This window comes from Leptinotarsa decemlineata, unplaced genomic scaffold (assembly GCF_025532065.1).
Source record: "Leptinotarsa decemlineata unplaced genomic scaffold, Ldec_3_MD MMD2_tig00001064_RagTag_RagTag, whole genome shotgun sequence".
Classification (NCBI taxonomy): Eukaryota; Metazoa; Arthropoda; class Insecta; order Coleoptera; family Chrysomelidae; genus Leptinotarsa; species Leptinotarsa decemlineata.
In genome coordinates, this window is record NW_027412558.1 from 13,813,867 (window position 1) to 13,885,955 (window position 72,089).

The 72,089-nt window shown below is 34.6% G+C and overlaps 1 protein-coding gene and 1 long non-coding RNA gene across 2 annotated transcripts; one reads left to right on the forward strand and one right to left on the reverse strand.

The window, feature by feature from the left end:
* The first annotated feature begins 1,868 nt into the window (after positions 1 to 1,868).
* On the forward strand, positions 1,869 to 2,933 carry LOC141482437 (uncharacterized). The gene is made up of 2 exons (XR_012465536.1): positions 1,869 to 2,660; positions 2,850 to 2,933. It is a non-coding gene; the product is annotated as an uncharacterized lncRNA (long non-coding RNA).
* Positions 2,934 to 26,181: 23,248 nt separating this feature from the next.
* On the reverse strand, positions 26,182 to 46,877 carry LOC141482461 (ubiquitin carboxyl-terminal hydrolase 10-like). Its single transcript, XM_074175791.1, is given in 4 exon segments — positions 26,182 to 26,792; positions 26,794 to 27,802; positions 35,274 to 35,371; positions 46,699 to 46,877. Coding segments are annotated over 4 exon segments (1,848 nt in total). The 3' UTR covers positions 26,182 to 26,230.
* Between the last annotated feature and the right edge of the window lie 25,212 nt (positions 46,878 to 72,089).

Sequence of the window (72,089 nt, forward strand, 5' to 3'; positions counted from 1 at the left end):
CACGGACAGTCAAATCATTGCCAGAACTTGTAGAAAATTTAACCAAATGTATCCTGAATTAACACCAATGAACGAGAGGAAGTTTGTAAGATTACAAAATAATTTCTTTAACTATGGCTCAATGTTAAAAGCGCCTTCAACATTACCAAAATCTGTTACTTCAAATGAGGACAATACTGTTGACGTTTTGGCATATTTTTATGCATATCCAAAAGCTTCCATTCGCAGTGCAGAAAAAGATTCAGGTGTATCACATGCTTTTGTACAACGAATTTTGAAAAATCACGGAATGCATCCGTATGAATTTATCAAAGTTCAAGCTCTGAAAGTAGAAGACTTCGAACGTAGAATGCATTTTTGTGAATCCCTTTTGATTCATACACAGAAAGATCGGGAATTTTTGTCAAAAATAATTTGGAGCGAAAATTCGCGAGGGATGGTATTTTCAACAGAAGTGATAAACATTTTTGGGCTGATCATATTCCTCATGTTACAAAAGAAATGGGTTTTCATGAAAAATTTGACCTGAATGTTTTCTGTGTTCTGAAGAACAATAAAATTAGCTTTTTTATTTATGAAAACACACTGAATGCAGAGAGATACCTCCAAATATTGAAGATGACGGTAATCGATTTTCTTGAAAATTTGCCTTTAGAGAAATATAGGAATTCGTGGTTTCAACTTGGCGGAGCGCCAGGTCATTCCACCCAGGAATTTTCCAGGAAACTTGACGATCTCTTCGATTTTTTTTATGGGGTGTTTTGAAAGAAAGGGTATACAGTACTCCAGTGCCCACCAAAGAAAAATTTCGACGGCGAATAATGCGGAGTATTGAAGATCTGAATCCCCAAGAAATTAAAAAAGCAACCACAAGTCGCGTACAAACAAACATTTTAAAGTGTTTAGAATGAAATGGACAACATTTTCAGCATTTATTGTGAAAATGTGATATATTGTTTGCAGTTTTGTTATTTTGAATCATCCTATTCTGTTATTGTCTGTACTTTCACATGTTTTAGCCCACAAAATCTTACTTTTTACCTAGAAATGACTGATTTTTGGTACAGTTGTTCCCTGTAAACTTTGAGCCATAGTTAAGGAAATTATTTTGTTACCTTACAAACTTCCTCTCGTTCATTGGTTTCATTCAGGATACATTTGGTTGAATTTTTCACACGTTCTGACAATGATTTGATCACTTTGTTCATGTGTATAATAAATAATTTCATAAGAACTTTTAGCACACCCTGTATGAAATGGAGTCGATTTCTTGGTGTTATTTGAATATTTCGAGTTTTTTCAAACTATCCTCAAAATATCAACTTTTCATGAATGTAGAGTACTGATGTACTTAATTTCAATTAAGGCAATGTTTTGGACCATATTTAGCACAGTTTATTTTTTATCTCGAAAACAGATAGAGATAGGTATAGGACACTATTACCAAAAAATTATTAAAATACCAGAGCGATTCCAAAAATGTATTAATATACGGGATGTTCCACAATGGAACATCCCGCCGCAATGCTGAAAATATTTTACATCGATAAAACAGGTAGGAAAATGTGAGAGGTGAATATTTCAGAAAAATCACGCTTTGCGTCTTCCAGAAACGTCTAACCTACCATCGACCGTGATTCACGCTGTATAGAAGAATGTTTTATAATTTTCGGGTATGCAGTCAATAGGGGGATGGTAAAATAAGTGAACTCTTTTTTCTGTTCTAGCTTTCGAGTCTTTATTGGCTCTTCATCAGGAACTCTACAATGAATTGATTGGTTTTAATATTTATTTAACAAATTGTGAAATGTGTGACACTTACGAAAGTGAGGTTAGTAATCCCTTTTACTTGCCGCTATTTGTAATAATAATAATAATAATAAGGTTTATTTGGATAAAATTCAACATTATATCTTATAAACTATGTAAAACAAATAAACAAGGAGAGAAACCGCAAAGCCATTGGCTGTCCGCGGTGAGGGTGGTTTATTAATAGTTATTTTATTCCTTAAGTATTTTAAATTAAAATTTTGAAATACAATGTAGGTTGCAAATTTTTAACATAGATAAAATTGATGCAGTAAAATTGTGTAAAACAAGATAAAAATATAACAATAGTAAATATAAATCATTACAATACTGAAAGCATGTTATAGATCATTAAATTGATAGAGTACTATAGAATTAGTAATAATGTTTAGTTACCAAGTGCATGGATATGGTGAAGTTTACAGAATAAGCCTACAGTAAACAAACATGAATCCCACAGAAACTCGAGGTTGTACATGGGAATCCGGTGAGTACACATGTATCATAGCCATAAAATGCAATTTCCATGTCAGTTGGCAATTAAATAATTATTTCTTTTACATATGTATACCTTAATTGATGAATTTATTTGATAACACGAATTTAAATCTATTGTATATTTCTCATTTACAATTCAGGAAATCATGTACATTATTTCTCTGCAAACTGAATATATATTGTTTTATCCTTTTTATGATGACACTGATAGAATTCGTCATGATTATTTCTTTTTTCAAGTTTTCAGGAACATGGTTGAATACCCTTTGGCATAAGTAATAGTGATTTCTCTGGCCAAGATTCCTTTTAGTTGCAGTTGTTTTCGTATACAAATTTGATTTTTGTCTAGTTTGGTAGGTGTGGTCTAATTTTTGTAGTATGTTATTTTTGTTTTTGTAGGTATGTAACATAATGTTGAAAAAGTGGAGTTGCCTCAAGTCATAAATCTTTGTTTCAGTAAATAGTCTTTCAGATGGGTAATTCCTCACTTTTTTATGGATAATTTTTAGGAAGTATTTTTGCAATATTATTAACTGTTTCAGGTGTACTTCTAAGGCACTTCCCCAAACCAGGATCCCATACTGCAGTCTCGACTCGATAAGGGCATAGTACAATATTCTCATATGGTTAGTATCTAATATATTTGAAAAATATTTGAATCTGTAGAGCATGCTCCTGAGAGTGTTTACAACATTCCGTACGTGCCTATCCCATCTAAGATGTTGATCAATCGTTATACCCAGGTATTTAATATCATAATTTGCATGTATATTTATGGACTCGTTTTTATATTTAATGGATAAACAGTTAAATTCTGGGTGTCGATTTTTATAGCAGGTGTAAGACATGTATTTCGTTTTTTCGTAGTTGATAGTCAATTTTCGTGAACTGAACCAGTTCAGGATTTTTTCCATATCACCTTCAGATTTGGATTTGAGGTTCATCCAGCTCGTGTCTGTGTAAAATATCACGGTATCATCAGCGAAACTGATAACTTCACCAGTTGTATCCAGCGCCATTAACTCGTTGAGGTATATTATGAACAGAACTGGTCCAAGTACTGTGCCTTGGGGTACTCCACACAAAATCTTTCTCATTGCTATAGGTTTCATTTATTTTTACCATTTGTTTCCTCCCTGATAGATAGCTTGAGAAGAGCCTATGGGGGGTTCCCCGTATACCTATTCTCTCCAAAGCTTCTAGTAGTAAGGTATGATCCACTGTGTCGAATGCTTTGGAGAGATCTAGGAAGATGCACAGGGCTGGGTAGCCATCATCGACAGCTTCATAGACTCTCTTTAGAAGATTACTGATGGCGTCATTTGTTGATTTTCCTTCCCTAAACCCAAATTGCTTTTCAGATAATAGTTTAAATTTATTTAAATATATTTCTAGTCTCAGTTTTATAATTTTCTCGAAAATTTTTGATAGAGTAGTAATCAGCGAGATAGGCCTGTAGTTGTAGTTGTAGCTATTTGTAAACAACATATAAACATAACAAAAACAAACATATATATATATATATATATATATTATTTATATTTATATATATATATATATATATATATATATATATATATATTTATATATATATATATATATATATATATATATATATATTTATATTTATATATATATATATATAAATAAATCTTAAATTGAAATCAATATGGGAATGATCAAAAAAGTACTTATCTATTCATTTATATATATATATATATATATATATATATATATATGGGAATGATCAAAAAAGTACTTATCTATTCATTTATATATATATATATATATATATATATATATATATATATATATATATATATATATAAATGAATAGATAAGTACTTTTTTGATCATTCCCATATTGATTTCAATTTAAGATTTATTTTCCAGCAGCTTGACTGCATTAACCTTTCTAGATTTCATATCAATTCTTGAAATATGTGGATTCGTTTTCCGATTGCATTTCAGGTTAGCTTCCCAATTTTCTGCTACCGCAATTGTCGGTTGATTGGTCAAACCACCAACACTGACATAAAAACTTGGCAAGATGACTTGGGTGTCACACCAATAATATATATATATATATATATATATATATATATATATATATATTATTATTATATATTATATATATATATTATTGAAAGCGCTCTGCGTGCGCTTTCGACAGTTGGTAGTACTGTCATCTTCTAGGCATTCCTCAAACTGAACTTGTCATCCTGTCATCTGCCTCTTTATACGGTCAGAGCGTCTCAACTCAGGTATTTCAGGTACTTTAGGTAAATTTGCCTGTATTTGTACTGCATTGTTCTCTATCTGCAGATAGAGTAGTTCCAGTTCATGATATCATTATGTTGATTCATTTCTAAGTTCTCATAGGGATCTAGATGCATATTGTTTTAAACCTGTCTAACTAAACTTAATGAACTGAAGGGCGACCGCTGATTGATTTGGTCTTCCTTACGTGTTCCTTATATCTTATTTTGAAAGATATCTCTGTCTGTACATAATATTTTGCAACGTAGTCCTTACATTCAATTTAAAAAATTCCAGACTTATCCAAATTCTCGACGTTGTCCTTTGGAAGTCTCTGTAGTGTATGGCTTGTTTTGAATACCACCTTCATATCTAGTTCTTTGAAAATATTTCCAAAGTTCTTCGTTTATTGGTGGTATGGAAGTGAAAAATATTTATCTTGGTTTTCATATTTTCTAAAAGTCAATATTTCGTTCATTTTTAACCTAAACTTTTCCTTCCTTTATTGTCGTTCTTTATTTTGTAAACCTCTCATGTGTGAGAGGAAACGGCAAAAGACGATGCAATAAAAAATTAAACCCAGCACGTTTGTTATGTCTACAGTGATGTGAACTATCAGGAACATACCTGTAAGTGCTTGTTTCCTTCCTAAACACATCGTACTCTAGCTTTCCACATTAACATCAAGAAATGGAAGTTGTGCTTTATTTTGTAACTCAAATGTGAATTTTATTGATGAAAATTATCATTTAGAAGGAAACAAAGCCCTTAATATTCGATTTTTTGTTATCGAATATCGCAAAAACATCATCCACATACCTCAGTATATTATGTGCAATGTCAAAAATTGTAGAAATGACCAGATTATGGATGATATTATTAGAAATACCAATAATGAAGATCTTACAGCTCTAATATCCCTAGATTTCTTGAAGGATTTCGATACGAATAATCATAATTTACTTTGTTTGTAATGTTACTTCAGGTGTACCGCAAGGTTAGATATTGGGGCCATTGCTTTTTATTATATACACAAGTGTATTTTGCAGTATTTCATCGATAACCTCGATGAAATACTGCAAAATAGAGGCTTATGCAGATGGTAGCCAAATATATTTGAGTTTGTATGCAAAGAATTGTCTATCAGTTCAAAATCATATAATAAATAGCGAAAAAAAATACAGACCTTCTATTGTTACAAAATCAAATGTCTAATAAAAAAAAATTAGTAATATGAGGCTTAGAATAAACAAAAAATCCACCGAAGCTGATATTATCAGCTTGTGTGTAGTGACATATTGTTCTGGTGTGATGTTGACGAATCAAATGTAATACAGTCAAATTAATGGCAAAGAAAACAAGGGTAAAAATGAGATTATAGGTTAACCAAAAGAATGTGTTTTCAACTAGCTTGAGAGTTTCGGATATAGCTTAATTATAAAAAGAGCAGTAGACGAAAGTGTGAACAAAAATGGCTTAAGAAAACTGTAAACAATATAATTTTTTTTCAAGGAAATAATACTAAAAAATAATACCAAAAATTTCATAAAAATAAAATTATTATTCAGGACATCATAACGATAAGATTGAGAGTATTCAGCAGAATATATGAATTGTAACTATAATTTGTTGTGAAGTAAGGATAAATTAGTACAAAAGAATCGTTTTAAACGTTATATTTACGTCATAAATTAATCATGAAATATGGGGCAAGCGCGATCATCAAAATCAGGAAAATATAACTTGTGTTGATATGATAATGGCATGCCTCAGATTTTCACAGAAAAATCTGACAGAACGAGTGTGTGAAAGAAATCATTTTCAATAGCCTTAATATCAATCATAGTATGTATATTTTATATCGACTAATCGATGTGTTAAAATTCTTGATTTTGAAATCAGCCATAATTTCAGCTTCTTCTTGAACAGAGATAATGAGTTTAGTTGTTTCAGTTCATTTGGTAGATCGTTGTATATCTTTGTCTAAAGAAACATGCTAGATTTCTGGGATATATAGTTTTAGTCACATGTGGAACTGAAATGTTAAATTTTTTGACCTTGTGGAGTAGGAATAATCTAGAAATATTTTGCTCCGATTTTTTTTCTGGTCAACAGCAAGTGTTCAATGAAATATTTGTTTTACAACTAATATATTTCCAAGCTTGTAAAGGTCATTTTTGAATTATTTCAACATTCTTTATAATATTATTATATGCCCCTCCCCAAGCTATTATGTCATATCTCAGTTGGGATTCCACTAATGCCCAGTAAGAGATGTTTTTTTTCAAGAATGTTTCTTAAATATTTAAATTTAGATAATAGGCTTCTAATTTTTGGCACTAATTTCCTAATGTGTAAGTTCCATTTTAAATTATTGTCTATCATCACACCGAGATATTCTATTTCTGTAGCTTGTGAGATTTTCACGATGCTGTTTTCATCTCTGATTTCAGGGGTTGAAGACTCAGTAAGTTTTTGTTATTCACTGGAAAGGCTAAATATTTTGTTTTAGAAAAATTTATAGTCAATAATTTGAAATTGAGCCAGTCAATGATTGTTTTAAAGTCATTTTGTGCTTTAGTGATGAGCGAGTTCCAATTTTCGGCTTCATAAAAAACTGCCGTGTCGTCTGCATAGCTTATAATTGTCTCATCAGTGTGGAGATTGAACAGGTTATTGAGATATACTGTGAAAAGAATTGGACCAAGTATGGTGCCTTGAGGTACCCCAAACACGTTCCACGAATACCTAAATCTTCTAAAGCGTTCAGGAGTTTATTATGAATGACAGTATCGAACGCCTTGGCCAGATCAACGGATATGCAGAGGCACGGTTTACTACTATCAAAGGATTTATAAACTTGTTTAGTTAATTCCTTTATCGCATCCTGTGTTGACCTGGCCTCTCTAAATCCAAACTATCTAGATGAGAGGAGATTATATTTCTCAAAAAAATCTGTCAACCTTCTCTTCAAAATATATTCTAGAATTTTAGTTATACCAGTGATTAGAGAAATCGGTCTATAATTTATGCATTTCAATTTTTCTCCTTTTTTAAAAATAGGTTTAATAACTGTCGTCTTTAAAGATTTACGCCAGTTCTCAGGAAGTTTATTCCACATTAAAGCAGTTTTGCAGATGGAATAATTCTCAAACAGTGGAGTTTGAGATAAATTGAGTTGAACCTCAAAAGGATATGAACCGCTCTTGGTGGAATCAAATGTGCCAAGTCACTTGAACACCTACCGTGAAGGTATCTATAAAAGAGGGAAAAATTTCCAATTTTTCTTCGATGTTCCAGACAATCAAAGCTGCAAGTGATGTTCGTGTCTCCAATTAGGCGGATGGCTTTTTTCTGGTGTTATTCAACAGCTTTAGGAAATGCTCAAGGGCGAAGCTCCATGCGTGAAAACAATACTCCAAAGAAGGTATGATTTTAGCTATATGAAGCATCAAAAGTTGCTGAGATGTGTATAGTTTTTCGTTTCGGAATAGTGTTTCGAATCTTTGAGAAGCAGTTTCCGCAATTCCAGCGACAGGATTGTGGTAAGTAAAACTTAGGTCCTTGGAATTCGGGTATTTCAAATTGTAAAATAAGATATATGGAGGATTGAATATGTAGAATTGAGTTAGTAAAGACACGCTTGAAGAATCCATTGTATGTCCAAACTTGTGTTGCGGTTTTGTAATACTGTTTAGTAAAAATCTCACAATCGAAGTGTTTCATGTGAATAAATTATGAAAATGGTATTTCAACAGAGACAAGTCGTGAAAAAGCATGTTCTTGTCTTAACTCGGCAAGAAGCAACACTAATTATGAGTAATCAAGTTCCAAACAAGATCCTGGAATCATGATAATTACAAACTAGTCTCTGGAAACACGTGCGATAAAATCCAAACGAGCTACTGCATCTGTTCTAGGCATTTTGTGTCAGAGGTTCGAGCCGCTCAAAGCCGACTATTAGCCGTTTCACCCTCATGTCAATTTGCATGCACCGCCAGTACAATCGAGAAAATGCTCCAATTCTTGGTTACCATAACCTGTTAACGAAGTGTTTGCTTAGAGTATCAAATTTCGTTAAGAGTAACTTGTAACACGATGATGGTGCTTCGCTACAGGCATATCGTGGTCTGGAATCGCTCTTTGAACTTCGCTTTTCCTGTGAATTAACGAACCAACATTCAGTTTTTACGTGACGCAAGTACGTTCACTGAATACAGAATGATTATGTTGATGAGATTCTGTTCAATACTCTTTCATCTCATAGCTATAGCTTATGATATATTGAATATATGAAGTGGTAATATTCATGACCTCTGCATGACCAAAAATTTAATGTTTTAAAAAATTTGAGTTTTACTGCGGGTTTTTCTATAATTTTTTTTTGGAGTAATATATAAATTCGAGAATGATTTTGGTATGTTTTATTGTTATTTTCCCAATATGAACTTTTCAGATTATTCCCTAACATTCCACCATATTTCAGAATGTCTGAGAATGCTCTCAAACACTCTGAATTTTTTGAAACTTCCTAAACCTTTCACGACCTTCACTTTCGGTAGAAAATATGGAGAGTCAAGAGCTGTTGCACCTGATATTTCTAAAGCCTTTGACCGTGTATGGTGTGAAGGTTTGCTGGCCAAACTTCGATGCTATGGCGTGTCGGATCATTTTTGTGTACGTCTCTTTAGTTTTCTGAAATAACGTTCCCTGCAAGTGGTCGATGGATATCTCACGAATACTTTCAGCATCAACACTGGTGTTCTGTAGGGATCCATATTGCCTCCAACTCTCTTTTTATTGTATATCAACGACTCATTGGAAAAAACCAAGAATCCAATATATTGCTCTGATGACGATAGCACAATTGTGTCGTTATTACATTTGGATTCCAGGACATTGGCTGCGGATGCACATCTTCATCGGCAGCTTGAGGATCTAGAGGTGATTTCAGATTGGGGTGAAAGTAACCAAGTTTAATTCAATGCCAGAAAAACCCAGGCATCGGTTTTTTCCAAGAAGATAAATGTCTCCGAAAGGGATATAATAATATCAGGACAGACAATTCCGCTTTCTGTTTCGATAAGTTTGTCGGGGGTTGAAATGGACACCAAAATGTTTTGGCAAAATCATGCCGCTGGAATTGCAAAGGCTTGGAACAATGTTCCGAACCACAAATTTGTACAAACCTCAGCAACTTTTGATGCTTTATAAAGCTCAGATCAGACCCTCTTCAGAGTATTCGTCTGATTGGATACACGAACATCACTTGCAACGTTTATAGTCTAGAACATCGAAGAAAGGTTGGTGATGTGTGTCTCGTTTATACAGGGCTATTCAAATTCGTTTTTGTACATGTGGATCTCATAAACGATAAGAGATAGAGTGTCGGTTGAATTATGGCAAAGTTGCGTATTTTAGAGATTTATTCAATGATGTGAAAAAATCGAATATAGCTCTTTTGGTTCTGGATATATACAGGAAAAACAAAAAAATCCCAAATTATTTTCTTTATTCGCAGACATATTGAAAATCTGTCCACATTTTGCTATTAGTACTTGATGTGGGCTATCAGAATATGTCCATGAATCTTTTATACAGGGTGTCATTCTGACTTGGGCCACCCCCGTCTTTGAATTTTCAATTACGGACCTGCATTTTCAGTTGTAGTTTTTCTATTGTCGACATTCACTTCATACTGAAAAATCAAATTCAATTCTATATTTCGGATTGTTTCGATAATATTTGATTATTTGATTCGACCTTTTAAATTACGGCACTAGAAATTGGTTGACTGAGTTGAATAAAAACACAATAGCAACTTCCTCGTCTCCCTATGTACTGTAGAGTTTTTCAAGAGTTTTTTTTTTCATTTTCAGGTACCTATTCAAATTTTTCCATAGCTCTGAACGTTTTCTAAAATGAACTTCGAATAAGAAAACCTTTTAGGATTATCTGAAACATATCTACATCAAAAATATATTATATGTGTTTTAATTAGCAGAAAAAGAAATGATATCAATAATAACATCCGAAACGAACACTATAATTGTAACGAAAAATGAAATGAAGTAATTTATATGTACAAAAAAATTAATGTCGCAATAAATATTCGAATTGGAATTCTTCCATTCCGAGACAGTTTTGAACTCGGTATTTATTGCCCTTAATATACTTATTTGCTGCATTGTTGCGAAATCATTCAAAATCCTCAATCTCGAGTCTTCCATATTTTCTATCCCTCTGTCAGCGTGAATCCCATTTTTCAATGTCCCCCATAGAAAATAGTCCAAAATACTGAGATCTGGTGATCTTGCAGGCCATCTAATTGGCCCGTTATCTGTTTTGAAATGGAAGGACTCTAATTCAAACATTTATTGCGCCATTGATTTTTTCATTACAATTTTCATTACAATTATAATGTTCGTTGCTACCATTTCTTTTTATGCTCATCAAAACACATATAATATATTTTTAACGTATTCTGAAAACACTTTATTGTGTGTCTTAATCTTAAGACACGCCCGAGAAAGCCATTGCATGGCGAAACACGTGTTGCATTTTTGTAAAACTGTCTAGTGAAAATCACACAATAAAAGGTTTTTAGAATACGTTAGTTATGGATTTTCATCAAGTATCGACCGATTCCATCATATATAATATATTTTTGTAGTAGATATGTTTCAGATGATCATAAAAGGTTTTCTTATTCGAAGTTCATTGTAGAAAACGCTCAGAGCAATGGAAATATGAAAAAATATGAATAGGTACCTGAAATAAAATAAAAAATCTCTCGAGAAACTCTACAGTACATAAGGAGTCGTGAAAGTTACTATTGTGTTTTTATTCAACTCAGTCAACCAATTTCCAGGGCCGTAATTTAAAAGGTAATAATTCACTCAATTAGGTATAATCAAATATTACCGAAACAATCCGAAATATAAAATTGTATTTAATTTTTCGGTATGAAGTGAATGTCGACGATACAAAAACTACAATAAAAAATGCAGGTCCGTTTTCAAAAATTCAAAGATGGGGGTGGCCCAAGTCAGATGACACTCTGTATAAAAGATTCATGGACATATTCTGATAGCCCACATCAAGTGCCAAGAGCAAAATATGGACAGATTTTCAATATGTCTGCGATTAAAGAAAATAATTTGGTATTTTTTGGTTTTTCCTGTATATCTTCAGAACCAAAAGAGCTTTATTCGATTTTTTCACATCATTGAATAGTTCTCTAAAACCTGCCACTTTGCCATACCTTAACCGACACTGTATCTCTTATCGTTTACGAGTTTCCCATGTACAGAAACGAATTTGAATAGCCCTGTAGATACTTCCATAGGAAATGTTCAAGTGACTTGGCAACTTTGATTCCACCAAGAGTGGTACATATCAGAAATACGCGATGGACTGTGGCTACTTATCGTTCAGAGGTTCAACTAAGTACACCTCGAACTTCACTCTTTGAGAATTATTTTATTTGGAGAACAGCGTTTATGTGGAATGAACTTTCCGAGAACGTTTTCAAAATGAACTCAATCTCCAGCGATTCAAATCCAAAGTGAATCGATACTTTCGCACAGGCACAGGTTTTAGAGCGCCTCAAGGATTTTCCTGTAGTGCTTGTGTTTGTCCTCAAGAAAACGGGAACCTTATACATGAATATAGGATAGAGAGCTAGCACTCCCTTGCTTGTTCCAGGATGTTCGAGGATTTTCCTGAATATTGAATTCCCAATGAAATCATATTTCAGTCATTCGATTTTGCATGGGTGATTGTGAATGCAAACACGTCATTTTTTGAAATTTTGTTTCCAAAACTGAAGTTATATAATCTACAAGTTCAGATGCACATTGTGATGTACAAATTGTACCGCATTATGCATGTGTGCTTTTCATGTATAATATTTGTTGAATGGGAGAAAAGTGACCTGAGTCCATTCATCCACCTTCAGCTTCTGCTGAAGAGGACGAGTAAATTGAAAATCAACTGGTTTTCAGTGTTGTTATTTCCTAGGTTTCAATAAGGCTCTTTATATTAAAATGTATTAATTGTTATCACTCAAACCTTATGATTTACAAAAATCATATGGTTCAGAAAGTTTTCGTGTAAGAAAAAGCAACATAAAAATGACCGATGTGCCTTTCGCCAATCACCTACTAATTTATAATGAATCAAAAGTTCATAATTTGATAATTATTTGTATACAAGCAACTTCATCAGGAACAGCAGAGGTCAGTAGCCTGAATATTAAACAAGAAAGGGCCCAAGATGGAATTCTGTGGAGCCCTAGAAAATAGATAAGATTGATTGATTGATAATAAGTTTATTATTTAAGAATAAAATTATTGTTACAAACACAATGTCATAAATAAGTATTATTATAAATATGAAGTTTATGATGTGTAGTATAAATGTATGAAATATAAATGATTAAAATGAAATATAAACCATATATACATACATATGCAAAGGTTACATGACAAGAACTAAGACAACGAATAACAAATATTGTTTTTCACAGACAGTAAAATCGCAATTTCCATACATTTTAAATTACAGGGCATCGTCAAAATATTCTTGTAGGTCATAATAGGGTTTATCAGTTAATAGTTTCGATTCCAATGGAAAGTTTATTGTATATGCTCTTTCCATTATATATCAACGAGTTTTGAACCAAATATGTTTTTGAAATTGGTAGTTTCAGTTCATTTGACCACCTTATGTAGTATGTGGCTGTAGCTGTGGATTCATAGTTCTCCCTATTTTCATGTATAATTGACACGGTTTCCAAAATAAATCTTAAAATAACCATAAGGATTCGAGGTTCTCGAAAAAGGGGTTTACATGAATCCCGCCATTTCGACAAAAACCGACTGAATAAGTTGTTTACTGCACCCCAAAAGGGTATGCCATACCTTGGATGAGAGGCTATTAAGGCATTACTTTCGCCTCAGCAAACCCCAGATGTATATCCTGATGCCAATGTTTTGTTGATGTGTGCAATATGCTGAGAAAATTTAAAATTTTCATCCAAATGAATTGCCAAATTTCAAAGAGAAGTTATTTTTTATTGTGTTATTGTCTAGGGGGATATCAAGTATATCACACTTCAACGCCAATTTATTTGTTTTACTGGTATTCAATAATAAAAAATTCGAGTCAAACCAATTCTTCACTTTTTCCATGTCTTGGCACATGTTGTTATGCAATCTGTTTTTGTCCTTGTCATGCCACACTAATGTTGTGTCATCAGCAAATAGGGTACAGCTTTCTGTAATCGATATGTGAGTTAAATCATTAATATATAACAGAAACTGTATTGGACCTGATATAGAGCCTTGAGGCACTTCACAATTTATCCCACCAACGTCCGAGGTAGATGACGTTCTTAGAAATTGTTTTCTATCAGAAAGATATGAACTGATCCAAATATGACTGTTGTTCCTAAAATCATATCTTGTGAGTTTCCGAGACAATATGCTGTGATTGACATAGTCAAAAGCTTTGGAAACGTCTCAAAGCACTACTGCAGTGGCTTCCCCGATGTTCATTTTACACCAAGTGCCATACTGTTGATATAGCTCTACTTGTACACTTTAAATACTGAAAGCCATCATGATGTGCACTCAATATCCCATTATTGGTCGAAAATTCCATTATTCTTTTTTTTACCAATTTTTCAATTATTTTTTGCTATATAGAAAGACTTTCGAAAATTTCAATAGAAGTTTCATCAACGCCAAATGCTTTCTTATTTTTTATGTTTCTAGTTACTTCTTTCAATTCATGTGGTGTAATGAAAAGGTACTGCCTACATAGATATCATAGGGATATTCTGAGGGATCGTGAGGAGATACAATGTCTTGACTGAGTTTTTTGCGACGAACAGAAATAGCTGTTCAGAAGGTCCGGATTCAAAAATGTATCCTTAGTGTTTGTATACATATTTTTTCCTCTAGTTCGTTGATTAGTGACCAGCTTTCCTTAGTAATGTTATCAGCTTCCGTGATTCTATCACTATAGTTCACGTTTTTTGCAGCCCTGATTGCCTTTCTATAGAAATTCCTAAAATTATTGAAGTGACAGTCAAATAATAAACTGGTAGTAAACTTCCTCATTAGATGGAGAAATTTTATATTTTTTGAAGAAGTTCATTCCCTTAGTTATCCAATGTTTCCTTTCTTTTTTGTTATTTTTTTCTTTCCTAAACAAGTATTCTATTGAATACCTCAAATGGTATCTTTACTATAAACACACACTAAGAGATAAAAATCAGTTACTAGCAATGCTTATTCTCTGACTATTATGCACATGATAATTTTCAATTAGGTTAATGATAGTAATTCTATATTTCTTGAGCAGACTTCATTATAATATAAACCCATTTACATGCTTCTGTCAGGGAATCCAATTGTCAGACTATGATTGAGCTGGAACATGCTATTCATTTCACAATGGCGATTAATTATGGCTCTGGACCGATTTGGCATCCCTATCACGAGAATTATTCAGATAAAACAGGTATTGTTGACGTCGTTTTGCATTACTTGATCTTCAGTCAGTAATTTCCATTTGATTGACTGATTTCTACCTTGACTGAGCTGAATACTATTTGGATTTTGTATCAGAAGATTTCAATACCGGATTGGATTTGCGGAGGAATATTGTCATGAAAGATGACAACCATGAAGTAATAAATGATTTGATCCTGGTTTTTTGAAAGCAATAGATACCACAAGGGAATCATGAATTTGCTGGTGGAAAGTTATGCTCAGATAAATCAATATATGATTTGGTGGTGATTTCCATTCACATCTTATGGAATTATCATATATAACAATATCGTCAAGCTTGAATGGACACCAGCGCTTATAATTTTTGGGATCGTAGGAAAAAAGCTTGTTGAAAGTAAATGAGTTGATTGTCATTTGCATTTCTACAATATAATAATGATGATGATGATATTTATTTACATTTGGAAAAAACAAAAATCATACATTGTTACAACTGAGACGTGTAAGTAAATAATCTACTCGATGAGTGACTTTACACTTGTTTCTAGAAAATATATCAGTAGAATTTCAAGATCAGTTACCACATAGTTTAAAGAAATATTTAAAATAGTATATACTGAAAATGAGAATAAATATCATTTCAAGTTACATATGGGTATCAAAGGTTCATATTATACATATACTTTCATGAATAAAAACATTTAAAACAATATACTACAGTCAGAAATAAATTTCATTTCATATTATAGGAAAATAGTTATCATAGTTACATTGTACGAATAAATACTCGTTTATGAAATTGCGATACTTACAAAATTGTTGGTAAATGAGGTGAAATCGTTTCATATATCCTGCATGTATTTTTTCAATAGTTTTTTGAATGTTCTGTTGTTATCTATACATTTCAACTCATCAGAAATTGTATTGTACAATTTTGGAGCTAGGTAGCTGAACACTATCTGTGTTGTGGCTTTTACCATCAAGGGTGACACATACTGACTTTTTCCCAGGTATTGTAGTTGTGAGTTGGGAGTTGATTGTTACGTTTCGTTTTTTGATATTTTAAGCACGTGAGGAAGAAATATAGTTGTCTGAGGTCAAATATTTTGGATTCAGAGTATATTGAATCGGATGAATATCCGTAATTTTTTGAATTGTCTTTGTATTATTTCCAAAGGGTTCAAATGTGTTATTGAAGCCCCACTTAATACATGATATAAGAGAACGGCCGCAGAAAGTCATCCACACGGATCGAGCGAAAACAGAAGAAAATCATCTAAGAGAACAATTCGTTCAGGCCAGTCTCAACACCCTACACAGTAGGTCAATGGACTGACACCTATCAGAAAACAACTACTCCCCTGGCTGATACCACGAAGGGCGTTGGATTATATCCGACAGGTGTCGGACAGAAGCATTTGCAGACAATTTCGAGAGACAGTGTAGAGAAAATGATGTCTACTTTACGGACGAAATAGAAAAAATCGAAAACCAAGTCGAACAAAACGTACAAGGATAAGACTGCAGCGAAGGGACAACGCCGAATTCCTGGCACCAACATCCCCCGAGAAAGTGAAAGGCATCGTAAGAGGCCTTGCCACTCGAAAAGTACCAAATTTCAAACCAAGCACTGAAGATCCTACCAAGAAATGGTAGGATTTCGTTTGAGCTGTACTCAGATCACAACATTTCCCGTTCCCATTGAAAGAGAAAACGGTTATTCAATTCTCGAAGCCGAAAAAGAATCACCTATTTCCGGACAACTATAAGCCTATAAGCTCAACCTCTTCCATGAACAAAGTGGCAGAACGAGTCATCTTGAACTTGGAATCTTACCAGACGAACAGTTCGGACACGGACGACATAGCTTTACTGGCGAGACCACTTGTCACGCACGGATAAAAGATTCCGTGGACCAACGAAGCTAAATACCAGACTAAGGCTGGCGAGAGCCGCCCGACAAAACCTATATCCGATCATAGATCGCAGAAGTAACATGGGACTCCACGTGAAACTGCTGGTAATCAAGACCGTTATACTTCCAATCATTCTGTATGTCTGCACTGCCTAGAGACAGACAGACGCAGTATTCAGACGTTTATGAACGCTTGCGTGCGAGCCGCCGTAAACGCTCCAAGATATATGCCTAATAGATTCATCTACCGGGACCTGGACCTCAAACATCCACTAAGTAGACGCATACATGAGAGAGCACGTCTAAAACGTATTCGAAAGAATACGAAAACACACCAGTCCAGCGCAGATCCAATGACTACGTCTTGAAGTCGCTGTCAGGTGGCTCCGGTAAGTATAAAAACTCATGAACAGATTCAAGCACTTTCTTACAAATACACACGCACACACACACAAACTTAGTTCGCCACCGAAAGACACTTGTCTCCGGTGAGGTTGAGGGGATCCCATGCATACATTTCATACAGTAAAATCACGAAAAATAAAATCAACAGATCCCGACAGTGGAAGCACCTAAAGGCTGACTTTCGACTGCATGAGGTCAGATGTCAATCTTGCTAATGTGCCCATCAGCGGGTTGAGGTCCAATCAGAGATGAGTGGGGGTGGATGCACACAGTAACCGTGTGTTGAAGATTTTATCTCAGGGCACTCAACCCTGGGGAGGGGGTATGAGAGGAGTCCACGTTTTCTCGCTCAAGTAACTATTGAATAGTTCTAGATGAATATCTCGTGACTCTCCAATGTCTTTCAATGACTGTAACACTTCGTGGCTAACGGTGTCAAACACTTTTGATAAGTCTATGAAAATACATGAACATATCTTCCCTGAATCCAAACTAAATATTTAAAATGACAATTTTGTTTAAATAGTTTTTTAAAATTGCTTCGAATATTTTTGAGAGGTAAGTGATCAAAGATAATTATCGATAATTGGTTTTGAATGAATGATTCTGAACTTTCTCCACCTTTTATCAAGTACAGTTACGATAACAATGAATATTTGAAATGACTGAAAGTTATATTGTATTTTTTGTCACGAGATATTCATACAAGCAATTTGAAGTCAGGCATACTAGAAGTTGGAATCAATTGCACCGAAAGAACAAATATATTTAAATTGATGGATGTAGCCGTTACTACGTGATAGGAAATCATAATGAAGAAAAGAGGAATGAAACTTTCTATGTTTTTTATCACTTTTATTTGTAACTAACGTTACTGAAGTTTCGTCCTATACGGACATTTTCAACTTATACAATAAACTAACAATGATTCATTACATTCGCCATTATATACCTCGCCTGTAGGTACTAATAGAAATAGAGGTACTTGACTCGACTGAGTACCTGAACTTACAGTTCACAATGCGGATGAGCCAATTCAAAAACCGGCGAGTAAACTAAATCGATTTGATCATTCAACAGGTTGCACCCGCAATGTTTATGCTTGTGAATTTCCAAGGATTCTAAATAATTGCGTTTGCGACCGTTCCTTGCATAGTGCAGAATTTCCTTATCGTTTAGATTTGGAAACTTGTGGTTGCATGCCAAGGAATGGTTTGAAAACGTCGAATCATTTTTTCCTAGTCTGAAGGGCCTTTCATGTTCAGCATACCGTTTTTAGAAATTTCGGCGACATTGTCCCACATAAACACATTTACACTCCAGACACTTAAGCTTATATACTCTAGATTTTTTCAACTTGTCAACCTTATCTTTGGCATTGAAAAGGAAATGAGATAACCTGGTATGTGGTCTGAATGCCACTTCCACATTGTTTTTTCTGAAGAAACACGCAATTATCTCTGTTCCTTTTCCAAAATATGTTAGCGTTACCCATTTCTTGACTCCTGGTTGTTTGACCTGAGGGTATATTAATCTGTAAGTGAATTTCCGGCTTTGTTTCCTGACTAACTTCTGGATAGTATCTGCGTTGAAACCATTATTATGACCTATCTGTGTAATTACATCAATTTCCCTAGCTAGATTGTTAGCAGACAGGCAGTGAGAATGCTCTGTGCAACATTGAATTTTAGGCTGCCCAAGCGATTCTTTCCATCCAGACAGTCATAAATTAGCAGCCTACATTTCAAGCGATTCTTTCCATCCAGACAGTCATAAATTAGCAGCCTACAATTCAATGTTGCACAGAGCATTCTCTCTGCCTTTGTCTGCTAACAATCTAGCTAGGGAAATTGATATAATTACACAGATAGGTCATAATAATGGTTACAACGCAGATACTATCCAGAAGTTACTCAGGAAACAAAGCCGGCAATTCACTCACAGATTAATATACCCTCAGATCAAACAACCAGAAATGAAGACATGGGTAACGCTAACATATTTTGGAAAAAGAACAGAGATAATTGCGGGTTTCTTCAGAAAAAACAATGTGGAAGTGGCATTCAGACCACATACCAGGTTATCTCATTTCCTTTTCAATGCCAAAGATAAGGCCGACAAGCTGGAAAAATGTGTAGTTTATAAACTCAAGTGTCCAGAGAGTAATAGTATTTATGTGGGACAATGTGGCCGAAATTTCCAAAAACGGTATACCGAACATGAAAGGTCCTTCAGACTAGGAAAAAATTATTCGACATTTTCAAACCATTCCTTGGCATGTAACCACAAGTTTCCGAATCTAAACGATACGGAAATTCTGCACTATGCAAGGAAGGGTTGCAAATGCAATTATTTAGAGTCCTTGGAAATTCACAAGCATAAACATTGCGGGTGGTATATAATGGCGAATTTAATGAATCATTGTTAGTTTATTGTATAAGTATGAAAATGTCCGTATAGGACGAAACTGCAGTGGAAAGTTCCATTTCTCTTTTCTTCACAAATATATTTATTCAATGTAATAGACATTTTTCATTAATGTATGTATGTTATGTACTTTTTTTTGTGAAAAACTCAATTTTCTGTTCAATATGTAGAATTGAAAGAGAAAGGTAATCCAACTCTATTGTAAAATATAATCGGAACAAACTTAATTTACGGTAGATGCAGATTCAGGATTTCAGCAGATGTAAGGATTGACAGAACATTTGAAATAGCACATATATTCTGAGCGTGTGTGCTCATATTATACAATATTGTAACATGTTGGTTATGCACAATATTCAAAGATCGTAATGTATTCTCGCTGCGAATTATTGAGAGCAGGTCTGGACTCAGCCAATTGTGCATATTTCAATAGATTCCAATATCTGATGAAATTGCAACCTGTCTATTCTCTCGCGTTTTTTCGTGATTTTCTAATTCATTACTGCTGATTTAGTTCAGGCAGGTATTTGGATCATAGGTGTTTTATGTTTTTCAGAGAACGAAAGAATTTATTGTATGCGAAACAGAATAATTATTGTTTCAGAATACATTCGCCTGAGGTAGTTGAATTTGATAATTTTTGAGTAAATCTGTCTATCACATCCTCAAAATTTTCTGTTATTGAAAAGTCTCTGAAGAATTTTTCAATGATGTTTGAAACATGGTAGTATTTCGTTTGATTTTCAAAGTGTGGTTGATAAGGAAAAGAAGGTAAGAGTTTCGAAGTTAATCATATATTTTTTTTTTGAATACACAAACACTGTAGTTTTTCCTTGAGTTGTACCGAAATCGGTGCGTATGCAGAAATTGACATTTATATTGAATTTCAATCACACGAGTGTACTCATTTGTACAGATCTTAATTTTTTTCACAAAAGCCATCTTCTTCAAAAGAAATAGTACTCAAAAAATTCAGTTCGTGGTGTATCGAGTTGAATCGCAGGGCAACGGATAGCTGAAGTTCTGTCAGATATTGGAGGTGGATTGAATCGGTAACTTTTTGTTGAAATAGTTATAGAAGGAAGACAAGTCCCTAGCCCTTTCTTTGGTGTGGATTTCCAATCTGGCAAAAGGTTCTTTCATGAATAAAATGCTGTAGCAGTCTCAGTTTTGCATATAATATGGAAACAATAATAAATAGAAAGTTTGATTGGAGTTTCGTGAAGCAATAAAGGTTTTCAAGGTGAGTAACACTTTCTATTTCAAAATAATATTTCACAATTGCGTTTTTTGGAAAGGGGTTGGTTGTTTGTCGATTGTTTTCATTTAATGAAATATCATTAGAACTGGCATAATTCGAAGTTGACACACTGACATAAGACATGAGAAGTTAGCTGTCTAGAAAAATGGCTCTTCACGACTTCCACAATGATTTACGTGAATGTTTCAAAAGTCACATGGAATCTACTGCGCCAATATCAAAATAACATATTTTTGATCATGTATATCAATAAGGAATTAGAAAAAATGTCATCGTTCAATTAGGACTTTGAAAAAAGGAACATCTATTTATGATATGAGTGTTTGAAGTAAGGTTTTATTTTGTCAGAGAATTTCACGAAGTTTTTTGTACAACTGTCCTGTTTTCATAATGAAATAGATAAATTTATTATTTCTATAGTAACACATTTCAACATCTCTTGTGTGATTTAACTATTTTCATGTTATCGCATTTGCTGTGAAGTGAATTGTTTACAGGGCACGCGTTTTATTCAAAGTCACATTCAGAGTTATTGTTGGTGTTATGGAACTCGACACTTGATCGTGGAGCAGGTTTTCAATGATAAAGTCAAGTGCTTTCGTTGAAAATGGTGTTAATACAAATATTTCGTAAAAATGACATTCTCAAAGCGAAAAATTAAAGTTATAGGGCTCAAAAAATCAAAAACTCTTACGTTTGAACAAGGCCAGAGGTTTATAAACGAGGCACCAGATGAAAAATATTTGATGATAAAAGTTGCTACTATTTTCGGAATATATGGAGCCTGCCGGCGTGAAAAGCTGTGCTATTCAGTACTAGGAGAAATTAAATTATTGGATGAATCAATGATTGTTAAAATTTCAAATACAAAAACGAAAATAGGTAGTTCTTTTTGCATTGTTGGAAAAAACATTGGCAATCTCAATGAATACGTTGCGTTACGCCCTTCTTTTATCAATCATCAACGTTTTTTTTGAGATACTCAAATTATAAATAAAATGCCAACCCAGTTGGTATAAACACGTTTGGAAAGAAACCCTCTAACATTGCTGAGTTTCTGAACCTCCCGGAACCAAAGGAAAATACAGGTCACTGTTTCAGAAGGTCTTCTGCTTCTTTGCTAGCAGATTCATGAGCGTATATAACGAATACTAAGAAGCACGGAGGATGGTAGTCTACAACAGTAGCTGAGGGTTACATCAATCAATCTATTTCATATAAAAAGGCTATTGCTGAAAGAAAACTCCCAACGTTACAGAATCGTCCTCTTCACTTCAAGAATCGAATGTTAATGTCTATAAAATTATCAACTCAGATAGTTGAAATATATTACAAGGCTCTTTAACATCGCAAGGTAATAATACCAGCAGTTGTTCTGATTGTACTTTTCATGTGAATGTTCATAAATAATAATAGTGTAATTAATGTGTATAATACATTTGTAACAGAATTAAATTGTATCTATAATTATTGTTCATAATGAAACTTCCTTGAATATTGAATAATTATGTTTTGTTTATTGCTATTTGGTCTAAAAAATGGTGTTGAAAATAATTTTAGAACTAGTGTTGAAAATATCTTTAACACGCTACTTTGTAAACATCATCTTTTAATACTCTTGATAACTATTAAAAGTGTCACTTTTAATGACAGTTGTACGAAAACATATTTTCATTATTCTTCTCGAATTGATCAAACTTGATGAGACAAATTCAACTGAAGATGTAGAGAATTCCCATTGGTTGGTGTTGTAATGAAAGTTTGATTGCAAATGTAATCAATTTTGAGTCAGGCATTGAATGTAAAATGGTTAAATCAATGGGTAGAGAAAGAAAAGAGCTACTTTCGTCAAATGATTGTATGGATTATATCTGAAATACGTGTGCTTGGACAAAACGAATCGTAGATTTTTATTTTTGTGGCTGTTATTCCCAATCCTGCAGGAGATTTGTATAACTGATATATACGTTCCGGCAGTGCAGCTTATGTCAGAGCTTACTTGATGTATACATATGTTGCTTCAGCATTAAGTTGACTGATGTACGTCAACCGGATCCGCAAACTTGAGTTTGCGTTGAGATTATTTCCGTATATTTGTTTACAGTGAATAGAACGCCTGAATAGTTACGGTTGAAATAAGCTTCGGAATCTCTTGCCACGAATTGGGTGGAACAAGATAAGTGGAATATAACCTAACCCCAGAACTTGCTGTTTGTGCTCCGGGTTTTCTGTAAGTGGATGAGGTTGTTGACTAATGATTACGAAACGTGTATATGGGCTTTGTTTCGTTTCCTTACGATATAACGATCTCTTTTCGGTTCCTACTGTGTATTTAGGATGAACGAATATAACTGAGATATCGAAGAAGGCCATGGGTTCGCATATTGAAACCGAATTGGATCCGAAATACGAAACATTTTCTTGTGTTTAAAGGTGATTTACAATTAATTAGGCAAAAAACCCTAAAAGGAATCACAGTGAAATAAAATACAAGTGAAAATAAACAATTGAACAATCGATAGTAAGTATCCACAATCGTCTTCGGATGATGACTGGACTAATTTCTCCAAGAAATGACTATTTATGGGTCATTCGAGTATTTTCACTTATCTTCGCTTTCCTTTTTCCGCTTCACCGGTTCAGCGGGTGATGGCGTTTGGCGGGAGTTGGCCATTTTCCGCTCGATTATGTGTTTCCATATTTGTTTGAAGATGATTGATAATGTTTCATGATGAATTTCATTAGTTCGAACTTCCATTGTCTGATATCAAATCATTTTATATAATCAGACAATGGTTTCCATATGTTGCGTATCTCTACGATAGCTTGGCTGAATACATTGTTGATAAACATGTACGCGGCTTCTTTGAATTTCCTTCTAAATCAATGTTTCTCTTTGTGTATGATCTCAGCTTGGGACCACCCGATGTTATGTTGATGGGTCCTGTTTTTTTGCCAAAGTCTCTTTGACCATCGCTTTGAAGTAGCCATTTTATTGAAGATCATTTTCGATGATGTCTAGTTCCTTCTCGAGACCTTCCTTCGTATCACAGAGCCCAAAAGCACGGTTCGTAGTTCAGATACTGCCCTGGAGGAATGGCAATACGTCTAAGAATGGCAAATCGTTGTGGACTTCTTTCTCCATTGTGAAAGTAATGGAAAGACTCACGTTGTTGATGTGCTTCAGGAAGGTGTCTAGTTCTGCATTCCCATGGTTCCATATTATGAAGGTGTCGTCCACGTATCTCAATGAGACTTGGGGCTTTTTGTGGGCTTCTTCAATGGCCAGAGTTTCAAATCACTCCATATATATGTTGGCTATGACTGATGAAGTGGCGATCCCATTGGCAGTCCCTGATCTTGCGTATAGAATTCGTCCTTCAGATGAAAATAACAGTTTCGTACACAGCATCCTAGTGATTCCACACTTACTTCTATAAGTAAGTTCGTTCCATCTTTCAGGTCCCCGTCTTCGGATGGTTTCTGCCGTGTGATTTAGAAGGCTTCTTCGACCGGAACGTTGGTGTAAAAGCTTTCCACGTCGACACTGATTAGTTGATCTTGCTGTGTGACTACAATTGCCCCTAGTAGTTCAACAAAATGCCTCGAATTTTTTTGTAATGGTTGTATTATGGGGAGTGAAAATCTAAACAAATTTTGAGTAGCCGAATCTCTAATGATCAGTCTGAGCGGAACGTCTTTCTTGTGGATTTTGGGTAGTCCATACAAGTGAGGGGGCTTTCTGTGGTGCGGTGTTAGCGATGATCTCTCTTTTACCGAAAAATAAACTTGGTGTTTTTCCAAAGTCTGGTACAACTTCCTTTCAATTGATGCAGTAGGGTCCCGTACGATCTTCGTGTATTTTCTCTTCTGAAGAACCTCTTCAATCTTCTGTTCGTAGAGCACAGTATTCATCACCACAGTAGCGTTTTCTTTATATGCAGGTATGGTCTTGATGGTGTTGTCTCTACGTAAGCCGTTCATAGCTCTACGTTCATCATTGCTGATCTTAGATGTTGGAACTGTTTCTCGATACAGTTTTTCTGTGATTTTCCATCACAAACGTGCTGCCTCGGTCTGGATACGATTGTGGTTACTAACAGTCGGAACATCGTGAATTAACTTGGAAGTAGCTTGGAATCTCTTAAATTTTTCATTTTTTATTCAATCGTTCTATTTTCACTTAGATTTCATTTCAGTGGTATTTCATTTTAGGGTTCTTTGCTCAATATAATTGTTATTTTCAGCTATTCTTTTTTAATTTTCCTTTTTTTATTAGTTTTTTCAGGGATTTCAAATCATTTCATATAATATCAGATAATGAAAGTCCGAACTAATGAAAGTAATCTCGTGTGTTTACTTCGAAGTATAACTTTCGTTCTCGCAGTCAACGCACATACCATTGATAATGTCTGCCGCAGTACCGGACGAAACGGATGGTACTTCAGGTTTCATACGACCATGATGTATCAGCCCAAGATTTCATCCACTTTTTGCCTGAACTCTAGCAATGACTTTGAAACTGTAATGAAGTATTTTGAAGCAGCAGAAATAGTTTGAGATCAACATAATCGATTCCATCATAATTTTGAATATTTTCAACCCTTCGAATGTATAGCAAAAATTAAGAAATCTCTGACCAACAATTTCTGAATTATAGCTATCAAAAAAAAACCCTACCAGAGTGTTTTGTTGATCCCTTCAATATAAACAAAACAGATTCTACGATATTTTCCGATATGTCTATGCCATAACTCAAAATCATTTCTTTCAAACTTCCATAGGTAGGAAAAAATATTGCTTTCCTGATAGCTCTCAATTTTCACAGTCTCTTTTGATTTACTTGAGAAATTTGAAAAATAAGTAATTTTCTCGATAATATATCTTCCCGATTTGAAGATATTTGGTCAAAAAGTTCATCGAGGACCGCTACATCAACAGTTTACTTCATCTCTCAATGCATCAAAGACTCATATAAATTTTTGCTAAAGAAACTATTAGCTGTCTACCTCTCCATCTTCATACAAACAATATGCAAAACTTCCAAAGTGTAGATCAAATATACATATAACAGAAAATATCAATTTCAATAAAAATTTAAACGAGAAATTCCGTAAGATTCCAGACGCAACCTTATTTAGATAGGAAAATATCGCTTTTCCTGTAGAACAGCAAATAAGGAACTCGCGTTCCCTGGGGTTTCAATACGTCTTCATTTTGCACGGTCTTGACCGAAGAATCGTCGTACCTAATCCAGCAATTGTAGCCGACGTGGAAGGCATCGGTCACGTAGTGTCCAATGTTGGCATTTTTGCCTTCATGGTAAACGACGGCGAATAGCTTGTATTGTCTCTCTGTTGGAGACTGTGTTTCCGACGATATCAAAGTCGAATCAAACTTCAAGTCGAATTCAAAATCAAAAGCCTTGATAATCTTCGTGCAACGGTAGTTAATGTATTTGAAAAACTTCAGATGCAAAATAAGGATAACGGGAAGTTTGCAGAGCGTAATTTGTTCCCACGCTTCGACCTTCTCGTTTGTTTTCGACGAAGTCACTCCCTCTAAAATGTTCTTGGAGACAAGTACCTTAAGCGGTTCTCTGACGGTCTTCACTTTCTCAATGTTGAGTGGCAGGGTGAGGAAAGGCTGGGTATTCTCAGTAATGTGGTCCACGTTGCGATAAATGCTCGACTTGCCCCCCGAAGATGTCACTTATCGGTGTATTAGTGAAGTCGATCCTTCTGGTTGAATGTCCTTTATTTTTCGATTCTATTATGTTCCATAAATTATTTGAATCATTGCTCAAAGCAGAGTCAACGAGAGGTTTTTCATCTTTAATATAATTTTTAACCAACTCATTCAGCTCAAACATTTCATCATTGAGTTCATTCAAAAGAAAACCTAGAAACTCTTCTGCATCTTGTTGTCTACCATCGATCCAGTCAGTCCGCATGTTATGCAACATTTTATAAATCCAAGTCGGTCCGAATGGGATGCCAGTGTTGATTGAAACTTTTTGGCCATTTTTGGAATTTTTATCTACTCTCCCGTCTTTCGTCAAACAGTAGGAAGGTAGGTGAACAAACTGTTCCACAAAACGGCACATTCCAAATATAACCGGGGTAGATGACATTCTCTCGTTCGAAGAGATGTATTTACTCAGACTGTTTAGTAAGTTGTAGAGTGGTGGACATGCGATCAGGGCTTGCAAAATAGAGTTGACATAACAGTGATTGTTTTGATTGAGCAGACCCTTTGGCTGCAAGTTCATTGCCCTACCGTCGATCATATATGTAGATAGAAACATGCCCATCTTATAACAGTCTGGATCTACAAAATGGTGGGACCTTTTGGAGAGCTTGAAGGGGCATAAGGGAAAATTATCGTGGAACACATTTTCGGCATCCTGGTCAGTAGCGATTTCGTCAAAATTGTTGACGGGTTCAGACATAGGCGAATGACGGTGGTTCATCGTCGGGAAGATCATAGTGTGCGGGTTGTTGGCAAAAGGTGGAGATTCGGAAGTTTGCGGAATCACTGCAAAATTTTCATGGATTTGAACATTTTTTCTCTTCTGCATTTGTCCTTTTATGATGTTGAAACTGCTAGTGTTGAATTTGCCTGTTAAGTCCTCTTCTACAATTTTTTTAGAACTGAAGTCTGATTTACTCTCATTAACGTTTAGATAATTTTCAACATAAGAGGCTGGGGAAAAATCCGTAGTATCATACCCGTGTAGATGATGCAAAGAAAGTATTTTCAGACACAGAAGAAAAGTCCCTTTCGAAATAACTTCTTTCATATGAACATTGAATTACATGAGAGAAGAAGTACTTTTGAAACAAATACTTTCATGTGAACTTTGAAGTATACAAAAAACACTTATTTCCATTCAGTTTATACTCCAAACATTCATTATGGAATCATTCACAGGATTGTTACACAGTATAGTATATGGAAGATAAAATTTCACTTGCAAAGAATACCGTCACCCTGAATGGCGGACATCGACGTTTCGGGGTAAGATACTCGTCATTTTGCCTCTTCAGCACAGATCTGAATAACATTAATTTATATTATGGATAGGTTAAATCTGCTCATGTCATGATGACAGTACGTAATGACATTCATGAGCGAGATGTCGGGATTAATTTCCAAAAGTATATTGAATTTTGGCTGCAATGTAATCGAACGAAGTACGAAATAACGCTGCATGCATATTGACCAGACAAGAAGAACTTTTTTCCAAAGAATGAAAGATATTTTGAATATGAATACCAATTCCATATTTGAAAACCATTTCTTGGTAGAGGGGCATGAGCTTGACTATGACGACGACTGTGACGTGTCATATTGGGGAGGAAGGTTTCAAAATTTTTTGGAATCGAAATCAATAGATTCAAGTAGCAGATCATATTATTCAAACTGGTAACATGATCAGAACACTGATAAGGATGAATCAGTATGAATATACCTGAGGAAGCTGTTTTGTGAATTGTTCGCTATAAATCACACAATGAAGTGTTACTTGAATATGTTTCTTGTTTATTTCATCTCAAAATCAAGTTGGTTACTCATTCTCATGGCACATATATTAAATAACATTTCTCATACAAAAAATGCCATATATCTGGTCAAAAAAACAAGAATATGTATATGTATGTATATGTAGTAGGGTGCTTCTTATTTTTCGACTTTTGAAAAATTATTGCGTCAGTCCGCCATTCGCTTCTATTACTCTCTAAAAAACGAACCTATATTTTTCATTCATTTCTTCGATTTTTAGAGATCGCTTCCTCGTGTCAAAGTTTAAAAAAAATGATAATGATAACTGCAACTCAATGTACATAAATAGTTATTCATTATACAAGGGAAAAAAGTATTAGATTTTAGCTCGAGGTTGTGTTGTGTTGAAATCTAATAATTTTCCCCTGTATAATACACATTTTTTCTGTGACGGGAAATAATATAAATCAAAAGTAACATTGCTGGATGTCCAACCCCTATGGCAGTTTAAAGATCAGCACCTGCATTAACTGAAATAGTCGCAGATGACCTTCGGAAACAGTGGAAACACTATTTCTTTCACCATTTCTATGAACCTTGGTTTTAAGTATCGGATAATTTGATTGAAAGGGCCGAATTAATATCTTTCATGTCATCAATTTTTAATTTTTGAAACAAACAAACGTTCTGGAGCGTATTTTTTAGATCTGCGTCTCAAAAATGCACGTAGTTTTACGTATTTTGATATATCAACACAGTTTTTGATAATTAAGGTACTCCTCAGCATCGAGTACTGAGACCATAATGTTGATGATTTCAATCTTCTAGACAACTCTTCAAAATAAACTAAGGTATTTTCGGAACAAGAATTTACCTTGGCTTTCATTTTCCAGTCCATAAAGTTTCTGTAAGCGATTTCATATTTTTTTCTTGATATGCTTGGTAGCAAATTATTGCAAACATCTATTGCTTTCGGAACAATTTCTGGAGGTGAATTTTCCAACTCTAAATCTTTGTATTCCATTATATTGAATATTTGATAAATCTCAACTGTTTATACTATAAAAGTCAACAATGAAACTATTTTCGGTGGGTAAGTTGACAGCAATAATTATGCAATGCTTCGGTTTTGTTGTTATGGAACCGCCGACAATGGGCTACTTGGATATTGCACGCGAATCGTCGGCGTACCGTTGTCAACATGGAAAACGTGTCATATCAATCTGACATGTAACAATTCATGACTGACTTGGCTCATCGTGATAACAGTGAGAAATTATTTCTCATTGTGATGGCAGATATTTCTCACTGCGTGAGAAATCTTTTGTTTCAAACATATGAAAGCGATGAAAGAAGTGGCACATTGCATATCATCCATAGAAAAACACTTTTCTCACAAATGAACAAAAAATATATCGACGCATGTTTCGCTAACCAAGTTAGCGTCATCAGGAGATGTGATACTGATTCTAACTAATTTATCACGATACATCTATTCACTTCCCGCTTTTGGGATGTTTCATTTCGAATCTATGGAAAAATAAAAAGAAAACATCAAAGTTAGAGCTTTTTTCGAAAACTTCTTACAAAAAGACTTTGTTGATTCGACTATTCAATTCGTGACGAAATAAACTATTTAGAAAAACTCGTCATTCGTTTCAATTATTTCGGGCAACCTTCATAAAAACTCTCTGATGTTGCACTCGAGGGTGAATTAGCGAGCTCGATTCACATTGGGCACGAAAATATTTTTATTTTGAAAAATGTCTTCAAAGTAGGTTTGATTTTTTTACTGTCAAAATCGTCAAAGGTACAACATAATCAATTCTAATGGAAAGCGAGGAAAGTGTTTCGTGTAACTCAACGTTCGCGTTTCAGTTTCAAAATAAAAACTGAAGAACTCTATCATCAGCAAGTAAAGTGGAATTTGATTCATTTTCACGGAAAGCTGCTTTTGAACTTCCTCCAATTGATGAATCACGAATTTTTACGGAATGAAAAATTTGTTGAACAACATAATAATTTTTTGTCTACCAGCGGTGGTAGATAAAGTATCGAGAAAATAATATAACGTTTATTTTCTTGTTCAACAAACTATCACTGTCTAATGAAACTGCCAAATAAACAAAAATTTTCCATATTCACTCAATCTCATGAAATTACTTTATTATTTTTCATTCTCAAGATTAATCTCTTATTGATTATTGATATAGAGAGCCAATTAAAATAAGAGAGACTTCTCACAACAGGAGTTCAGAAAAAAAGAACCCGTCGATTTCAATTCCAAGGGTAAAATATTTCAAACATTTTCAACTTTGTCACCCTTGTTTCCATCGGAGGAAACAATCGATATAGGTATTGAAATATCATTCGCAATTCCTAGAAAATGTAAAGAAATGAAACTTGAACTCTCTAGAAGAGCAACATGAAAACAAAATTAAAACAACGAACATGCGATTTCTAGAAGGAGTCACAATATATCCACTGAACACACCGAAGATTCACTCAAAGTACTGCCACATAAGTTACATATCGAATACCAGGGCAGGGAACGAAATCACATTCACGATAGCGGTAATTTCATGAGTGTAACTGAATACCAAAAGACCATTGCCAACCAATTATTCACCAAGTCACAACATATAAATGTCTGTATAATGTTGAACAAAATATTAGAAGAAGATCGTGAAGTCAAGGTTTAATATGTGTGTTACTCTTCCATGTACCATTTCAACATAAAATACCAACACACGTTTAATATTTCAGTATATTCTTTTCAATATTCCACAAAATATATATTTATAAATGAATTGCATTCAATGCTGGTAATGAGTATAATTTCTCTGTACAATAAATTGATAGCAACCACCCTAAATTCATTCCTTCAGTTGATCAATTCTCGTTGTCGAATTCCATATTTTTTAGGGTAATAAGATAACCTCAACCTTCAAGGAAAAAAAAGATTCGCCTTTGATTCTTATACACTAGCTTTCCCAAGCATAAACTCGTTTATGCTCAAGCATAAAATCGTTAATTAGTTTTTCTACATGCCCAATATTTTGGAGATATTTGTAATATATCTCAGTATATTAATGCCATCCATCATCTACGATAAGGATCCTCTTATCGAGTATAAACAGAAGGAAATGCCAATTTGACCGAATTCTCCTTCCAGGCCTTTTTATTTCCACCCTCAATCTTCCTTATTTTACCTCCGGCAGCTTACAATATAAATCTTTCTCATTCTGCCTTCGGCAGCCTACAACAGAAATCATCCTGTAATGTAATCATTGTTAGCAGGCTACATTTAGGAAACAGTGCTACTGTTTGGTTGAACCACTTGAGAAGAACTTATATCGTGTTATTGGCAGCTCGACTTGGCTTTTCGTACACTCCATGACAAAATAGATAGATAATTTATTGGTGTTTTATACATTCATCAGTATTTACACAAGTCAATGCATACATATTAATAAAATTAGCACATAAGATGCTTACAATTCATAGAACAAGGTTTAAAAAAAATTATATCTTATAAGTACATCTGAGTTATGTCGACGAGCACATTTAAAAACAAAGCTGTAAAATTCAAAATTGGGTATTATAAAACAACGACAAATGCCTATATGGTTAAGGAACTTATATCACAGTGCAGGAATTCTTCGGTGCTGAAGAAGGCGTTTTTCATTAAAAAATGTTTTATCCTTATTTTGAATATGTTAATAGGTGTGGATCTTATTTTTTGTGGTAATTTATTGTAAAATTTCACAGCCCAAAAATTTGGTCCATTTTGACATCTTTTTAAGCGGCAGTAGTTTGTACTCAAATCATTTTTATGCCTAGTGTTGTGGTCGTGCACATTTTCACATTCATTTGAGATAGATTATTTTTTATGTATATTAAATTTTCCATGATATATAGAGAAGGAAAGGTTAGTATTTTTAATGTAATGAATGAATTTCGACATTCATCTCTGTAGTCGATATTGTCTAATATTCTAATTGCTTTCCTTTGGTGTCGAAATATTCTATCACAATCTGTTGCATGTCCCCAGGCGACAAAACCATAATAAATAATGGATTCATACAAGGAAAAATATGCCGTTCGAAGAGTTGCTTTTGAAACTGAGGTTTCTTTGTGAAAATAGATTTCTCATGAGCTTTTTTGATAATTCATTTATGTGATGATTCCATTTCAACTCACTGTCAAAATGAATTCCCAAAAATTTCACACTACTTTGCGAATTTGAGTAACTTTCCATATTTCTTAGGGTGAATACCATGTTTTGGGTTTTGCTGTTATTCAGATATAATTCGTTTGCTTTGAACCGCCTTTCAGTTTGTGACTGTGCTTCAGAGGATAATATGAGTACCTCATCTAGAGTTTTAGCATTTGTTCAGATTGTAGTATCGTCTGCATATAAAATATATGATAACGGGTTCTCCCGATATGGTAGGTCATTAATATAAATTATGAATAGTAGAGGTCCCAAAATAGATCCTTGCCATACACCAGTTGTAATTTTTTTTCTTGTTGATAGAGAATTATCCACTTTCACAGTTTGAAATCGATTTTCAAGTATGAGTTGATCAACTTTATAGTGTTGTCAGAAAAATTATATAGTTTTACTTTATTCAAGAGAATTTCATGTGATACATAATCAAATGCTCTGCGTAGATCACAAAAAGTTATTTCTGTATACTCTAGTTCTTCAGAAGTTGTTGTTATTTTGTTGCTAAGATCTACTATCGCAATTTCAGTGTTTTTACCGTTATGGAATCCATACTGGCAGTTTGTGAATATGTTATGATTTTCAAATTTCAAGAGCTATACATTTTTCAAATATTTTTCATATAATTGATAGCAGAGATATTGGTCTGTAGTTTGTAGGATCTTTTGGACTTCCACTTTTGAAGATAGGTTTTACTAATGCTTCTTTCAAGACGGAGGGGAAATGCACTCTTTTGTACATTGGTTCGGCAGTTTAGTTAGAGAGATTAGGATTAAATTCAATGTGCATTTGATCATTCTAACATTCAGTCCATATATATTTCTGCTGGGTTTATTTTTTAATGATTTTATTACATCTTTAACTTCATTGTAGGTAATTTTTTGAGAGGATCCAAGTTTGAACTATCTATTTCTTGAATTAGGTTTTTTGCATTATTTACAAAGTAGGCATTGAAGGTATTTGGTGAGACAGGTGGGTCTTTAATTCGTTGTTCTCTATTTTTGTTTTCCTTTATGATATTCCACATGCATTTATTTTGATTTTTAGCACATGCAATAGTATTTTTGTATATATCTTTCGAACTGTTCAGTTGTTGTTTGAGATTACCAAAAGGATGCTCTGTATATTTGCGTTCAAGAGGTGTGGGCATTTCGCCATTAAACCATGTATTATTTGCTTTTTTGTTTCTAATATCATATCTTTTTTTAGGAAATGAGTCCATGAATGCTTTTTCTAATACACCGATGAGAATTTTCATTTTATCGTCAGTTTTTATATTGTCGTCAATAAATGACGAATCTGTGTTTTCAATGATGTTGTAGAATATAAATTTACCTGAATCTGTTATAGGTCGGCTTATTTTTTTATTTATTTTCAATTTGTTCTGATGTATTTCCAATTTAAAGATTCGTTCGTGGTGGTCAGATAGATCTGTTTCTATTATTGTTGTTTGGTAGGGATAACATGTGAAATTTATGAATATATTATTAATACAATTTTAGAACAAATAATTATCTTATGAAAACCGAAAGACTCAAGCAGATCACATAGGGCTATATTTTCCTTTTGTTTTTTGCCAAAGAATACATTGAAATCTCCAGCCAATATGATATGTTTTGTGCAATCTAATTTTTTGAAAATATTTTCTAGTGAGTTCAAAAAGATGTCAAAATCTCCATTTGGGGATCTGTGAATGGGAAGAATAGATATATTATAGTTTTCTATGAAAGCACAACAAATTGAGCAATTGGATGATGAGTTGTCATCATGTGAATTGAACTTCGCCTTTTATCTTCTTATAATAAATGAACTGTACATGATTAATTTGCTTTAAATGTTTCAGAAAATAATAAAGACGATATTATTATTAATATTATTATTTCAAAACTTGTTTCGGTACACAAAGGGCTCAAATAATCCAGAGAATAGCTGTTCCACCATGTATGAATTATTTCCTGCAAGAAGAAGATACAACAACATAATCATTGATGTGAATGAACTCCATCTCTTCATAATTTAGAAAGTGCTCCGAGAAGCAGCAGATATCAAAATTTTTGTCAATCAAGAATTATTCGAGTTCATTTATTTCGGATTGATTGAATATTCAGTTGCAGGCATTGTATGTTGTAATTGATTCTTTCTTTCACTATTGTTGATTTGTTTGTTGGGATTTTTATTACATTTCCTTCGGCGCTTCTTCGCTCAGGCGAGAGAATAAAAATTATATTGTGTACCGTCTTCTTTTTTCTCAGCTTCCATGAATTCCTCAGCAAGTGGAGGTTGTCCTTGATGTAAGACTTTTATGTGTCGTGCTTCATTTCCTTCTCTTTTTGAGTTTGTTAATGTATTTCCATTGTGTTTTTACAGATATACGACTTCCCAGTTTTATTGATATTTCTATTATCTCGATAGTAGTTTTTTGCTGTAGTATATTATTACATTCTACAACAGTTGATATAAGACCGATATTGAATGCTTCTGTTGAAAGTGTGCTGTTATCGAAGTATATTTTATTATTCATGTTCTTACAGTCGTATCTGTAAGGTTCACTGATAATTAAAATGTTGGTATTAAACAGTGTGTCTGCAAATTCTTTGACTGGGAATCTATGTGTTTTGTTCGGCCATATTATGACAGTATCGCTTTTTGTGAAATGTTGGCCATTATTTAATCGCCGTTGGTATTAATTCAGCTTCCGAACAATTCAGTTTCAAGATTGATTGCACTGAGTAACTGTTTGCTAGTTGTCTTCTTAGGAAGTTTGACATGTCTCAACCGTTATTTTCAGCAATGAAGAGAAATTTTATGGCTTGCTTCTGTTATTGTGAATACTTTATTTGAATGTGATTCATGTTTTCTCTATTCACTTCCTCTATTGATCGGTTCTTCTCTTCACAATAGATATTTTTTTCTTTTACAATTTCATTTGTGCCTCTCACGTCATTGATATTCGAGATGGATGGGTCGGTGAAGGTGGATTTATTTGCTGTTTTTCTTTTGTAATATGTTTTGGGACTACATTTTTTGATGGTGTGTTTTGTTTTTCCCTCTCTCTCGTTCTTATGGAGTTTAATTTGTTCCTTCAGTTCGGAGATTAGGATTTCTCTCTGTTCCAATTGAGTATTCATTTCTGATTCATTTTTCATTGCTTCATCAACAAATAATTCATGTTGTCTTTTTAGTTCAATTATGTGTTTATTTTTGTTCTCGCTGTCATCGTTTAATTCCATTATTGTTTTCTCTAGAATACTGAGTATCTGCCTCACTGATTTATTCAGTACAATAGATAATTTTGTTGCCATCTTGCCTCTTCAGTTTTCTGTACCTTGGTAGAGAGCTTTTATGAAAAACGCTGTGGCATCTTGTACAGATGTAGTGATAAAAAGAATTGTTTTTACAGTATTTAGAAGGGCTATTTCAACTAATTTCTGTACTAGTTGCCATCTCACAGTTAAGATAAAGATGGGAAGGATTAGGAAAAATTTGCCTAATTCTCCTGGAGTACGATCAGAGCTCGATATCGAGTTTTTGTATGTACTTTTTGCTGAAACGATAAGAAGAAGCTTATCTTATTGCTTGAAATTGGCGTTTTTTGTTGTTGGTTTCTGATTGGAATGGGCCAAAAATGCAACAAAATTGCACTTTTGCTGGAAACTTTTCATGGAAATGATGCACTGTTTTTACAGGGTTTGTTCTCACTGACTACTGGACAAAACTTTAACTATCTATTCACACTATGTCCACTACTAATTTTGATATTATTGGAGAGCACACAAACACATGTCAACACATTATATATATACATATATATATATATATATATATATATATATATATATATATATATATATATATATATATATATATATATATATATATATATACCGGGTGTCCCACATTTTATGTGACAGGCAATATCTGGTTTGTTGAAGGAGATACACAAAAATGTTTCATACAAAAGTTTCAGGAGTTCATGAGAGCTATATTTTGATATAATTTTTAAATATACAGGGTGTTTGGTGTAGGTGCTATAGACCAAAATTCCATTTTTTAAAATAGAACGTCCTGTATATCATTACATATTCAGATGCAACGTTGGATTCTGATATCATTTCATGTTTGGTTTTTGAAATTCGGTTACGGCGTTGTTGAGTTATTGCACTTTTCCTCAAACATAAAGTTTCAAAAAAACGTATTTACTCGTACACGAATCCAGTCTATATCTTTTATTAAATTGAACTAGACTACTACTGAATACAAACCATTATTCTCACCTCTACGATACGAAATCGTTATCAGTTGAATATAATATTGAAATTCTTGAGAATGTGACTAACTTGAGGGTGAATTGCTTTATATTGCACAATTTCATCAAGTAGCTTATGCTTGTTGATGCCATAGTAACAAATGTTGTTTAATTGTATCTACTTGTCAGTTCGATTCAGTGATTCTTTGCAAAACAGTAACTGTGTTCTCTGTGCGAAAACTCCAGTATGCCTTTCGCGTTTAGTCCAAGTGATTGCATTGATATGTTATTAATTTTTGGGGAATGTCAGGAAAACTGCCGTCAAGCACAACGTCTATACCAAGAACGTTTTCCAGACAGACCCATTCCGTCACGAATGACTTTTTCGAGAGTTGTAGAAAAATTGCGAACTGGGTCATTTCCTTCTACTATAAAGCATCGTCATCATACGAGATCTGTTAGAACTGAAGATTTAAAGATCAATGTGTTGGCTTATATTATTATTCATCCGCATGTTTCTATCCGTACTCTTGCAGAAGAAGTCGGTGTGAGTAAATCTAATGTACAGAGAATTCTGAAAGAAAATAAATACCACCCATTCAAAATTCAGTTGGTACAAGGTTTGAAACCCACGGACTTTGAATGACGACTTGAATTCATTGCTTGTATTCAGGTAATATTACATGAAAGTCCTAACATATTCAGTCAAATTTTGTGGAGCGATGAATCGCGATTCCACAATAATGAAGTTGTGAATCGACATAACAGTCACTATTGGTCTCACGAAAATCCCCACTGGGTCCTCGAAAGTAATTTTCAAACTACTTGGGGTATTAATGTATGGTGTGGATTGTTCAATGGCCGCATCATAGGACCTTACTTTTTCAATGAAAATCTCAATGGATTGCGATATTTACATTTTCTAGAAAATGATTTGATCCAGTTGATGGCAGATATTCCCATAGCAGGACGACAAGGAATTTGGTGGCAACAAGATGGTGCTCCTCCTCACAATTCACAGGTTGTTACTGAATATCTGGATAGAACGTACCCAAATAGATGGATTGGTAATAAGGGTCCAATTCGGTGGCCGGCTCGTTCCCCAGATTTATCACCGTTTGATTTCTTCCTATGGAGTTATTTAAAAGATATTGTTTTCACTACTTCTCCTTTGAATGTGGATGATCTGAAAATGAAAATTCGACTAGCGTGCAGTGATATTACGCCTGATATTATAAGAGCGACTTGTACGAGAGAAGTGATTCGACGTTTCGAAGCCTGTATAATATCTAATGGGCATCACTTTGAACAATTTTCATGACTTATTTCTAGGTACCTACCATTCTTATGAAATGATTTATCAAGTTATATTATTTACATTGTTATTAATTAAAGATTTGTTTTCGAATACACCTCTTTCAATTTCGTAGTTGTTTCATATTCAAAATGATTCCTGACTGAATTCCACAACTCAAAATTGAAACCATTACTTCGAAAACCCAGAATTTTGACTAATTTTCATGTGATCTGATGCAGAGAGAATAATTGTATGAGATATCTTTAAAAATAATAGTCGTTCTCAAGACTTTACATTTCAAGCAATAACTCAACAACGCCGTAACCGAATTTCAAAAACAAAACATGAAATGATATCAGAATTCAACGTAGCATCTGAATATGTAATGATATACAGGACGTTCTATTTTTAAAAATGGAATTTTGGTCTGTAGCACTCACACCAAACACCCTGTATATTTAAAAATTATATCAAAATATAGCTCTCATGAATTCCTAAAACTTTTGTATGAAACATTTTTGAGTATCTCCTTCAACAAACCAGATATTGCCTGTCACATAAAATGTGGGACACCCGGTATATATATACTACCAAGTAAGATCTTTCCTCAAATATTCTCACCAGACATAATCTAAATCTGTCACAGTTTATGAAGTTTACAACTTGGATGCTGAAGGGGAAAACCGTGATTATTTCATGAGTTTGCAACCAACCACAGTTACCTAACTCATCACTGTAAACCGAAAGTATACTTCCACAAACTTGACGTGATCACCATCACATCCGTATATATTGTCGAAGGGAATATATTACACAATTCTCTATTGGAAATTCTTTTACCCAGCATCCCTCTCCGATGCATTGAGGTACTCAAATCCCAGCTTCAAGAATATAACACCCTTTTTCACTGAGATTGGGGCCTGTCACATGGGTGGGCAGTGTCACTTCAGTATTCAGTATTTGAAGCTGTTCTTCTGAAGATCCACTTAGGAATACCAGCTACACATTCAGAAGGGGAAAGCAATGATATCAATAACATGCTGGGTAATTCATTACTGAGCATATCTCTCACCAAATATTATTGAATAATTCGAAAATTAACCAACGACCAGTCCCACTCAGTACTGCAGTGAGGACCTGTAGAATACCCCTGCCGGATGAGGTGTCACATATGAAGGTAAGATTCCTAATACATGTCGTGTCAGAAAAATGTATGACTATCAGCCTACTCAGAACCTCCAATGGAAGTTTGCGATTCTTCAATACAAAAAGGTCGATTTTCAAACACGTTTCACTCCAAATATTTCAATACGAAACAGTTTAGTGATATAAGGTCTGAATAATGAGGATGTAATAGTGGAATGAATGTCGTCCTAACCATTTACTATGATTACCAAATTTTCTATCCAGTCACTAAGAAACTTCACTGGAAGGGTATCCATCTTGTGAGAACTATGAAATGTTCCGTTTTTGAAATGCCATACTTCCAAAGACTCCACGCATGTTTCACATACCATTTTGAACATCCAATACTTGTCACGAATGTCCATAGGAAACCCAAAGTAATCAAGATAAACGCGTTTTACAAACTCCGGAACACTTAGTCCACAATTTTTGAATGTATATTCATCACAGATGTTACAGAAATAGTTGGAATCGTCTCTACAGATTTTTCTGGAGGTAGACATTCTACCAAAAATTGAATTTGTGAAAGAATCACTCGGTTTCATGAAAGTTAAGTTTAACTAGTACACAAATACGGTCGAAAGTTGTTCTCAATCAGCGACCTCGAATTAGTTAACAACAGCTATGAATTTCTACGCAACAAAAAAAAAATTAATTTTGTTTCCTTGTGTTATTCTAGGACAACAAAGCCTGATTATTTGGTAAGAACATATCAAGTACCGGGAAGGTATTCCACTCAATTCGATTGTTCCAGAAAGTCAAATTGGGGTGAATAGCTTCATGTTACTTGACATGTTTTCACTAGATAGTAATAAGTTGTCGCCCTAGAATAATTAATGTGTGATCAAAATATGAAGGGTGACAATTTAAAAAATCACAGTGCGTTAGGAATCATACGTTAAAATGTGAGACCGCGTTAGTCCTTATCTCGCACAAGTGTCGACTTCTAAGGGTTGTCGTTCGGAGGGGTGCGATAGCTGGTTAACGGAAAAATATATTTCAAACATATTTTTTCAAACATATCTGAGCATCCAAATAAAATTTGAGAGGGGAAACGTAATGATGTCGTAGCTAACTTATTTCCATTCACCCCCTAGATTCCAGCCACTGCAACTTTATAGTCTCAAATGGCAACCCTCTACCTGTGATATCTCATCTGAAAGCTTTTGAGAAATGCTCTTTCAATGGTACTGTAACGAATCTGAAGCCGTCCCTGACCAGTACGCCGACCGAATCATGGAACAAACACATGACATCACTGCGAAAGAAAGCAGTCGGGAATCGCCAGTGAAACTCTAGTACCGAATCGACTACAAATTTCTAGAAAAGACCGTTACCGATATAAGCACGTTTTCTCGGCCCAAGAGGGCAGTTCAGAAAGTGAGTCGAGCGGCTAAACAAGATATTCAAATAGTGAAATAAATTAAACGTTAATTACTAAGTGTTGTAATAAATAAATTAGTTTGTGATTAGTGAAATATTGTTGAAAATTAATTTGTTTCAGACAGTTGATTCTTTAATTTGTTACAGTACCCAACAAAGCTACATTCGATGTAGCAGTTTTTGGTTCATTGAATAAAACACTATTGTTTTCAAATTGAAATTTAATTTTTTATTATTGATTTAAGAAATATTCAAAATAATCTCCATATTTTTTCAAAACAATAATAGAGTATATTTTCAAACTTTTGATGTACATTGGCAAATGTTACTCGGGAAATAGCTCGGCATTCTTGGATTATTCTTTCCTTCAGTTGTTCTATTGAGTCAGGTTGCGTCTTTGAGAAAACAGATTTTGAGTGGCTCCAGAAAAATAAATCAAGAGAAGATAGGTCCGGAGATCTAGAAGGCCATTCAATGGGACCTCTTCTTCCAATCCAATAATTAACATGATTATTATCTAACCATTGTCTAACTGGAACTACATAATGAGAAGGTGCCCCATCCTGTTGAAAATGTAATGAATTTCCTTCTGAAGATGAATTGCCGTGTATGTCTCTCTAATGAATATAAACTATTTCGGCGTATTTCATATGCCTCTCCCTAAATAAGAATTTGCATTCTATATGGATGAAATGTATGCGATTTCAGTACTTTTTTAACAGATTCGCGGGATAATCCGGTTGCTATAGCTGCCTGAAGAGTCGATAAAGTATGATTCATTGCAAACTGTCCAAGTACTTCAATTGGCGTTGCTTCATCGAGTAATCTTGGTTAATCTTTTTTTATATGTGACAGTACCGGTTTCTTGAAATTTTGCTGATTCTTCGGGTGCCTCTGGTTAAATACTTCAGTTGTTTTTAACAAATACTGATTTTCTCCACCATAAATGAGAATCATTTATACACGTTTAGCTGTGTTGTACACCATTGTTGTAGATAAAAATTACATTTCTCGTGTACAACGTATCTAAATACAAATCAATTGTATTGATAATAAGAGTATCGTTTCCGTCCTGAAGTAAAAAGTAAAATGCATGAAAACCTCTCAAAAAACGAATATCTCAAATAGCCTTAGCACTCTTGGTAATACTAGGTGGCAGTTTAGTACTAGCCTCAGGGCTAGTACTAAACTCTTTAGCTCTTTAGCCAAGGGGCCGGCTAGACTAAGAATTTTAGAGGACCCAGAGGCACCTACGGCCTAATGACTTCGACAATCGCGGAACTAACCAAACCTTTCACTGATGCTCAATCGCTGAAGATATGGGATGAAATCAAAGGATGCAATCTTGTCATGATCCCCCTGGGCGACCCTGAGAAGCTGGCACCAAAGAAATATTTGGCGATGACCAGGAAAAATCTACGCTTAACAATAGTATTTCTGACTGGCCACTGTCAACTAAGGAAACACCTCCATAATATGGGGCTAGTAAACATACCTTTATGCAGGATGTGTGAACAGGAAAATGAAACTGTCAGGCATGTCCTAAGCGAGTGTCCGGAGTTATCGTCAATAAGAGAGTGTGTTCGGCGAGTGTTGGCCTACACCTGCCGAAATGAAGGAGATGTCTCTCAGTGACCTGTCCACCTTTCTGAAAAGGACAGGATGGACGATGATCTAAGACGACAACGGATGTACAATAGGTCACATGTGACCTAACTGCTGTGGGTCTACACTTACTCTCCCTACTCTACAGATACAGTCTTTTTTGTTAGTTTTACTAATCATCTAAGTAGAATCTGAATATTACTGGAGTTTATTCTCAACATCAAACCGTTATTTTAACACCTGGACACGTGTTTCGATCACCAAGTGATCATCTTCAAAAGGGAAAAAAACTACACCAAAGGTTGCAAACAGTGCATCACAAGTAAGTAGAATCTGTTCAGATACATATGAAAAAGTAATGATAAAAAATAAAATTCAATTTGCATAAATAGTGTTTTATTCGATAAACCAAAACTAACTATATCGATGTAGTTCTGTGGGGTACCATTGGAGAGCATTTCTCAAGAACTTTCAGATAATGCGTCATAATTAAGGGGTTGCCTTTCATGAATATAGAATCGAAGTGGCTGTGGACGAGCCACGAGGAAGGTGATAAAAAACAATTGATCAAAATTAATTCAATTAAAAATATCTATGATATTTTTAGATAAGTTGTCATAGGCATGTTTGTTAATGAATTATATTTGAGTTATCAAGTTATCTGATGGTTGTAGGTCGATCTTCCACGGTCTCCTCTACTATAGGAAATAATCTTCTAGGCAATTCATTTCTGAACATTCTTCGAGAGGTGTCATTAATACAAGAAATCAAGATCGCACGAAGTAAAATGATATTATCCCTGAATAGCATCCATTCGAATGGTTTTCAATAGAATTCATAATGTATATTTTTCCATCACATTTCTCATAGCTCATAAGATTATAATGACTGGCCTGAAAGAAAACCCCTCTCTGTATATTCAGCAGCCTCTCGAATAACTCACTTTTGGATGGATCTACACCGGAAACCAAACCATCAATTCTAGTTTCTGTGCCGAACGTTTCAATTTAGGAAAATTTATTCCGCTTCCGTATTTCTTCTTATTTATATAAAGTATACCTGCCAATAAACCCCAGATCTACAAATCCGATTTCAATTACGGAACGAAACCGAGAGGAAACTAATAAAAATAAATTGGAGGTAGCGCAATCCGAAGATTTTTCTATTAAATAGTCGAAGTAATATCCAGATAAGATGATTCGAGTTTCAGATCAGGAATGAGTAGGAAACTTCGCATCGAAGAACACTTTCCACTTATGTGCTTCAAATGCATACAAATGTGTATTTGAGGAATATAAAGTGAATAGTTTTCAGGAATCTCAGAGCCTGATTTCAAACAATCAGCATAACAGTAACAGGAAATGTATTTCTGTTATTGTTTCAGAATTGGAAAAATAGTTAAATTTTTGCTTTCAATGTGCGATTCAAAAAACACCGTACCGCCAAGCTGCTGTTGGGTGCGATGAAAAATAATTATTGATTCGATGCTTCTTATCAGATACGTTCCGCACCAATAAATGCAATGAAGAATGCGACAACGAACATTGATTTTGTAAGTTTTCTACTAATAGAACACAGTTTAACCCAAAAAATGAATGAGGCATCTTTCAATTACATGAATATATGGATAGAAAAAAGTTTTGGGTTTCTACTATTGAAAACTTCAGAAGAAATGAAGAAAGCAACTTAATTCAGAATGAACTCTTCAAAAAAATGTGTAGATCATGCAAAGAAGTAACTTTCAGACCCAAACTGAAAAAGCTCTCTCGAAACAACTACTTTAATAGAAACATTAGAGCTGGGTCGATAATTTTTGAAAACTAAAAAAAATAATAGTAGGATGAAACCCATCAGAAAAGGAGGAGAATACGATAAAAATGGAAGGAAAATATATTACGGGCGATCTGAGTTCGGGAAGTGAGAGGGGGTGAGTTTTTAAGGGTAAAAATTGGTTTATCTCGATTTTCGGCAAAACTACAAGTCTAATGGAAATGTTGTAGGAATAAAATGATCTACAACTTTTGTTTTCATAATTTTTTCACATAACTTAGTCACTATCTGAATACAAATTTTCTCCATCTTCACTACTGCTTGTGTACTATATGTTTTTCGCTGTCGCACCCCTACGAACGACAACCCTCAGAAGTCGAAACCTGTGCGAGCTGAGGACTAATGAGGTCTCACCTTTTAACGTGTGATTCCACACGGGGTGGACGATAGCAAGTGAAAATTGATCGTTCAGCCTGCGGCTTGAACCACCGACCAACATGGCGGTCGATTTGTGAGTGAAAACAGCACCCACGACGAACCGACCGGCTACCGACCGACCAATTTAAATTAATAAGCACCTCTGTTTGAAGGTCTATGAATGTTTCATTTTACCAATATTTCCGCCCTATATCTACTACATATCGGCAACGCTTTTGCGTTGCCCGCCAGTTTCCTCACATCTTGCAACTTGAAAGTTACATTATTTTGGGACACATTGTTTTCGAAGCTCAAATGAGTTCAATTGGATTCAAATCCGGATGGTAGGGTGGAAGTAGCTATGTCCGTGTCCAAGCAGAACTTTATCAAATTTGTATCTAATATGATGCTTTTTATTTATCTATATCGACTCGTATAATTCGGGTTCGAGCATGTTGAGAGTGAAAATAATGCTTTTTTCGTGCAGCCACTTCATCATGTCAGCCTTCCTAGAATTTGTGTTGGGGGCTAGATTGATTTGAATATTATGGTATGGACCATTATCGGTCACTACTACGGAATTCACAGGTAAATTTGGGATTTACTTTTTTTGTAACCATTTACCATAATTTTCAGAATTCATTTATGAATGATGTTGTGCCTGATTTGAATATAAGCTGACAATTAGGTATAAAGCCCATGTCACCTCCTGCATGAACAATAATGAGTCTTGGTATGTATGTTGGAAGATATATATCCACTATGAAGGTATATTTCATCAAGAAACACAGTTGGTCGCTGTTGGTTATGAAAATATTAAATTTTTTGCAAATACTTGATTTTCAATGATCTAATGTCCATTTTTTCTATTAAAATTTTTTAATATTTGAAACCTATTTTCTTTAAAATTCTACGAAAAGATGTTTCGAAAGCCAATATTTCTAAAACGTATTAATTTTGTGTTGGAACTTTTTTACCGCTTCTTTCTTGAGGTGGAAAATTTTATTTCTCCGTTATTTGCAGAAATTGATTGCTTCCCTTCTTTAACCACTCTTACAACGATTCTTATTGATATACCTAATACAAAATGAAGATTTGTGTTGAAATAGGTATTTTTTGAATTTATTTAATGATTCCTGTAGCGACAGAAGTCCCACATTTAACACTTCAGATTAGAAATCTAAGATGTGGAATAAGATCTATGAACGCATAACATAATTTATGTGCAAAATTCAAATACATAACATAATTAATGTGAAAAATTCAAAGAACCAAGTTTTTGGTTTTTATTTCAATAAAAAAATAATTTAAGACATTTGGTGAAAACTAACCTTCTCATGTCCCAAATAACCTGTAATTTATTTGATTCAAAATAATAATTTTTTCCAACCTAATTTCCAATTGAAAATACTCGCGTCAAAATATCAACCTTTCTCAAAAAGTCGGTGTGCTTCTTGTTCGTTGAAATGTCTACTTTCTGCTGGTGTGAAAAAAAATTCAGTAAATGTTCTCAGAAAATGCAAAAAATAAAAAAAAACAACTCGAATTCGATTTTTTCATTCTTTATGTACAATTTCATAAAAAAATGTGATTGCTGCAATTTTATTCAGTTGAAAACGTTATCTATCAAATTCTAATCACATTCATGTTATAGAAAATCGAATATAATATAAATATACATGTAAATCGTACTATCGAATATAGATACTTCATTCTGATTACGTTTAAAAAAAATCTGTTTAAAATCTGTTTTTTCGTTAACCAGCTGTCGCACCCATATGAACGACAACCCTCAGAAGTCGAAACTTATGCGAGCTAAAGATTAACGAGGTCTTACCTTTTAACGTGTAACATTATTATTTATAATATTTTTTAAAGCGTTAATCTTGATATTTTGAATTTCAATCACATTTATTAGTTTTTGTTTCTTTAATGGTATCTCATCATTAGATTCGACAAACCTTTCCAATTCTAGTTGATCTTCGAAATCTTCAAGAACATCACCTTCTTCGTCTCTAATATTATTTCCAGTCTGCATTGGTTCCTCATTCACAATTTCATCTGAATCATCAACTTCCTCGTAGGTTTTTTTCTTCCATATTGGAGCAGTTTTCAAAACCATGACAATGTGAGTATGCATTTTAAACCATGTTTTCGACAGTCACATTTTAAACTGTTACATTCAATTTCACAGCTGCAGCAAATAGTTTTAAGCGATACTTCCGGAATTATTTCCTTTTCTGTAAATTTGGTCATAATGTTACGTTGATGTTACTTCCAGTCTCAATAATCTGTTGCTGTCAGTTCGTTATCCAACCAAGTTTGAAGCTGATAATATGCCCTGTAACAATGTTGTTCTGATGCTCCTTCTGTGGGTGGGAGGTTTGCCAAAATGAAGGATTATTTAATTTTTGCCAATTGATAAATTTGAAATCTTAATTGATTCGGTGTTATTTTTTTTATTTATAAATAGATTCGAATAATTGTAATCCATTTTTATCTTCTCTACTCGCATCTTCCGCATTGGCCAAATTTGACACATTTTTAGCGTCTAATAATGAATTTTATTTTATTTATCTGTTCGTTAATTATAGTAGTATATTTCGATTTGCAATTTTTTCGTTCATCAATTTTACATGGAATCTTACGTTTTTTGAGTATTTAAACTGTAAATTCCAATAAAGAGCTTAAAATTGTATTCAATGATCAAAAAACAAATTCAAAATCAAGTTTTTTCTATTTTTTGCATTTTCTGAGAACATTTAAAAATCTGTTTAAAATCTGTTTTTCCGTTAACCAGCTGTCGCACCCCTACGAACGACAACCCTCAGAAGTCGAAACTTGCGTGAGCTAAGGATTAACGAGGTCTTACCTTTTAACGTGTGATTCCTAACACGGGTTGGACGGTAGCAAGTGAAGATCGATCGTTCAGACTAGGGCTTGAACCACCGACCAACACGACAGTCAATTCGAGTGAGTGAACAAAGCATCCACGCCGAACCGCTTGGCTACCGACTGACCACTATTTACAATAGTAATGTATATTTCTTCACACCATGACAAAGTAGAGATTTCAACAAACAAATAGCTCACTGACTTTTTGAAAAAAGATAATTTTCGATCGAAAATTAGGGTGCATTATTGGTATTAAGTGAAAATAAGGTGAAAATATAAATATTCTGAATGTAATAAATCACAGTGTATTTTGGACTTTTGGACATGAAAAGGTAAACATCACCAAATTTCGTGAAGGTATTTTTTTTCGAAAAAGAAAAATAAATCAAAATTTGGTTATTTGAATTTTTCACCTGAATTTTGAGGTGATGTTGAAGAATTTTTGGTGAAAAGTTGTAGATCTTTTTATTACCTACAACTTTTTTCCATAGAATTTGTAGTTTTAGCGGAAATCGAGATAAACCATTTTTACCCTTAAATCTCACCCCGTCCCACTATCCGAACTCAGATGGCAGGTAATTTATTTTTCTTTTCATTTCTACCATATTCTCTTCCTTTTCTTAACTTTTCACCATTTTTGAAAGCTTGAGCCCCAGTATACATTGAGTTATACAAAATTAAAAGGGTATATTTTAGGAGCGAATAATTTTTGGGAAAAAAAGTTTTGGTTTTCTACAATCGAATTCAAAATATATTCTTTACATTTTTCATATCAAAAAGTAAAAATCCAGAACTTTTTTTTTCCAAAAATAAAACTCTCTTAAAAATATACCTTCTTCAATATAAACATGTTCTTCAGTATTTAGAATGTGTACTGTTTGTTTAACTGTTTCTTATATGTTTGTTTAACTGTTCCTTATATTTTTCTTATATTTTTGTATGTTTATGTGCTGTGATATTTTGTAATTACTTGTGAAAGTGTAACTGTTTCTTATATTTTTCTTATATTTTTGTATGTTTATGTGATGTGATATTTTGTAATTACTTCTGAAAGTGTATTAGTGTATTACTAAATAGTTCACTTGATATTTTTTGAGACCAAATGACTTGCTATGAATATGCATATGTATATGATATAGTCAAATAAACTGTCTATCTATCTATGAGTAATAAAATTGAGAACAATATGAATAAACTGAAAATCTCTTGAAGAGTAACAAGTCATATACCATATGATATGAATCTAAAATATAAATATTCAAAATGAAAATTTTTGAAACAGCAATTTTATGATCACACCAAACAATTTTCAACTTATTCTCATACATCCAGTATGTTTGGAAAACTCTAGAGCTTGTCTCCTCGGACTGGTTATCTATTTCAAGTATCTGATATTGCTAGGTGAGAATAAAAATAGGTACTCATTCTGAGAATCATATTACACTTACGCGTTTCCCAGAAAGCCTTATTTTGCTTTTGTAACCATCATCTGTAACCACCATACTGTATGTTATCAACTGCGAAAAAGCTACTGTGAGAGTGAAACATGTCGTGATGTTTTTGGAAATGAAGTTTGTGGAGATGAAATCGTTTCCGGCGCAGTTTGTGAAATAAGTAATGAATCGTCTCTTCTTCATTCATACATTCAAAGGATAAATTTCGTGCATCAGCTGAAACTTTCATAGTTGAAGAACCAGGTGAAGAAGTATTTTGAATGGGGGTATTGTATTTTCATAAAGAATGGAACGAAAACTCTTCCCAAACATAAAACACAAGCACTACAGTAAAATCCTTAAGGCGCTCTAAGAGCGGTGCCTGTGCGAAATTAGCAATTCACGTTGGATTTGAATCTTAAGAGAATACATTCACTTGGAAAAACGTTCTCAAGAAGTTTATTCCACATGAACGCAGTTTTCCAAATGAACATGAATGAACTGCCATAGAAACGTTTCAACAAGAACCAAATGTGTTAAACTGAAAATTCGTCCTGAATGATATAACCTACAGGTGAATACTGGTGAGGGATAAAAGTGAATCAATTGCAAACAAAATTGCACTATACTTACCTACATAGTTTCATTTTTGTCGACTACCTCCTGCTGTTTTTATTATACAGAATTCCACTGTCAATAATTTGATATTCCTTTGAAAACAATATACAACTCAGTTCTTTGCCTTTGAAAGGAGATGCAACAAAATACTATATTGAAAGAGTTTCTGCTGTTGAAGATTGGAGCTGGCGCGAAAATAATAACTTGAAATCAATCAAAGTGATGCAACCTGCAAGTGATTTCTGGAATGTTTTTTCAGAAACTTATATTTTTTGAAGTATAATTCGAATATTTACGATTTTCCTCAGACGCTCGAATTCTATCATCATTGAATCCATGAAAAATGACTTAAACTTTGGTGCCTTTGTCATTACGAGAATTCTACTTGAATTAACATAATATACAAAGAGTGATTATTTTTTAGGAGTATGTATAACTGAAAAAGATAATGAAAATTAGAACTGCTGCTGTGAATTTCTAAAGATTGCCAGTATTACGTTTTTGACGTCACTAAAACAACATATATGCAAATCCCATCGAATATAATCTGATATTCTCATCGCCACGAAACATTTCACCTCTCGTATGTCTTGTACAATATAAAAAATTATAATGAATGAATAAATGGAGAATAAAGCCAGAATAAATAATGTGAAACAACTTCTTGGAAGTCTCCGGTGAATATGTATTTAAACTCATTAAAACAATTTCTGTATGATTTTCACTATAAAGAGTTTTTAAAAAACCGCGACACGTGTTTTGCTATACAATAGCTTTCTCAAGCGTTAATATTATCATTATTAACGCGTTATTATTATCATTATAAACGCTTGAGGAAGCTACTGTATAACGAAACACGTGTCGCGGTTTTCTTAAAACCCTTTATAGTGAAAATCATACAAAAACTGTTTTAATGAGTTTGAATACATATTCACCGGAGACTTCCAAGAAGTTGTTTCACATTATTCATTCTGGCTTTATTCTCCATTTATTCATTCATTATAATTTTTTATATTGTACAAGCCATATGTGAGGTGAAATGTTACGTGGCGATGAGAATATCAGATTAGATTCGATGGGATTTGCATATATGTTCTTTTAGTGACGTCAAAAACGTAATACTGGCAATCTTTAGAAATTCTTAGCAGCAGTTCCAATTTTCATGATTTTTTTATTTATACATTCTCTTAAAAAATAATGAAAATTTTTTGTATAATATGTTAATTCAAGTAGGAGTAATTTTTCATGGATTCAATGATGATAGAATTCGAGCGTCTGAGGAAAATCGTAAATATTCGAATCATACTTCAAAAAATATAAGTTTCTGAAAAAACATTCCAGAAATCACTTGGAGGTTTCATTACTTTCATTTTAAGTTATTGTCTCAGCTCCAACAGCAGAAACTCTTTTAATATGTTATTTTGATTCATCTCCTTTTAAAGGCAAAAAACTGAGTTGTATATTGTTTTCAGAAAAATATCAAATTGACAATGGAATACTTTATAATAAAAACCGCAGGAGGTATTCGACAAGGATGAAAGTTGGTTTTCTCTAAAATAACTATGCGAAATATAATGTGCTTTTGTTTACAATTATTTCACCTTTATCCCTCACGTGTATTCACCTGCAGGTTATATCATTTAGTAGTAGTAGTAGTAGTAGGTAGTAGTTCATTCAAGTTCATTTGGAAAACTGCGTTCATGTGAAATAAACTTCTCGAGAACGTTTTTTTAAATCCTTTATAATGAGAATCATACAATCAACTGTATTAATGAGTTTTAATATGGATTTTCATCAAGTATCAGCTAGTTCTAAATATGTGTTCACAGAAAAAAAACTGGTAACGAATTAATAAACATGTCACGACAACCCCATTCTCATAATTACTAAAATAAGATTATTTTCCGGGCGTTTCCGACATTCAAGCCCTCAGAGATAGCAGTTGTCTTCTCACCGGATCTTTTCAACAAAATCCGACTTTATCAATTCCCCATTGTGTCTGCAACGAACCGTGAAAAGAACAGAGAAGACCCCCAGACGTAGACAAAAGATGTATTGGACAATAAAGGAAATGTTTTTATGTAGTTTTAATTTACTTCGACAATAATCGATACGTGACAATGTTATAGATGGACTTTTACAATACGATAAAGAAACATGTAGAAAACATATGTTTGCTAGAAAAGGAAATTGGACAGGCATGTATTAAAAATTTTGAATAAGTGGATTTGCTCACCGATCAATATAACCCTTTTATGAATTATTACCCAGGTTGATTTATCTTTTTTTGTGTGTAAAACCCTCCTGGAATATTTGAATTCTCCACAGCCTTGAGTTTCAATAATATAAGTTTCAAAATTGTCTCAATGGTTATGACATTTTTTTATTGATGATTTGATAAATATTCTCGAATAATCTTTGATTATATACACAGAACCTCTCCTGATTTTGAAAGTATCACTACTTGAAATAGTGAGGTCTACACAAACTTGATATTATTGGTGAATAGTTTTTTTATACACTACTGAAGCCATCATTTAGTTTTTGAATTATTTGTTTTTCTGATGGTTCCATCCGAATGTCATAACTTCTGGCGACCAAGTCAAGAATATATCTGTTTGGGTCTTTGGTTAGAAATCCGTATTGACTAGTTTATAATCTAGTTGAGGTGTTGATTCAATCAACTATTTCACAGAAACTAGGAGAAAACATTTATCCCATCATTCGTAACATTATTTCTATAAAAATTGCCGAATTCTAATGAATATTCCACATTTTGATGTATACCCTATCAACTCATTCGCTCCAACGGCAACTGATATTTCCATAACCTCCTATGGAAAATTGATATAATTCAATTCAAACTCGATTTCCCCAAAAAGTCAAATTGACCCTAACCGTGATGTACATTTTCAATTTTGCGCCCGCTTGATGTTCAGCATAACAGAATAACTTTTCCATATAGGCGAGGATGGAAATATACATCATAATATTACGCGATAATAATAATTCAAAGCGATAAAGTATATTGAAAAAGTTTCCCGTCGGTTTTTTATCAACACATTCGAGCTCTCGCTTCGCTATTGTTATTTTTAACCAGCACAGAATCGCTATTTATGATATGATATATCGCTTTTTTCAATTTTCAAATTGCTCTTTCTGAATACCTCCATTCATGATGATCGAAAACTTTCACAGACTGCTCACCAATAACATGTGAGTTTATAAAAAAAAATGTGTTGGTCCGTATTGTTACCACAAAAAATCATAGATTAAAGAGCTCCTGTACTTACAATTTTGAATATTAACATAATGCAAAGGGATTATACTGTATTGATTTTGGTCAAGTCCACTTTCCTCACGACAACAATTTCTTTAACTTGCAAATTTATAGCACAAACAGACTTAGTAATAATAATACTGTGGAACGCATTTACATCGAATGAACAAGTTACAGAATCAGTGATGCCAACTTGGGGAAAAACAATAACAACGGCTGAAAATCTATGATTCAGATTTTGTTGTTCAAATGATCTCTTTCAATAAAGCAGAAAAAGACAACTGACGTAACGTAACGTCAAATTCAATTTCAAAACCAACCTCACGTTAGTTTTGAATCATCATGTATACGTTTCAAATTATAATTCATGTGACGCCATCGTTTCAACGTCAGAATGAATGTATTTGAATCACAGACGAATACGTTTTGAATACATGAGCGCAAGAAAACGCCTTAGATTTTGACTAGCTTTAATCGGACAGAAGTATTTTGAAGTTTGTATACTTATCAAGAATCGGTGACAATACAAAAATATCATATTTTTTTCTCATTATCCTGATCAGGATCGCCAGATTAAATAATTTCCTCACACAGTCTCTCTGTGTGAGAGAAAGTGAGACAACCACACTGTCTGCCCATACTATATATTTTATGTTTTGTTTGTTTATGTTTTGTTTGTTTATGTTTTTTTTTGTTAACCAGCTATCGCACCCCTACGAATGACAACCCTCAGAAGTCGAAACTTGTATGACACTAACGGGGTCTTACCTTTCAACGTGTGATTCCTAACACGCGTTGGAATACTACTGCTACTTCTTCAGGGCCATTAATTTATTAGGTTATGGATTTTTTCTTGAACAAAATAACATATATAAATCTGAGAAAAAAAGTAAATACATGTGTGTGAAATTTTTTGTTCGATAAATACCTTCACATAAATGTCAGTTTTCAATTAAGAAAGATGGTTTCATAGGATAATCGTTAATTCTAAATAACGTGTTTCTAGCCAATTAGACGAGCCAAGTGAGAAGGATAGGCAATATCGGATTCATGACATCGTCGAAAGATCTTGTGATTGAAATGACAATTTTCAACACAATCCGTGACTTGCGTGACATCCGGGCCCAGGATGAAAAAAGTGTATGGTGGATATTGAGTGGGATGAAATTATTCATTAAAAGAACGAAACGAGCATTAAAAGAACCAGACGAACTAACTGAAAGTTTGAGCCATTTACTAGATTCCTAATTGTATACAAAATGAAGTTATAAACATATATACAGGGTGTAACTGAATGAGTGTAAAACATTTAAGGAGGTGATTCCTCATCGAAAAAAAGATAGGATCTTTCATATAAAGAAATTTTATTGGTTCACAGCAAAAAATTATGAACAACTACAGAGATACATCGTCATAAATGCGAAAATACGAAACTAATCTATCGAGTAGGTCGCTATCTGCGTTAGTGACAATTAAATTGGTATGACGCTGTCTGTTTGTGAATTTTCGAAATTGAATCAATACTATTTGTGTGTTGTTGTTCTGTTCTTAATTTGTTGCATTAATAATTCACTTGTTATTAAAATGGCATACACAAATGAGGAAATGGCTGATATGAATTACATTTACGGTCTTTCGCAGGGAAATGGGTTAGAAGCCTTTAGAAGATATGCTGAACTGTATCCTCAATGGCAGCATCCTTCACATAGAATATTTGCTCGACTTTATCAACGATTACGAGAATATGGTTCATTCGATAAAAGAACGCAGGATTGTGGTCGCCATCGATAGGTACGAACACCACAGCTTGAGGAAGCAGTACTTAATTTGATTGAAGAACAACCTACTACCAGTACTAGGAAGATTGCTTTCCAGCTGAATGTTGAACATATTTTCGAATTTTAAAGAAACAATTCTCATACCCTTATCTACCATCTGCAACGAGTACAGACACTGTTACCGCGAGACTTTGCGAACCGTCTTGAATTTTGCAATTGGATGCTGGAAATGATTAGAAGAAATTGTGACTTCCTGAAGACGATAGAATTCACAGACGAATGTAGTTTTTCTCGGTACAAGAGAAGTGCATCCAGTACTGCTGGAGAAAGTTACTTTGGGCGTCAGAAGGGATATGTTTTTTATGGATGATGGGGCTTTCGCCGATTTTAGTCAAGTAGCACGTCAGGATTTAACTGAAACATATGCAAATCAGTGAATAGGTCGAGGAGGACCACAGAACTGGTCCACTCGATCCCCGGATCTCAATCCTCTCGATTTCTCTATTTGGGACCATTTACAGCATTTGGTTTATCGTACTCCTGTTCCCGATGTAGAGGACTCAAGAAACCGCATCATCGATGCATGCAGGGTAATCAGAGAGACTCCAGGAATATTTGAGCGAATACGTGGCTCAACGCGCCGTCTAGACGCATGCGTAATGTCTGAAGGTAGGCAAATTGAACATCTACTATGATTTCTACATGTTGTGTGTTTTGTTATCAATAAATTAGTTTTGTTTATTACCCTTCAATCATTTGATGCAGGTACTAACTACAAAATAACAATAAATCCAGTTCGCATTTATGACGATGTATCTCTGCAGTTGTTCGTAAAACAATTTTTTGCTGCGAACTGGTTCAATTTGAGCAAAAAACTCAGGAGACATTTTTTGTTTAGGATGAAACAGGCTATCGAAAATACTTTTTGAAATGGTAAACAAATGATAAGACAAAAAGTTACATTGTTAATAAATTTTAGGGGTTGCGTTTTCCACCCCTTACAACCATGGGATAAACTAAATAAATTACTGGCTAAGTGTCTTTTTGGTAGTACAAAATGTCAGGGTAATTTCAATATCATAACTTTTTCAGTGCTTGTGAAAAAAATTGTTATACAAATTTTATGTATCCTATCTTCTTTTTCGATGAGGAATCACCTCCTTGAATGTTTTACACTTATTCAGTTACACCCTGTATTAAACCAATAACTCGAGCGTTAATACTGAAAATATGGAAGACAAGAATCGTGTAATTCATGTCCCATTCATTATATAGATCAAACCGAAAAGATTTCGAAAAAACGCATGAAAAAACATTGTGGAAGTTTTTATTTAGATTGAAAAAACCAATATTACGTACGTTACTAACCATCTCAAAGAGAGACATCAGAGTTTTTTGCTAGCTATGAAAATGTATTGATATCAAATTGATATCTGAAAAATTTGTGTGCAAAAATAACGTTCAAAAATAACATGTCAGAGTCATTTCGGTGGTGAAAATATTTTCAAAAATGGATTGAGTGAAATAAACCTCCCTTGAACATGTTGTTGTATTTTTTGCGAACATTTGCAAAATCTCTATCGCAATTATCAATTTTGCTTAAACAATTAATGAAGGACACAGATTTCATTCAAATTTTAGCCCTATAGCTGCGATTTTGAAAACTATCTGAATACGTTATTTGTAATGTAATCATTTCAATGATTATGATGAAATTCGGGCACCCTTCAGATGCCAAAGTTGTTTATAATATCTACCAAAATAATGTATAGCCGTTTTCAACCAATTAATTTCAGGGTCTGGTAGAGCTCGAATTAAAACTCGAGACAATAACGGACAAACTTCAGCAACAAAGATAAATTCATTTTCGGCTTAAATCTTGAAAAATCGTTCGAGATAAGTGTGGGAAGAGAGACGTTGAAAGATTTTTCTGACGGAGATTGAAATGAATTGGTAAGAATAAATGACCATTTGAAGTACGAACGAAGATCAAGGGGAGATAATTCAACACGGATTTATTTTTTCAACTCCATAAGTGTCCTTGTAATAGGAACGTTATCAAAGGAAGTTGCTTTCGTGGAGTTCTGATTGTTTTGAACCCTCTTAGTACACCGTAAATCCTGAAAGAGTTTTTAATATTTCAGTCGTTTATATTTATTTTATGGAACGTCGTATCATCCGAAATGTACATTTTGTGACTATATCAACAATGAATCGTTTTATTTTGGTGGTAGATTTATCAATTACACAAATTTGAACCGGTAATAAACAATTACAAGAATTGAAATATTTTTATTTACAAAAAACCGAAGTTTCATAGTAAAAATGATTCGTATCATCGTTCCATTTTAGAATCAAGTACATCGGCTGCGGATGTACATCTTCACCGACAGCAGGATGTTGCAAAACTGTACATACCTCAGCAACTTTTGATGCTTCATAAAGCTGAGATCTGACCTTCTTCGGAGTATTACTGTAATATAGGGTGTAACTCAATAAGTGTGAAACATTCAGGGAGGTGATTCCTCATCGAAAAACAGATAGGATCTTTCATATAAAGAAACTCCATTGGAGCATCCCTTGTTAAGATACAGCCCCTTTAAGGGGGTACATAAAATTTGTATAACAATTTTTTTCACAAGCACTAAAAAAGTTATGATATTGAAATTATCTTGACGTTTTGTACTACCAAAAAGACACTTAGCCAGTAATTTATTTGGTTTAGCCCATGGTTGTAAGGGGTGGAAAACGCAACCCATAAAATTTATTTCCAATGTAACTTTTTGTCTTATCATTTGTTTACCATTTAAATATCATGTCCGATAGCCCGTTTCATTCTAAACAAAAAATGACTCTTGGGTTTTTTAATCGAAATAAACCAGTTCGCAGCAAAAAATTATTTTATGAACAACTACAGAGATACATCGTCATAAATGCGAATTGGATTTATTGTCATTTTGTAGTTTGTACCTGCATTAAACGATTGAATGGTAGTGAACAAAATTAATTTATTAATAACAAAACACACAACATGTAGAAATCATAGTAAATGTTCAATATGTCTACCTTCAGACATTACGAATGCGTCTAGACGTCGGCGCATTGAGCCATGTATTCGCTCAAATATTCCTGGAGTCTCTCTGATTACCCTGCACGCATCGATGATGCGGTTTCTCAAGTCCTCTACATCGCGAACAGGAGTACGATAAACCAAATGATGTGAATGGCCCCAAATAGAGAAATCGAGAGGATAGATATCCGGGGATCGAGTGGGCCAGTCCTGTGGTCCTCCTCGACCTATCCGCTGATTTGCCATATGTTTCAGTCAAATGCTGACGTGCTACTTGACTGAAATGGGCGGGAGCCCCATCATGCATAAAAAACATATTCCTTCTGACGCCCAAAGGAACTTCCTCCAGCAGTACTGGATGCACTTCTCTTGAAAATTGAACCAAGGAGGTAGAAAATGAGGGCCAATTAAATCATCCCTAATAACTCCAAGCCACACGTTAAGAGAAAACTGTTCTTGATGGTTAGTTTCGACAATAGCGTGAGGGTTTTCATCAGCCCAAATGTGGCAATTATGAAAATTATTAATCTTGTCCCGAGAAAAACTACATTCGTCAGTGAATTCTATCGTCTTCAGAAAGACACAATTTCTTCGAATCATTTTCAGCATCCAATTGCAAAATTTAAGACGGTTCGGAAAGTCTCGCGGTAACAGTGCCTGTATTCGTTGCAGATGGTAAGGTTATAAGAGTTGTTCCTTTAAAATTCGAAATACCGTCATATGATCAACAGTTAGCTGGAAAGCAATCTTTCTAGTACTGGTAGTGGGTTGTTCTTCAATCAAATTGAGTACTGGTCCCTCAAGCTGTGTTCGTACTTTTTGATGGCGACCACAATCCTGCGTTCTTTTGTCGAATGAACCATATTCTCGTAATCGTTGATGAAGTCGAGCAAATATTCTATGTGAAGGATGCTGCCGTTGAGGATACATTTGAGCATATCTTATAGAATCTTCTAACCATTCCCCTGCGACAGACCGTTAACGTAATGCATATCAGCCATTTCCCCATTTGTGTATGCCATTTCAATAACAAGTGAATCATTAAAGTAACAAATTGAGAACAGAACAACAACACACAATTAGTAATAATTCAAATTCGAAAATTCACAAACTGACAGCGTCATACCAATCTAGTTGTCACTATCGCTAATAGCCACCTACTATATAGATTAGTTTCGTATTTTCGCATTCATGACGATGTATCTCTGTAGTTGTTCCTTAAATAATTTTTTGCTGCGAACTGGTTCATTTTGGGCGCAAAAAACCCAAGCCACATTTTTTGTTTAGAATGAAACAGGCTATCGGAAATATATTTTTAAATGGTAAACAAATAATAAGACAAAAAGTTACATTGGAAATAAATTTTAGGGGTTGCGTTTTCCACCCCTCACAACCATGGGTTAAACCAAATACATTTCTGACTAAGTATCTTATTGGTAGTACAAAACGTCAGGTTTTTTTCAATATTGTAACTTTTTTAGTGCTTGTGAAAAAATTGTTATACAAATTTTATGTACCCTCTTCAAAGGGCTGTATCTTAACAAGGGATGCTCCAATGAAATTTCTTTATATGGAAGATCCTATCTTTTTTTCGATGAGGAATCACCTTCTTGAATGTTTTACACTACTTTAGTTACACCTTGTATATGGAGCTCCACCTTCAAGCATACCCTGAAGCTACTAGATTCCATCCAGAAAAGAGCCATCCTCCTGATTGGAGACGAGAGCATCACTTGCAACCTTGATACTCTGGAAGATCGAAGATAGGTTGGGTATTTGTCTCTCTTCTATAGATAATTTGATGAGAGGTGTTCAAGTGACTTGGCACATTTGATTCTATCAAGAACGGTACATATCAAAAATACGCGACGGACTGTGGCAGCTCATCTTTATGAGGATCGACTCAGTACACCTCGAACTCTACTATTTAACAACTCTCTCATTTGGAGAACTGCGTTTATGTAGAATAATCTTACGGAGAACATTTTTACAAATGAATTCATTCTCCAGCGATTCAAATTCAATATAAATCACTATTTTCGCACAGGCACCGATCTTAGAGCGCTTTAACGATTTTTCTGTAGTGCTCGTGTTTTGTCCTAAAAAAATTTGATGACTAGAATTCAGAGCTATTACAGTAAAACGAATCATCAGGCGATGACTACAACATTAATTAGTCGTTTCAGTCATCTCCTGATGATGCTTATTGGGCTAGCGTCGAAAAAGCATATTTGTTATGATGAGGAAAAATTGTTTTCAATTGATGACAAAAAATCGTATTTGGAGAGTTCGGAGAGAACTGAATACTGTAGGGAAGTATTTTATTGAAGTTATCAGACATCAAGGATCATTCGATTTTATACATTATGTTTCATTATTATTCGGTGTGAACGAATAAGGGCGATGACATCTCCCCTTACGAATACGCCATCTGTGGGGTCGATAGAGAACTCAATCTTCGAATATCAGAGATGAACGAGGATCCCATGGCGGTCAGGTGCAAAGCCAAGCTTTTAACGCGCTGGCGAGTTTCTTCCTGTTTTCCACTTCAGCTCTCTCTGCAAGGCAACAAGTTGGAAATTTGAGTCCAAACACAACAACACATCTTTGATCCAACTCCATACAACACCACAGGTATCGTCAGTGGTGCCGGGATGGACAACCAATGCATCGCTGTACTCATGAAATTGTATGAAAGAGTTTCTGAACTGTCATCTTGTCTGATAAGAGTTATTTTCAGTGACAAATATACGAAAACAGGGAAAATACCTGTCCTTTTGACAGTATGAGATGAAGGGAAAAAAGGTAATTGCTGTGTCCTCCAATATTTGTGAAAGAAAGCTATTTCAACGTTTGTTTGAAGGTGGTTTGTAAATGTTTCGTGGTGTATTGCTTGGGACTTCCATTGTCTAATATGATATAAATTGATTTGAAATTCGTGAAAGAATCTGTAAAAAAATTTGCTGAAAAATAACAATTATAATAAGCAAAAAAACTGAAATCACAATGAAATAAAATACAAGCAGCCACCAAAAAAATAAAAAAATTGAAATAATAACACGAGATGAAAATAAAAAAAATTATTAACAAGAAATGAAAATTTAAAATTGAAAGATTCCAAGCCAAGTTACTTCACGATGTTTCGATTGTTAGTATCCACAATTGTCTTCAGGTGATAACTGGACTTATTACTTCGAGATCTGACTATTTATAAGTCATTCGAGTGCTTTCACCTATACCCTCTTCCCTCTCTCCGCTTCATCGGTTAAGCGGGAGCTGACCCTTTGGCGGGATTTGGTCGTGTTCCGCTTGATTAAAGGTTTCCATATGTTGCATGTCTCTACGCTAGCTTGGCTAAATTCATTGTTGGACAGCATACAGTGTGTCTCAATCAGCACATTAACAACAACATATCAAAATTTCGGCTAAATTCAAGGCAAGCCATTTCTCATAAGAAATGTGCGGGGTCCTTTATCAAAATATTGAGGAAACATTTTACCATCCGAAACAAAATTAATCTTCATGCTCATTGCAACACCGAAACAACTGTTAATTTTTAAAGAAAAAAATCGCAATCGGTGAACAGGTAGAATTTAGATTATTTTACCTACTTGCTGATTTGTTGTCTGAAATCATTTGAAGGGATTGAATTACATCAGTTTCATTGAATCATGCGGTGCCCTGAAATCACCATGGAAAACAGTTGCTCATTGATATTTACTGTCAACCTCAGAATATTGTAGAAAGATAATATTGTTGTATTAACCCCCAGATCCGTTTTCATTGCATTTATTGTTTCTAGTATTGTTGTTCTTTGAATCACTGTTGTTCCTGTTGTTTCTGCCGTGTTTTTGTTCCCATTGTGTTTATTATTCCTGTATTTGTGTTGGACATTGTTCCTGTGTTTCAGTTGTTTTCTGTTCATGAGTTCCTGTTCATAATTTGATATTTCTGAAGTTTCCATTTTAACTGATATCAGCTCATTTTGATTGACTGAGTTCAACATGGCACGTCTGTCACTTCAAGCAAAAATTGAAATTGTTTTAATTGTTGGTTAAGGGATGAGGTCTTATCATGAAGCGGCCGCTGAATTTAATAGAAGACACCCGCTAGAGGTAGCTGTACACCCTGGAACTGTACATAAAATATATAATCTAATCGTGAGCACCGGCCAATTAACAAAGGACAGGAAAAATGTAAAACATAATATTGATGATGATACGATATAGGCGGCTCATCAATCTGATCCTAGAACTAGTTTGAGAAACTTATCGCTTCAAGTCAATATGAGCCGCAGTAAAATATGGAGGTGTTTAAAGAGGCATGAAATGCATGCGTTCAAAACAAAATTTTTACATACTTTGCACGATGGAGATGAAATCCGCCGTATGGAGTATTGTTTATGGATGCAGGGAAATTATCTCAATGAAAGGAATATTTTTAAGTATAAATTATACAGTGATGAGGCTACCTTTAGCACGAATGGTGTTGTATCTTCCCAGAACATGAGGTTTTGGGCTGAACAAAATCCAAATTGGGTGGTGAATTGTAGAGACCAAATATCTCAGAAAGTTAATGTGTGGTGTGGTATCCTGAACAAAAATATTATCGGGTCATTTTTTTTTAGCAAAATTCAAACGGACGACTATTCGTTGATTTTTATTTTATGGGGGAACTTGAAAAATAAAGTTTATAAGGATAGGCCAACAAATAAGGAAGATCTTCGTGCAAGAATTATACAAGCTTGTAGAGAAATCACACCTAGAGAACTGAGAAGAGTTGGAGGAAATAATAGAAGGACATAGAAAAATGTGTTCGATTGGAGGGAAATTTCATAGAAGGCACTAAAATATAAAGTTGTCAACAGTATCCTTATTTTTTTTTAATGGGAAAATGAGAATATGAACTAACAATAACCATTCTAAACCCTCACTGATTACATGTTTCCGTTCCTCTTACAAAATTACCATTTTCTCTCTTATTGAGTAGGAATAACTTTCCTGACAACAAAATAAAAAATAAATTATTTATGGGAAAACAAAAGTCGAGTTTCTCTTGAACAGTTTCGTTCATGTTTTGATGTCAAAACCAAAACAAAATCTACTTCAATTATTACGGAAGATATGAGGGTGTTTCCATGAGAAGTGAAACTAATTCGGATTTTTCAGGACTGAAATTTTTTCAGGAAAAAAGTATAATTGTAGTAAGTTAATAGTTCTGATCACGAATCTGAAGGAATTTTGAGCCTATTTTGCCCCCTAATAATTTTTACTATGGAAATGGGGTGGGTGTTCCATCGCGAGTGGCGGACAGTGTATATCACTTTGACCAACCCCATTCAGGTGGTAGGTGCATTTTGAGCATTTCCATCAGTCCTGAGAGTTTCATCGTTCCACCTCGAATACTACGGAAGATACGGGGGTGTTTCCACAAGAAGTGAGACAAATTCGGATTTTTCAGGACTGAAATTTTTTCAGGAAAAAAATGTAATCGTAGTAAGTTGGTAGTCCTAATCACGAATCTGAAGGAATTTTGAGCGTATTTTGCCCCCTAATATGTTTTACCGTGAAAATTGGGTGTTCCATCGCGAGTGGCGGACAGTGTATATCACTTTGGCCAACCCCATTCAGGTGGTAGGTGCATTTTGAGCATTTTGATCAGTCAAGAGAGTTTCATCGTTCTACCTCGAATATTATGGACATTCATGTCGCCATCACATTATCAGTTATAACCCATTTGTCTTTCTGATAAACGCCAGTTAAGAGGGTGAGGGAGCCAGGTTCCAACCTGACCGAAACCAAGATGGCTGTCGACGTGAAGGTGTCTCTCTACGCCAATGATACAGCTCTCATCTCATCTTCCATGGGTCGGGAGCTCGGGATCGTCTACATACAAAGTGCATTGGACGACCTCGAGCGCTGGTACCTCAAGTGGAAGATCCGAGTGGACCCAAAAAAGGCGATAACCATAGGAAGAACGATATCTTCTCTACCTAGAAAAGTGAGGGTCTCTGGGAAAGAGATCAACTGGCAAGCGTGGGTAAAGTACCTCGGCCTTCCGATAGACCTTAGGCTCACCTGGAACCCGTACATCATAACCGTGAAGGCAAAGATCGAGGGTCGGATCAAAAGTCTGTACCCTCTGATCAATGGAAGATCCAAAATGAGTTTAAAGAACAAAATCAGCATATATAATAAGATGTTCAAACCTGTCATCATGTATGCTTCAGGCGTCTGGGGACAAACGGCTCCGTCTAACATCTTCATTCTGGAGAGATTACAAAATGAGCTAATACGGATAACAGTGAATACTCCGTTAGTGAGGAACAAAGCCATTCACAGAGATTTGCAGCTGCCTTCCATCAGCAGTCCATTCAGTCGAGAAATCGGCGAGTTTCTGATTGCGAGGATACTCACAATAGTCCTTCAGTTAGAGAAGCTATAGACTATGCTGTAGACGACCCCTCCCGATATAGAAGGCCCCGACACTCTGTCGAATGGGGCATTCATTTGCTCCCTTAACAGATGAACCTTTTTTCATCCATTTCACCCCAGCCAGGTAGGGGTACACCGTAAAGGGGGGTACTGATGTCTGAGGACATTCATGCCGCCATCCTATGATCAGTTATGACCCATTTGTCCTTCTGATAAACACCAGTCGAAATTGTTAGGGAGCCAGGCTGTTCAAAATCAAGATGTCTGTTGAGAATAAGTCCAGTTATCACCCGAAGAAAATTGTGGATACTAACAATCGAAATGTCGTGAAGTGACTTGGCTTGGAATCGTTCAATTTTGAATTTTCATTTCTTGTTGATAATTTTCTTATTTACATCGAGTGTTAATATTTCAATTTTTTATTTTTTTGTTTGTTACTTGTATTTTATTTCATTGTAATTTCAATTTTTCTGCTTTATATAATTGGTACTTTTCAGCTAATCTTTTTAATGTTTTCACACATTCTTTCAAGGATTTCAAATTAATGTATATCATATTAGACAATGGAAGTTCGAAATGATGAAATAAAGCTATTTAAGTTTAACTTTTCTGTGAGTTTGCATTTGAGAAAAATATCTGCCTATGACATCATACGGTACAATGCTTCATACAAAATGCACTCGAGTCACATAACATTCTAATATGTATGATTGATGACTTATTCATTTTGTGGTAATTCATAATCACTTCAATGAAATGAATAAAACACTTTCCTCTAATTCCCACTGGTTAATTTTATTTATATGACCGGTTTCGGGTTTAACCCCAATTTAGTTTTATACTTGATAATGGGATTGAACCTGAAGCCGGTCGTATAAAAGAAATCAACTAATGGTAATTAGACGAAAGTGTTTTATTCATTTCATTAAAGACATTACATTTTATTTTCATCTTCACATTTTTTTAAATTTTAATCACCTCCAACTCCACAGTTTCCTCGTTCAAGTGTTTACTAATTTTTCCTCGCTTCATATTGGCTTCATTCAATTTCGCTAATGGTTTCCTTTATCGTTTATTTTCAATCATATTCACATCCAAAGTCTGAGATTTTCTTATGGATCGTCGTGAAAACATCTCTTGATGTTTTCAGTTATTCCATTGGTAGCTTGTCATCTATAGATAAAAATTGTGAGCCTAATACATACTCCTAATTTGTTAGTTAATTAATTCTCCGTAATTTATTTTGAAGAATTCAATTATGTTTCCAGGTGCCAGTTCAAACATCTTTTTGTCGCTATTATCGTTTCTCAAATGATTTTTGTATGTATCTTTTTTCATTCTGCCGTTTATTCTGTTCGATGAAAATATATGTATCAACTCAACTTTTGTTCAAAGAAAAAATACTCAAAATACAGTTTGAACTTCATTCGATTGCAAAAGTCAACTTCTTCAGAAAGGTCACGATATTTCTGCCAGACTTGCAAAACGCATTGCTATACACACTAGTACATCGAAATAGAATCTTAATTCGACAATATATGGATGTATTTTTACATATAATTTTAAGATGAAATTTTTCTGACAAAAGTTTGGGTGTGTACAAAATTGAACAATGAACAAATAAATATTCTACTGAAGTTTGATGTCATCTGACCGCATTGACTGAGAGGAATCCTTTGTGTTTTTTTCTGAAGAATGAGCAGATATTGCTGTAGCTTTTCTAATTTTTCAGGAAATCAAAATGACAATGAATCCTGTCTAATTTGCGTCAGGATATGAATTCAGTTCTGCTAACGCAAGTAGCTTAGTTGCTGATGTCGAAATCATACGTGATCCTGAATGTAATGAAACCATTACAATCAAGTGTGGAAAAAACTTTTCGAATGAATAATCCCAGTATGAAAAAAGTGGTTTCGAATGTTTTGGAAATATTCAGTATCTGTATCTGTAGAGAAGGGACGATGAGTGTAGGTCCACAGCACTTAGGCCATATGTGACCCATTGTACATTCTCCCGAGGAGTTGTCCTCCTAGGTTGCCGTCCATCCTGTCCTTTCCAGGAAGGTGGACAGGTCACTAGGAGACAAATCTTTTATATCGGCAGTTGTAGGCCAAGACTCGCCGAACACATATTCTCTTATTGACGGACATTCGCATAAGACATGCATGTTCACACATCCTGCATAGAAGTGTGTCCACTAGACTATATTAAGGAGGTGTTTCCATAGTTGACAGTGATCAGTTAGGAATCCTACTGTAAAGCGTAGGTTTTTCCTGGTCATCGCCAGATATTTCTTGGGCGCCAGCTTCTCAGGGTCGTCCGGGGTGATCCTGGCAAGACTGCATCCGTTGATTCCATCCCATCTCTTTAAAGATTGAGCATGGGTGTGCCGTTTGGCTAGCTCCACAATTGTCGAAGTCATGAGGCCGTAGGTGTCAAAGGGCCCAAAAATTCTTAGTCTAGCCGCTTCCTTGGCAATGCGATTACCTTTACTTCTCTCGTACCCTTCAACCCACCTCAGGATAAAGTTATTATCTACAGAGGCTTTGGCTAAATCTTGGTGACACTCTAGTACTAGCCCTGAGGTAACACGTTGTGTTACCTCAGGGCTAGTACCCTGAGTATGTATCCCTTTTAAGGGGCTGTATCTTAACAAGGGATGCTCCACTGAAGTTTCTTTATATGGAAGATTTTATCTTTTTTTCGATGAGGAATCACCTCCTCGAATTTTTTACACTTATTCAGTTACACCCTGTATACTTCTTATCAAGCAACTCGATTTATGTAGGTCTCCACTCTTGAATTCATGAGTTCACAACTGTCTTTGTCGGTAGACAGTACAAACATATTCTCTTCAGAGGTTACTCTTGAAAGAGCGACATATAATTGGTCCGGTACCGCTGCAACCGCTATATCCCTGCATTTTAAATATGTTATATCTTCGAAAATATTCTTTTAAATTACATGGTGTACAGGGGCCATATTAATCACATTATGGACAGATAAGATGAAGAATATATTAGAAATAATTTTATAAACGCTACTTTTTCCCCCGTGGCTCGCATCTGATTTGGAATATTTGGAATTCTTTATCGCACATCTGTAACATAAAACGAATATACATACAAAATTTGAGGCTTCGAAAATATACCGGTATGGTATACCGGTATGGTATATTTCCGAACGCGAAGGTATGATGGAAAGGTAACTTTCATATGTAAAAGCGTCTCTTTTACCCCCACGTGTACCGCCCCAAGTTGAAATTTATGAAAATCTTTTTTTGGTGCGCATTTGAGACCTAAGAAGCACCCAAATTTCAGCTTCCTAGGACTCACCAATACGGAGAAACGGAGATGAATGAGTGAGTGTTGAGTGACTCACTTTTTTATTTATTAGTAGATATAGATGTAGAAAAGAGGGGTAACTAAAACGTTGGTTGAGAAAACACAGCATATCTCTGAACCTGAGTCTTCCTGATGAATTCAGTCAGCTAAAAATATGCCTTTAAAGGGAAAGAGCGGAGAATTCGAGTTGGCTTCAGACACAGGAGAGAGAACGCTAAAGTAACCCCAGCTAGGATAGTCAACGGAAAAGCTTTTCTTCCTAAAGGTAAAAATGTTACAGACCGGATTGGGGAAATCTTAGAGGAACACCACGTGAAACCAATATTCAGACCAACAAAAACTAAGATCAGCAAAGTCCCTAGAGAACCTTAAGCAAAATCCGGGGTATACCGGATTACTTGTAGCTGCGGGTCGGTCTATCTTGGAACAGAACTGTAGGTACTCGAATGTCTAAACAAAAGAGGAATTGTCGACTCGGACAAACCGACAAATCAGCTGTAGCCGAACATGCTCCCAATAAAGAAGACACTCACATTATCTCATTCGAATATTCAGTTATACTCGATAAACTGACAATTCCTTTTCAACAGTATACAGGGTCTTTCAAATTCGAACCTCACCATTGGTATATCGGAAACTATGAGAAATACGCACATGGTTAATTTGGAGCAAAGTTGCGCATTTATCCGACCAACAATATGCCGTTAACGACATTTCGAAATTCGGAGTATATCCGGAGATATCCGGAAAAAACCGAAATTTCTGAAAATTGTCCTGATTTTTTCTGGCTCAATTTTTCGAAGCATTGCCACTTCTTACCTGCTACATAATGGTGTTTTCTGATTTGCTGTCCGACGTTTCGTCTTCCGGCCACCATCATCAACTTTATTTTTTCTTATGGACGCTACATTGAATTCTTTCTGTTTTTAATAGAACAAGATTATAACTTTCCAATGATGAATCATAAGTTATCATTTTTTTTCGAAAAATTGGAGATATTAAAAAAAAAATTCTTATCATAATAGGCTTTGACTTTGATGTTTCTAAATTAGACTTTCAGTTTGTTATGATCAATGACATTCTGTTATTGCACAAGTCATTGAATTTTTGGCGGAAAATGGCTTTCAGGAATGAAGAAAAAAGAGATATGATACAAATTTATTATAAATACGATAGAAACAGTGTAAGGACATCGGAAATGTATTTGAACTTGCATTGCGAAAAACGACAACCACATTGAACTATGTTAAAGTTATTGGATCGAAATCTCACCGAGGAAAAAATTCGGACACAGATTGGACCAGGAAACTGAAGAAAATTTGATAATTGAGGTATGTATGAGGTAAGTTAAACATTGTTTCCTTTTCAAAAAAAAAATAATTTGCAGATAAACATGAACCCGTGGAAATCTACACGTCAAATTTTCTCCAAAATGAATATTTGTCATACAAGTGCTTCGAGACATCTCAAAAAAAGCGGTTTAAAATATTACAAAATACACATATCTCAAAATTGCACCCAGATCATCTCGAAAGGTGATTAGAATTTTGTAATTGGCTAATAAGAAGACCTGATTCAACTGTTCTCCTGGAAAATGTAATTTGGACAGATGAAAGCACTTTTACGGATTGTGGGATATTCAACCGAAATAACGAACATATTTGGACTATCCCAAGCAGTTCCGAGAAATTCGACCTCAAGTGCGATTTAGTATTAACGTGTGGGCAGGAGTTTACAAAAATAGAATTTTGGGTCCTCATTCATTTGACGGAATTCTGAATGGAGAAACCGATCACCAGTTTTTAATATCGACTATTTGGATGATGTACTTTTGGCTTACCATAACAACATCTGGTTTCGAAATTTTGGTGCTCCACCGCACACTACCAGACAAATATCTAATTACCTGAATGACAGGTTTGGTAATGAATGGATTGGAAATAATGGACCGGTGAGGTGGCCAGCAAGGTCTCCAGACTTGAGTGTTATGGGTACATTTTTATGGGGTATACTGAAAAATAGAGTTTACTGTTAGAGGGAATATCAAGATATTGGGAACCTTCAACACAGCATTGTTAGAGAGTTCGGATTAAGCCTTTGCTGTGACAAGGACACAATGTCTAATTTATCTCTAATTCACCTCATTTATCAAATTCTGACTGTTGATTCTGTCTCCATATTTTTTCATTGGCTTTTCAAACGAACGAAACTCGATGAGATTTCGATCCAATAACTTGAACGTATTTCGGGATACAAATTTAAATATATTTCCTATGTCCTAACATCCTAACAATGTTTCTATCGTATTTGTAATAAATTTGTATCATATCTCTTTTTTCCTCATTCGTAAAAGCCATTTTTTGCCAAAAATTCAATGACTTGTACAATAACAAAATGTCATTGAGTGTAAAAAATTGAAAATCAAATTTTGAAACATCAAAGTCGAAGCCTATTATGATAAGAATTGAATTTTTTCAATATCTCCAATTTTTCGAAAAAGAATGATAACTTATGATACATCATCAGAAAAGTAAAAATCTTGTTCTATTCAAAACAGAAAGAATCCAATGTAGAGACCATAGAAAAAAAGAAAGTTTCGTCGGAAGACGAAACGTCGGATAGCAAATCTGAAAACACCATTATGTAGCAGGGAAAAAGTGACAATGTGGAACTGCCACTTTTTCCCTGATTTCGAAAGATTCGAAAAATTAAGAAAAAAAAGACATTTTCAGAAATTTTTGTTTTTTTCGGATATCTTCGAATATACCTACTCGGAATGTCAGAACTTTTTTAACGGCACATTGTTGGTCAGGTGAATGCACATTTTCCCAATTCAACCGTCTTCGTATCTCTCATAGTTTCCGAGATCCCAATAGTGAGGATCGAATTTCAAACACCCTGTATAGGGAGGCAATAGAAATTCGAAAACACAGGTAAAATTTTAACAGAAAAGAAGAGACAATGATCATAAATGATTCCTGACTACCTCTCCTTAGAGGTATACAAACAAAGTCAGGTAATCCAAGTAAGAGCAACCAAGCCCACTAGTACTAATATAAAACCAGAATCAAATGCCGGCATTATAGTTTGTGCGTATGGAACCACATCGCCTTCGATTAAGTCTACCGCAGTAGTAGATGAAACGTCAGGCATAAAAACCTGCAGACTACGGCCAAAAAGTCCGGAAAATAGCTTTTACATAGTCATCTCCTGCCGTGAAAGTTTACATTCCTCGATAAAGCAACACGTCAATAAAAATGAACCTCTACTTTCGTCTAAAACATTTCACGATTCAAGTCAGAAAATGAAAACTTTTCCAAATTCCCAGATGAAATGGAATGATTGAAATCCGCCACAACTCATGAAATATCTCTCCAGCACTCTGCGTTACACAACCACTTACACACATCACATGGCCGTCTGGATTTGGCACTATAAATAATCGTCGATGCTGCTATTGACGTTTATGTGGTATAAATCATCGAGCGATTTGAATTTCCGCGGAATATGCTTCGCGTGCGGTTTCTATGCTTCCTCAGAAAAAATTGACGATTGAATTAGGAAAGTTGTGAAATGGAGAGGTTTGCCAAATTTTATTTGCTGAAATACCGGATGTGCCAACAGTGTGATATATCAATAGTGATAATATTAGCTTGTTTCAGAAGTTTTGTCCGCTTTTATGAGTCTACTTGTAACTGTAATATCTCAGTGCTTACTGAAACATCGATCAATTCCGTCAGCATAAATATTGTGTGCTTGGAATTCGATGAAGTCGACGAAGTCAGTTTTGCGGGTTCTACTGATGAGAAAATCAACTAAGTGCTTGAAAAGATGATAATTGGCTGGAGAGAGGTCTAGGGAGTATTGTGGGTGAGACATAACTTCGACGCTCAATTCAATTTTTAGACGGTGATTTGTGAAACGTGTGGACGGGTGTTGTCATAGAGTAATAGTGCGATAGTGAAACACACCAGCAGCGGCTGATCACCATTCAGTGGTGGGTAGGGCCATTTTATTCTCATATGCGCAGTGCTATAGGAATGTTGAGAAGGTTATCGTGCATTAGAATATCGTCATCTTGAGGACTGCAGAGTAATAGTGAGTATTTCTTGTTGCCCAATGTGCGTATTTCGAATATTCATAATTGTTTCAGAGTAGAATGAACAATAACGACTGGAAGAGACCATTGACTCTTCGACAATTAGAAGCAATTGTTGAGGATCTGGACCTGAACGAGGAAAATGATATTGATATTTATTATATACCACCCGAGGTCGATGTTCTTACGGATGAGGAGAATATCGACGAGGATGTGACAGGCAAACTGGAAAATTTGCCTGTAGATTTAGCAGGAACGTTTGAAATAATGCATGTGTCTAACGATGGCGAATTTGAAGAAAATATGCCTCATGTGGCAGCCGTGCTTCCACCAAAAAAAGCGGCAAGGATGGAAGATATAATTTGGTGTAAAACACCTGTCGACTACGAGATTGATGCTAC